This window comes from Lolium rigidum, chromosome 6, assembly GCF_022539505.1.
Source record: "Lolium rigidum isolate FL_2022 chromosome 6, APGP_CSIRO_Lrig_0.1, whole genome shotgun sequence".
Taxonomy (NCBI): domain Eukaryota; kingdom Viridiplantae; phylum Streptophyta; class Magnoliopsida; order Poales; family Poaceae; genus Lolium; species Lolium rigidum.
In genome coordinates this window covers 270830356-270902444 of record NC_061513.1, presented here as the reverse complement: position 1 = coordinate 270902444, position 72089 = coordinate 270830356, and the positions used below count along the sequence as shown (strand labels likewise).

Genomic DNA, 72089 nt, shown 5'->3' with positions numbered 1-72089 from the left:
AGCTTTATCATAAACATTTTCCAAGCAAAATTCTTTAGTACCACGCATTTCGATATCAGGCACAAACAAAACATTATCATAAGATTTATCAAAATAGCATGGATTATCATAGATAACAGTAGCATAATTATTCTCACAAGTTTTACTCATAGGGAATATTTCAAGAGAATCCACAGGAACATAACATTCATCCTCCTTTGATAAGCATGGAGGACAATCAAATAGTGTAAGAGATAAAGAGTTACTCTCATTAGAAGGTTGGCTTGGGTAGCTAATCCATTCTTCCTCCTTTTGTTCATCACTCTCCTCCTCTTTTTCATCCAATGAGCTTTCGGGTTCATCAATTTCTTCTTTCACGAGTTCCCGCAAATTGTGAGTGCATTCTTGTGTATGAATGAGTCTCTCTTTATAATCAATGATATAAGGATTATTGATGTAATGTTCTATGCAAAAATCAAGGATAGAAGAGACATAATCTTTAAGGTCTTTACAAGCAATACAAGTTTCATAATTTTTAGCCATGAAGGATTCTATCTCAGAGGCTTCCATAAATAAAACAAATTGTTCCACTTCTTCGAACCCAAGATGAATATAGTTATTCCAATGATAGTTCACAATTAAAACTTCTTCACTAAAGCCACATTGGAATTTAAGATGTTTAGTATCCTGTTTAGAGCAACAGTTTATATCATGGCGTTTAAGCAAGATTTTAGCAATTGTATTCAATTTTTCTAACACGGCACTCATGACTTTCCCCTTTCTTGATTCTCTATAATCTCTACTATAAAAAAAGGAGGAACTTCCTCCGTTTTCTGCCAAAAAGTTTCGTCAACGCTTTTTCTGAGGACCGTTTTGCCCTCCCACCAAATCGCATAATACTCAGCATGCCACCGTACCGGTTCACTCTTTTTCTCCTTCTCGTTTGCCCAGCGAGAGGAACAGGATCCGCCCGCCCCGATCCCCCATCCCCCAGATCCGGACCGTCCGGCGGCTGAGCCCTCATCCCCGACGAATCTCGATTTGGCTCTATCCCGATCTGCTCGCCGGAGGCACCGTTTCAGCGTTTTCCGTTCTTCTTGATACACCCGTCGCTACCGACGGGGAAGGTGACGAGGGGGTGCCGTTCCTCCCCGATTCGATCCCCATCCAGCAGATTCGCATCCACGCCGAGGACAGAGAGGGGGAGGGAATAGCTGCGTTCTGGGAGGTGGAGCGGGGAGTAGGAGATGTGGGCGTGAGGCGCCGGGGAGAAATGGGGAAGGAAGGTCGAGATAGAGGAGAGGGGATGCATCGGGAAGTGATTGAGGTGCCCGACTGCTTCTTTAGAATTCCGTGATCGAGCTCCGCCCGTGGACGCCGCCATGGTTGAGCGCCGCGGAGTACAGCTGAACGACGTGGTCCAGCGTCGCCCCTCCTCTGCGATGGTGACCCGCCCTGACCTTGTCGCCTCCTCTGAGATGCTTGAGCGCTTGCGCCGCCGGCTCCCCTGCTTCTTCCCTGGGAGCTCGTGCATGTGCTTGTCCGCGCCGGCCAGTGCCCCCGCGCCGCCCCTCAAGTCCCATCCATGCGACCTCCAATTAACTCATGGGAGGCTGTACAGGCCCGCTGGTGTTCTTGCCTGGGCATCCTCGATACAGCCATCGATTTGGACGACGCCATATCCACCGTGTCTGAACTTCAAGACTGGGACCTGACTGCTGTGAGCTTCACGCAAGGCAACGAATAAAAGCATGCAGTACTGCTTGCTTTGTGCAACCTAGATATTTATGTCCAGCTTTGATAGGGCGGGATGATTCGGTGATCAAGTGTGAAAGGAGCTGTTATTTCGATCCATCCCAGCACATGGCCGCATGTCAAACCGAGGAAAGAATTTTTTATACTGGACCAAATTGCAGTACTAGAGTACACTCTGTACAGCCAAGCCAGGAGAAATATATGTCCCATATGCCAGTATCTCAAGCATGCCTGTTAAATTTTCTTCCAGTAAAACAATGTGCAGTTGGAGCTCGAACTGATGCTGCCAAATACGCTGCAAAGATTGTTACTCTGAAAAGAAATCGACAGTGGCTCAATGTGGTATTGTAAGCTTAGCTGATTGAGAGGCAATCTCAAGTTTTTCAGTGAACAAAAGGGAGAAACATCATGTGGTTGTAAATATAGATGAATGATGTTTCATTTCATTATAGTCCGAAAAGATTGAGGGGCAGATCATTTTTCTTTTCTTTTGAAATCAGTTCAATTGCACTTGAAAATAAAAGTGCAGTGCAGATGTGAGCTATTGTTTACAATTTTATTTATATATATATTTTTTATTTTATTTATTCTAAGCTAAAAAGTTTAGACGCCGTAGCAACGTACGGACATATTTCCTATCTATACATAATAATAATGGAGTTAAGATTTCTGCTAAAAAGTTTCTTCACCAACATTTATCGGACCGTTCTACCCTCCCACCGAATCACATAATACAACAGATGACACAGTACCGATTCAGTTTTGCGCCTCTCGCTACGGTCCCGTTCTTGCTCGCCATGCGCGCGAGAGAAGACACGCCGATGAAGAGCGGAAGCAGGCGCCCTACCAACCTAGCGTGACGGCGTCGATGAACGGCCAGAAGGAGGAAAGGCGCTTCCTGCTCACCACGCGTGCGAGAAAAGAGGCGTCCCCGCCTCTCACGCCCGCGCCCAACGACAACGCCGGAGAGCACACTATTCCCTCCTGTGTCGAGCACCGCGCATCCATTCGCGGAGTAACGGAATCTGCCGCCGTTCATGCTCGCCACGCGCGGGCCGCATCCATGTGCGGAGCAGCGGAATCTGCCTCCCGTTCCTGCTCGCCACGCGCGCAAGAAGAGGCGTTGGAGGACCTTCGACCTCCGGGAACGATGAACCAAAAGGGTAGCAGGCGACTGCATTGACACGACATCGATGGGCGACCAACACGAAGTAGGAGAGGCGCGGCAAGGGGATCGAGCAGAGAGGAGATGTCCCACGACCCTTCCCTGCCGAGCGTGGCTTCCTAAGGCGCAGCGGCGAAGTGAGAATCCCTCCGGCGTGGCATCATCCAGTGCAAGGAATGTTCTCCCGCTAAGCCACATTCTCCGGTGCAAGGGGACGGTCCTCAGATTTTGCTCAAGCCTCACGGCAAGGGTGCCTGCGGCGGATTGAGATCCAGTGACTTTACTAAGAAAAAGTCACCATGGGACTTACCTACATGAGCCCTCCGATCAAGATCCAATGCATACAGTTGATGCAAATTCTAAACTTAAAATTTAACGAAATTTCAATTGGAGTGAAACTTTCCCACAATACTCCATGGAAGATATATGTTTTATTGTAATTTTTTCAATTTTTCCTGAGCTACTTATAATTTTGACTTTAAATTTTAGACCTACCACGTGCGTTGAATCTTGATCCAATAACTCATGTAGTAAAGTTGCATGGTGATTTCTCTCAGTTAAGTCACTAGATCTTAGTGGCACTATGGTAAACGAATCAATTCATTCATGGGGATCTTTGTACCACACACAGGATAATGATGGAGAACCATATCTCTCTGGAAACATTTTATTTTAGTACTTTCATCTACGGTTAATTTTTTTTGTGAGGTTTCGTTTCGTGTGGGCTGGTCCAGATGTTCTTTTAGCATCGGTGTTGCACAGCCCGTAAGGCCAGGTCTCCACGGAACTTTCATAGAGGGCACGTATTATACTAACGGGAAATAAACAGCTGAACATTGAGTATCGGTTATCCTGCTGGGCCTTTATAAAAGTAAGAAGATGGATGTTTTTTGGTTGAATAGTCCCACCTCGGAACCTTAGACTGACTCTCACCAATTTATATACGCACACACTTTAGGATTATCAGCAAGCTGCCTTGGATTGAAAATCAAGCAGCAACAACAATTGATCGGTGGGAGGAAAATCAAAAAACCAAACAGGGAATAAAATTCCTCATGCGTGCAGATGGTGGGCAAGAATTAAACATGAGTAAGTGTTGTGATGGGCTCTCATGCCTAATGGTTGAGTTAATTTCCAGCAGCGGTCATATTTTGAGTTTTTCTCAAATTCAGGAGACCAAAGTATTATCTGAGTATGTAGATCAAAGTTTGTTCGTGAGAGGCAGAGCTAGGGGCGGCTGGAACGGGACCAGTAAGAGTACATTAAATAAAAACTATAGTGAAATTGAGTCTACCAGTATATGTGTATAAAAAAAATAGACTCACACTCAATACATTATATGATTTTCTAAATTTTGTTGATGTTGTATTATATCAATTTTGTAGTTACAAAATAATAAATATATATATGAGTGATATATAGCAACATTTAGAGAGTTCAAAATAATAATACAAACTGAATAGGATTTTTTTAGAGAATTATATAAGTGAACATACATAATACAATTTCCGCCGCCCATGATATGTTGGAGGAGAAAATGGGAAAATGCCAAAGTATAGCTAGGGTTACGGTGCTCGGGTCCCTAGATTGTCGCAAACATTGATTGCCACGAATGTTTTCAAGATTAAATTTCAGACGGTTAGCAAATATTATGGGTTAGCAAATATTATGTGATTATTGACTGTTAATTTTTTAAAATTTATATCTTAATAAAATATCAGGATGGCGCCCATCATCATTACCAGTATGCGGACTGCGGTATCACGTGAGCGGCTTGCAATCTAATCTTATTGGGTATAGATGATGTGTGTCAACGATATTGACAAAGAGAAGAAGTGTCAACACGAATAATTTGTTGCAGCGTTTGAATATTTGATTTCTCCCGGTGCAACGCACGGGCACTTTTGCTAGTTCATATATAATTCTATAAGCTCCATACAGGTTGTGGGTTCTTCCATAACAACAATTTTTATTTTTTCGGTTTTTCAATTTTTATGGATTTTTGGGTATATAAGAAAAATAAAACATGACAAAAACAAACTAGACAAAAGTAAACTAAGCAAAATAATACTAGACAGAAATAAACTAAGCACAAATAAACTAGACAAAAGTAAACTAAGCAAAACAAAATCAAAATAAAAACAGAGAGAGAGGTAGAGTGTACTCCCCAGGTGAACTTATGAGTAGAGCTATGCTCCCGGCAACGGCACCAGAAAATAGTCTTGATAACTGATACTTCTCCAACGTATCTATAATTTCTTATGTTCCATGCTTGTTTTATGACAATACCTACATGTTTTGTTTACATTTTATATCGTTTTTATGCATTTTCCGGAACTAACCTATTGACGAGATGCCGAAGTGCCAGTTCCTGTTTTCTGCTGTTTTTGGTTTCAGAAATCCTAGTAAGGAAATATTCTCGGAATTGGACGAAATCAATGCCCAGCATCTTATAATTCCACGAAGCTTCCAGAACACCGGAGAGGCACCAGAGGGGAGCCCTGTGGGCCCCACACGTGTGGGCGGCGCGGCCCAGGGGGGACGCGCCCCCCTGTTGTTTGGCCGCCTCTTCAGCCCTCCGACTCCGCCTCTCCGCCTATTTAAGCCTCCTGACCTAAAAACTTCGGGGGAATAAGCCACGGTACGAGAAACCTTCCAGAGCCGCCGCCATCGCGAAGCCAAGATCTGGGGGACAGGAGTCTCTGTTCCGGCATGCCGCCGGGACGGGGAAGTGCCCCCGGAAGGCATCTCCATCGACATCACCGCCATCTTTATCACCGCTGCTGTCTCCCATGAGGAGGGAGTAGTTCTCCCTCGAGGCTAAGGGCTGTACCGGAAGCTATGTGGTTAATCTCTCTCCTATGTACTTTAATACAATGATCTCATGAGCTGCCTTACATGATTGAGATTCATATGATGAGCTTTATATCACTATTAATCTATGTGCTACTCTAGTGATGTTATTAAAGTACTCTATTCCTCCTTCATGATGTAATGGTGACAGTGTGTGCATCATGTAGTACTTGGCGTAGTTTATGATTGTGATCTCTTGTAGATTATGAAGTTAACTATTACTATGATGGTATTGATGTGATCTATTCCTCCTTTCATAGTATGATGGTGACAGTGTGCATGCTATGTTAGTACTTGGTATAATTGCGTTGGTCTATCATGCACTCTAAGGTTATTTAAATATGAACATCGAATGTTGTGGAGCTTGTTAACTCCGGCATTGAGGTGCTCTTGTAGCCCTACACAATTAGTGGTGTTCATCATCCAACAAGAGAGTGTAGAGTGGTTTTATTATGTGATCAATGTTGAGAGTGTCCACTAGTGAAAGTATGATCCCTAGGCCTTGTTTCCGAATAGAAAAGCTACACCACAAAGATTCCTATCTCCCACATCAACTGCACGCCAGCAAGTATTTTCTGGTGCCATTGCAGGGGAGGTCACTGTTTGTTTACAGTTCCACTGCATGTTTACTTGCTGCCATATTTATTTCAGATTGCTATTACCACTCATATACATCCATATTACTTGTATTTCACAATCTCTTCGCCAAACTAGTGCACCTATACATCTGACAAGTGTATTAGGTGTGTTGGGGACACAAGAGACTTCTTGTATCGTGATTGCAGGGTTTGTTGAGAGGGATATCTTTGTCCTCTTCCTCCCTGAGTTCGATAAACCTTGGGTGATCCACTTAAGGGAAAACTTGTTGCTGTTCTACAAACCTCTGCTCTTGGAGGCCCAACACTGTCTACAGGAATAGAAGCGTGCGTAGACATCAAGCTATTTTCTGGCGCCGTTGCCGGGGAGGAAAGGTAAAAGGCACTCACACTCTGGTCCCAGGTAACTAAGTTATTTTCTGGCGGCGTTGTAAGTGCTCGAAGCTATTTCCTTTAGATCCTGCAATTGCATCTTTTTGTTTCTTGTTTTTATTTTTCACTAGTTAGGCATAATGGAAAGTAACAGTGAGCTTTTTAAGCTATTTCCTGAGCTAAGACATGGATTGTTTGATGCAAAAATTAAAAAACATATGGAACCTTATTTGCATGCTAGTAGCAATAATATTAGTATGAACGCTTTGAACACCATTGTTGCTAATGATATGGAAAATTCTAAGCTTGGGGAAGCTGGTTTTGATGAGCATGATATTTTTAGTCCCCCAAGCATTGAGGAAAAAAAATTCTTTGATGATACTTTGCCTCCTATTTATGATGATTATAATGATAGTGGTCTTTTGATGCTGCCTACTATGGATGATAAGTTTAATTATGATTGCAATATGCCTCCTATATTTGATGATGAGAATAATAATGATAGCTACTTTGTTGAATTTGCTCCCACTATTACTAATAAAATTGATTATGCTTATGTGGAGAGTAATGATACTTTTATGCATGTAGCTCATGATAAGAATGTTTCATGTGATAGTTATATTATTGAGTTTGTTCATGATGCTACTGAAAATCTTTATGAGAGAGGAAATTATGGTTGTAGAAATTTTCATGTTACTAAAACACCTCTCTATATGCTGAAATTTTTGAAGTTACACTTGTTTTATCTTCCTATGCTTGTCACTTTGCTCTTCATGAACTTGTTTATTTACAAGATTCCTTTTCATAGGAAGTGGGTTAGACTTAAATTTATTTTGAATTTGCTTTTGATGCTCTCTTTTGCTTCAACTCTTATTTCTTGGGAGTGCATCATTAAAATCACTGAGCCCATCTTAATGGCTATAAAGAAAGCACTTCTTGGGAGATAACCCATGTGTTTATTTTACTACAGCAACTTTGTTTTATATTTGAGTCTTGGAAGTTGTTACTACTGTAGCAACCTCTCCTTATCTTTATTTTATTGCATTGTTGTGCCAAGTAAAGTCTTTGATAGCAAGGTTGATACTAGATTTGGATTACTGCGCAGAAACAGATTTCTATCTGTCACGAATTTGGGCAGGGTTCTCTATAGGTAACTCAGAAAAATCTGCCAATTTACGTGTGTGATCCTCAGATATGTACGCAACTTTCATTCAATTTGAGCATTTTCATCTGAGCAAGTCTGGTGCACCTAAAAAATTCGTCTTTACGGACTGTTCTGTTTTGACAGATTCTGCCTTTTATTTCGCATTGCATCTTTTGCTATGTTGGATGGATTTCTTTGTTCCATTAACTTTCAGAAGCTTTGGGCAATGTCCAGAAGTGTTAAGAATGATTGTGTCACCTCTGAACATGTGAATTTTTGATTATGCACTAACCCTCTAATGAGTTTGTTTTGAGTTTGGTGTGGAGGAAGTTTTCAAGGGTCAAGAGAGGAGGATGATATATGATCAAGAAGAGTGAAAAGTCTAAGCTTGGGGATGCCCCCGTGGTTCATCCCTGCATATTTCAAGAAGACTCAAGCATCTAAGCTTGGGGATGCCCAAGGCATCCCCTTCTTCATCAACAATTTATCAGGTTTCTTCTATTGAAACTATATTTTTATTCCGTCACATCTTATGTGCTTTACTTGGAGCGTCTGTGTGCTTTTATTTTCGTTTTTGTTATTTTCATTCTCTGAATAAATTCATGCTTGTGTGGGAGAGAGACACGCTCCGCTGGTTCATATGAACACATGTGTTCTTAGCTTTACTTTTAATGTTCATGGCGAAGGTTGAAAACTGCTTCGTTCATTGTTATTTAGTTGGAAACAGAAAATGCTGCATGTAGTAATAGGTATATGGTCTTGAATAATTTGATACTTGGCAATTGTTGTGCTCATGTTTAAGCTCTTGCATCATATACTTTGCACTTATTAGTTAAGAAATACATAGAGCTTGCTAAATTTGGTTTGCATGATTGGTCTCTCTAAAGTCTAGATATTTTCTGGTAAGGGTTTGAGCAACAAGGAGGACAGTGTAGAGTCTTATAATGCTTGCAATATGTTCTTATGTGAGTTTTGCTGTACCGGTTCATACTTGTGTTTGTTTCAAACAACCTTGCTAGCCTAAGCCTTGTATTGAGACGGATTACTTCTCGTGCATCCAAAATCCTTGAGCCAAAAACTATGCCATTTGTGTCCACCATACCTACCTACTACATGGTATTTTCCGCCATTCCAAAGTAAATTGCTTGAGTGCTACCTTTAAAATTCCACTCTTTGTCTTTGCAATATATAGCTCATGGGAAAAATAGCTTAAAAACTATTGTGGTATTGAATATGTACTTATGTATCTTATTTCTTATAAGTTGCTTGTTGTGCGATAACCATGTTCCTGGGGACGCCATCAACACCTTGTTGAATATCATGTGAGTTGCTATGCATGTTCGTCTTGTCTAAAGTAAGGGTGATTTATCATGAGTTGAATGGTTTGAGCATGCATATTGTTAGAGAAGAACATTGGGCCGCTAACTAAAGCCATGATCCATGGTGGAAGTTTCAGTTTTGGACAACAATCATCAATCTCTTATGAGAATATTATTTGTTGTTGAATGCTTATGCATTAAAGAGGAGTCCATTATCTGTTGTCTATGTTGTCCCGGTATAGATGTCTAAGTTGAGAATAATCAAAAGCGAGAAATCCAATGCGAGCTTTCTCCTTAGACCTTTGTACAGAGCGGCATAGAGGTACCCCTTTGTGACACTTGGTTAAAACATATGTTATGCAATGATAATCCATGTAAATCCAAGCTAATTAGGACAAGGTGCGGGCACTATTGGTAATCTATGCATGAGGCTTGCAACTTGTAGGATATCTTATACATAACACATATGCTTTATTACTACCGTTGACAAAATTGTTTCTTGTTTTCAAAATAAAAGCTCTAGCACAAATATAGCAATCCATGCTTCCCTCTGCGAAGGGCCATTCTTCTACTTTTATGTTGAGTCAATTTACCTATTTCTTTCTATCTTGGAAGCAAACACTTGTGTCAACTGTGTGCATTGATTCTTACATGTTTACCTATTGCACTCGTTATATTGCTTTATGTTGACAATTATCCATGAGATATGCATGTTGAAAGTTGAAAGCAACCGCTGAAACTTAATCTTCCTTTGTGTTGCTCCAATGCCTTTACTTTGAATTTATTGCTTTATGAGTTAACTCTTATGCAAGACTTATTGATGCTTGTCTTGAAAGTACTATTCATGAAAAGTCTTTGCTATATGGTTCAGTTGTTTACTCATTATCTTTATCATTGCTTTGAATCACTTCATTCATCTCATATGCTTTGCAATAGTATGATCAAGATTATGTTGGTAGCATGTCACTTCAGAAATTATTCTTTTATCGTTTACCTACTCGAGGACGAGTAGGAACTAAGCTTGGGGATGCTGATACGTCTCCAACGTATCTATAATTTCTTATGTTCCATGCTTGTTTTATGACAATACCTACATGTTTTGTTTACACTTTATATCGTATTTATGCATTTTCCGGAACTAACCTATTGACGAGATGCCGAAGTGCCAGTTCCTGTTTTCTGCTGTTTTTGGTTTCAGAAATCCTAGTAAGGAAATATTCTCGGAATTGGACGAAATCAACGCCCAGCATCTTATAATTCCACGAAGCTTCCAGAACACCGGAGAGGCACCAGAGGGGAGCCCTGTGGGCCCCACATGTGTGGGCGGCGTGGCCTAGGGGGGCGCGCCCCCTGTTGTCTGGCCGCCTCGTCAGCCCTCCGACTCCGCCTCTCCGCCTATTTAAGCCTCCTGACCTAAAAACTTCGGGGGAATAAGCCACGGTACGAGAAACCTTCCAGAGCCATCGCCATCGTGAAGCCAAGATCTGGGGGACATGAGTCTATGTTCCGGCACGCCGTCGGGACGGGGAAGTGCCCCCGAAAGGCATCTCCATCGACATCACCGCCATCTTCATCACCGCTGCTGTCTCCCATGAGGAGGGAGTAGTTCTCCCTCGAGGCTAAGGGCTGTACCGGTAGCTATGTGGTTAATCTCTCTCCTATGTACTTCAATACAATAATCTCATGAGCTGCCTTACATGATTGAGATTCATATGATGAGCTTTGTATCACTATTAATCTATGTGCTACTCTAGTGATGTTATTAAAGTACTCTATTCCTCCTTCATGATGTAATGGTGAAAGCGTGTGCATCAAGTAGTACTTGGCGTAGTTTATGATTGTGATCTCTTGTAGATTATGAAGTTAACTATTACTATGATGGTATTGATGTGATCTATTCCTCCTTTCATAGTATGATGGTGACAGTGTGCATGCTATGTTAGTACTTGGTATAATTGCGTTGCTCTATCATGCACTCTAAGGTTATTTAAATATGAACATCGAATGTTGTGGAGCTTGTTAACTCCGGCATTGAGGTGTTCTTGTAGCCCTACACAATTAGTGGTGTTCATCATCCAACAAGAGAGTGTAGATTGGTTTTATTATGTGATCAATGTTGAGAGTGTCCACTAGTGAAAGTATGATCCCTAGGCCTTGTTTCCGAATAGAAAAGCTACACCACAAAGATTCCTATCTCCCACATCAACTGCACGCCAGCAAGTATTTTCTGGTGCCATTGCAGGGGAGGTCACTGTTTGTTTACTGTTCCACTGCATGTTTACTTGCTGCCATATTTATTTCAGATTGCTATTACCACTCATATACATCCATATTACTTGTATTTCACTATCTCTTCACCGAACTAGTGCACCTATACATCTGACAAGTGTATTAGGTGTGTTGGGGACACAAGAGACTTCTTGTATCGTGATTGCAGGGTTGCTTGAGAGGGATATCTTTGTCCTCTTCCTCCCTGAGTTCGATAAACCTTGGGTGATCCACTTAAGGGAAAACTTGCTACTGTTCTACAAACCTCTGCTCTTGGAGGCCCAACACTATCTACAGGAATAGAAGCGTGCGTAGACATCAATAACCCACAAGTATAGGGGATCGCAACAGTCTTCGAGGGAAGTAAAACCCAAATCTATTGATTCGACACAAGGGGAGACAAAGAACACTTATAAGCCTTAACAACTGAGTTGTCAATTCAGCTGCACCTGGAAAAGCACTAGTAACAAGGGGTGATGTGAAAGCAGCAGTAATATGAGAGCAATAGTAACAGTAACACAGCAGCAATAGCAGTAACACAGAGGCAATGGCACCAGGAAATAGTTGATACTACTTCTAATGTCATATAGGACCGAGTGAGTATTTGATGATGAAAGATGGACCGGGGTTCCCAGCTATCTACACTAGTGGTAACTCTCCAATAACAAGTGTTGGGTGAATAAATTACAGTTGGGCAATTGATAGGATTGAAATAGCATTAAGACGGAACATCCAGTTTATTAATCATGTAGGCATGTTTTCCATATATAGTCATACGTGCTCGCAATGAGAAACTTGCATAACATCTTTTGTCCTACCAGCCGGTGGCAGCCGGGCCTCTAGGGAAACTACTGGTAATTAAGGTTCCCCTTTTAATAGAGCACCGGAGCAAAGCATTAACACTTGGTGAAAACATGTGATCCTCATATCTAAGCCATCCCCTCCAGTTATCCCAGTTGCTGTCACTCTGGGGCCTCGGGTTCCGGACATAGACATGTGCAAACAACTTGTAGATACAATCTAAGCACTAATTATAGAGCTTAAATCTAAGATCATGCCACTCGTGCACTAGTGACAAGCATTAAACACAACAAGATTGCAACAACAATAACTTCACAAACTTATATAGATAGATTGTTCATAATGTAACAATTCATCGGATCTCAACAAACACAACACCGATTACATCAGATGGATCTCAATCATGTAAGGCAACTCATGAGATCATTGTATTGAAGTACATTGGAGAGAGAGTACCAACTAGCTACTGCTAGAACCCATAGTCCATGGGGGAACTACTCACGGAGCATGATGGAGGCGATGGCGTCGATGGAGAAGACTCCCGGGGGCACTTCCCCGTCCCGGCGGCGTGCCGGAACAGAGATTCTATCCCATAGGCGAAAGAGCGGAGTCGGAGGAGCCGGGGCTACGGAACTCTTCGTGGAATATCGTCGATTGTGTTAGGGTTTTCGCGACGGACAGAATATATAGGCGAAAGAGCGGAGTCGGAGGAGCCGGGGGTGGCCTCCCCACCTGGTGGCGCGGCCAGGGAGGGGCCCGCGCCCAGGTATGGTGTGGGGCCCCCTTGGCCCCCCCTCCGGCACTTCTCAGGCTCTCTGGGTCCGTCTCGGTAAAATAGGAGGTTTATATTTTGTTTCGTCCAATTCCGAGAATATTTCATGTGTAGGATTTCTGAAACCAAAAACAGCAGAAAACAGGAACTGGCACCTCGGCATCTTGTTAATAGGTTAGTCCCGGAAAATGCATAAAAACATTATAAAGTGTGAACAAAACATGTAGGTATTGTCATAAAGCTAGCATGGAACATCATAAATTATAGATACGTTGGAGACGTATCAAGGTGCAGCTTTGCTTCCATTTGGGTTTGAACTGGGTTACAATTCTTCAGCCCGGATGAAGCCTGGTGACCGGGTGTATACGTGAGCACGCGCCCAACAATCGACATGTGTCTAACGGTGTTTGTTCCCCCGTTAGGTGATGTGCTACTGAAAAGTTGTTCGTCCGCTACTGTGGAGCAACTAGACGAGTTCTGAGTTCTGACCCATGGTCCTGGTTAGCGCTAATTAACTAAGCGCTCTGCTTAGCGCATGTATTTTCAGCGCCGCATCCGTGTCCAGGCCATGGACGCCGCCCTTCCCAAGCTCGACTGCCGCACTTCTGTCCGCTTACGGCCGTGCACGTCGCGCGGCCCCTACCGCACACGCGCCTGCGAGCGCAGACCATGTGCCGCCTCGAGGCTCCCAATTTCCTCTGCTGCCGGCAGCCGCACGACGCCGCCCTTCCCAAGCTCGGCCGCCGCACCTATGTCCGGCCACGGCCGTGCACGTCGCGCGATGGCGGAGGCCGAAGCCAGCCTCAAATTGGAACCAGACCTCCGATTTTCGGAGGACTCTCCTCTGGTACCCGACGGTGGTAGTGCGGTGCGCTTCCCCAATAGCGAAGAACCATGCTGGGGGAGCAGTTCTTCATGCCGCTCTTATCTAGTACCTTTGATGCATATCCTGACTGACACAACAAATAGGTGCACTTCAATACCTAGATAGTAATTTAGTAACCCAAGGTCACTCATACTGAACATGGTCTTCATTTTTGAAGGAGATATGCCCTAGAGGCAATAATAAAGTGATTATTATTTATATCTTTATGTTTATGATAAATGTTTATATATCATGCTATAATTGTATTAACCGAAACATTAATACATGTGTGATATGTAGACAACAAAGAAGTCCCTAGTATGCCTCTTAAACTAGCTTGTTGATTAATGGATGATTAGTTTCATAATCATGAACATTGGATGTTATTAATAACAAGGTTATATCATTATATGAATGATGTAATGGACACACCCAATTAAGCGTAGCATAAGATCTCGTCATTAAGTTATTTGCTATAAGCTTTCGATACATAGTTACTTAGTCCTTATGACCATGAGATCATGTAAATCACTTATACCGGAAAGGTACTTTGATTACATCAAACGCCACTCGCGTAAATGGGTGGTTATAAAGGTGGGATTAAGTATCCGGAAAGTATGAGTTGAGGCATATGGATCAACAGTGGGATTTGTCCATCCCGATGACGGATAGATATACTCTGGGCCCTCTCGGTGGAATGTCGTCTAATGTCTTGCAAGCATATGAATAAGTTCATAAGAGACCACATACCACGGTACGAGTAAAGAGTACTTGTCAGGAGACGAGGTTGAACAAGGTATAAGAGTGATACCGAAGATCAAACCTCGGACAAGTAAAATATCGTGTGACAAAGGGAATTGGTATCGTATGTGAATTGTTCATTCGATCACTAAAGTCATCGTTGAATATATGGGAGCCATTATGGATCTCCAGATCCCGCTATTGGTTATTGGTCGGAGTGAGTACTCAACCATGTCCGCATAGTTCACGAACCGTAGGGTGACACACTTAAAGTTGGATGTTGAAATGGTAGAACTTGAATATGGAATGGAGTTCGAATATTTGTTCGGAGTCCCGGATGAGATCCCGGACATCACGAGGAGTGCCGGAATGGTCCGGAGAATAAGATTCATATATAGGAAGTCATATTCCAAGTGTGGAAATGATCCGGTGCATTTATGGCAGGTTCTAGAAGGTTCTAGAAAAGTTCGGAAGAATGGCACTTTGGAAAGTAGAGTCCCGAAGAGACTCCACTAGCATGGCCGGCCAGCCCTAAAGGGAAGAGTCCCAGGTGGACTCCACCTAAAGGTGGCCGGCCACCCCACCTCAAGGAAAGGTGGGAGTCCCACCTTGGTAGGACTCCCTCCTTGAGTAGGTTTCCCACATATGGGAGGTTTTAGTGTTGGGGTCTTATTCGAAGACTTGGACTAGAACTCTTGGTGCTTCCACCTATATAATGAGGAGGAGAGGGAGGGGCAGCCACTCTTTGGCTCAGCCTTGGCCGCACCCCTTAGAGGGCCGGCGCCCAACCCCCTTTCTCTCCCCAAACCCTAGCGGTCTCTCTCCTCCACCACATCCCGCACGCTTAAGCGAAGCTCCGCCGGATTTCTCCACCACCACCGACACCACGCCGTCGTGCTGTCGGATTCAAGAGGAGTTACTACTTCCGCAGCCCGCTGGAACGGGGAGGTGGACGTCGTCTTCATCAACAACCGAACGTGTGACCGAGTACGGAGGTGCTGCCCGTTCGTGGCGCCGGAAGCGATCGTGATCAAGATCTTCTACGCGCTTTTGCAAGCGGCAAGTGAACGTCTACCGCAGCAACAAGAGCCTCATCTTGTAGGCTTTGGAATCTCTTCAAGGGTGAGACTCGATAACCCCTCGTTGCTACCGTCTTCTAGATTGCATCTTGGCTTGGATTGCGTGTTCGCGGTAGGAAATTTTTTGTTTTCTATGCAACGTTATCTTACAGTGGTATCAGAGCCGTGTCTATGCATAGATGGTTGCACGAATAGAACACAATGGTTTGTGGGCGTTGATGCTCTTGTTATCTTTAGTTTGAGTACTTTGCATCTTTGTGGTATAGTGGGATGAAGCGGCTCGGACTAACTTTACATGACCGCGTTCATGAGACTTGTTCCTCGTTTGACATGCAACTTGTATTGCATAAGAGGCTTTGCGGGTGTCTGTCTCTCCTACTATAGTGAGGATTCAATTTACTCTTCTATTGACAACACTAGTATCACCGTTGTGGTTCATGTTCGTAGGTAGATTAGATCTTACTCGAAAACCCTAAACCACGTAAAATATGCAAACCAAATTAGAGACGTCTAACTTGTTTTTGCAGGGTTTGGTGATGTGATATGGCCATAATGTGATGATGAATATGTATGAGATGATCATTATTGTATTGTGGCAACCGGCGGGAGCCTTATGGTTGTCTTTAATTTTCATGTTGAGTAGTATTTCAAAGTAGTTGTAATAGTTGCTACATGAGGTGAACAACCATGAAGACGGCGTCATGAACCTTGACGCTACGCCGACGATGATGGAGATCATGCCCGCTGATGATGGAGATCATGTCCGTGCTTTAGAGATGAAGATCGAAGGCGCAAAGACAAAAGGGCCATATCATATCACATATGAACTGCATGTGATGTTAATCCTTTATGCATCTTATTTTGCTTAGATCGCGACGGTAGCATTATAAGATGATCCCTCACATTAATATCAAGATTATAAAGTGTTCTCCCCTCGTATGCACCGTTGTAACAGTTCGTCGTTTCGAAGCATCTCGTGATGATCGGATGTGATAGATTCAACGATTCACATACAACGGGTGTAAGCCATGTTACACACGCGGAATACTTGGGTTTGCTTGACGAGCCTAGCATGTACAGACATGGCCTCGGGACAACGGAAACCGAAAGGTTGAACACGAGTCATATGGATGATATGATCAACATGTTGATGTTCACCATTGAAGCTACATCATCTCACGTGATGATCGGTTTTTGATGTAGTGAATTTGGATCGTGTACCACTTAACAACTATGAGGGATGTTGTATTAAGTGGGAGTTCATTAGTAATTAGATTAAAACATGAACTAATTATCATAAACATAGTTTGAGTAGTATTTTGAATTAATTTTGTAGTATTGGCATCCGTTTACTACTATGCGCTAGTCTTGTAATTGAGATAGAAATCTTGTTAAAATCTGACAAGAAACTTTACGGTTTGGTACCGTATTGTTAAAGAATCAAGAATTAATTAAGTCCTATTGCAAACTTTTAGTAAATCTCACATTGTTGATTCAAAGAGTTATGGTTTCAATTAGTACCTAAAATTATCTTGTCTCCGTAAAACTTGAAGTTCAAAATTTGTTTGAAAAGTAAGGAGCTGAAAATTTAGTTTTCAGAAATAATCAAGGTATGAGATATATGTGATATCTAAGACCTTATTGCAAGATGATAAAATATAATTTGGTGAGACTACATAAACTCATAAGTTTTATGGGAATGTATGAAGGTTGAAGACGCCAGACGTCACAATCCTCCAACTATTGGGGCACTAATAATATTCGCATATCCATGAAGTTATCATCCTTAGTATGCACCGTTGCTAAGACTCGTCGTTTCGAAGCATCACGTGATGATCGGGTGTTATAGATTCTACGTGTGCTTACAACGGGTGCAAGCCAGATTTGCACATGCGAATACTAAGGTTAAACTTTATGAGCCTAGCATGTACAGACATGGTCTCAGAAAGTTGTCATGAATTGATGGATAAAATTATGAGTGAAATTGTTCATCATATTACAAAGTTACTAATAGTGGAATCTAGAACACTTGTCATATGATGATCAACTTCAAAATAAGAACCTCAAGGTTATTGGTATTAGACCAACAAACCTAGAAGTTATTGATGTTGAAGTGTTTTTCTGAATAATGAGGAAAGCTAAAAGAGAAACTGCAAAAGATATTTTGGCAAAAAGAAAAGAAAAGACTAGAAGGTCTAGCTCAGGTGTATATAAATGATATACATGTTATGGTTATATTCCTAGTTAGGTCACACAATGAAATTCTTGGGTATTAGTACCATATTAGTTGGTATGAAGTGTCATACAAAACAACGCAATACAAGAATACAATGGCCTAAGTGACTGACAAGGAATATGATAGGAATGCACGTCAGAAACAAAAATAAAGTGTCATTATGTTCATCGTTGGCATTCTATCTAGCCCTTAGAATTTATAATAAAGAGCTTAATAAATTGTTATTTTGCTCTGGTCAATTAAAAACAATGAGTTGTTCAAATTATGACATTACTCCATGTACGATGGATAAGTTATTATAAATCTTAATGGTGAAACACACATACATAACACTGACGCTAAAATGCCATAAGGCAAATGATTTGAATTCCACTTATTTGTGGAACCGCCATTTAGGTCATGTTTGAAAGGAACGCATGAAGGAACTCCATGCAAATGGATTTTTGGAGTCATTTGATTTTTGAATCATTTGGCGCTTGCAAATCTTTTCTAAAGAGAATGATTAAAATACCGTTCATAGGCCAAGAGTTGAACGGGCAACAAACTTAGTGAAAAATACATGATGATGTATGTGGTTCACTAGGCATAGTTGTGTGCGGGAGATTCTTCTACTTCATGAAAACTTCAAACAATGAATTGAGTATATATATGTGGATATATTCGATAAGGAAGAAGTTTGAAACATTTGAATAGATTCAAATAAATTCAGCATGAAGTGGAAATCATCGTAATAGAAAAGTCAAATATCTATGATTGGATCATGGTGGAAATATTTGAATTACGAGTTTTAGCGAACATCTAAGAGAGTTATGAAGTTGTTCTACAACTCACGTTTCTTGGAGTATCATAGTGATGATGAAGTATCCAAAAGACGTATCCAAACCTTGTTGGATCAATGATGAGATAAAATATTGATGCCATTATATTTTGTGGATTATGCTTTAGTGACTACCGCTTTTACACTTAATAGAGCATCATCATGATCCGTTGAAATGACACCATACGAGTTATGGTATGGGTATGAATCCTAATAGTCTTTTCTTAAAATTTTGGTATGCATAGCATAAGTAAATAAGTTTACAACCAAAATCGGATGAATGTCTTTGTTGGTTATCCCAGAGAATTGATTGGGAATTCTTCCCACTATGTAGACAAAGACAAAAGTGTTTGTCAATGTTTCTTATTTCCAAGAAATTGTTTCTAGCGAAGTATTTGAGTGGGAGGACAATAGAACTTGATAAGGTTTATGAACCCGAGCATAATGATCAGAGTAGCACAGCATCGGAATTGGTTTCGGAAGTGGCCACGATGATCATGGCTCCCATGACTACAAAGTGTTTTAGCCATGGAGATCGAAGTACATATTGGACCTTGTAGGTATGGTTTACTTTGTGATCAAATAAATGATTTGTGGACAAAGGATTGATTTTGAACAATGATAAACCAACTACAAACAAAGAAGTTATGATGGGCCCTGACTCCGTTAAAATGGCCATACGCCATGAAATCCATAATAGATGAATACTTTTTGAAAGTAAATGGATCTATAGACTTGGATGAAATATCCTTAAAGAAGCTCGACTTGTCGAAAAATTGTTTACGACAAAGTTCAAAGAGTTGATTACGATAAGATTAGATCTTCCGTAGCAATGCTTATAGTCTATGTGGATTATTCTAGTAATCACTACATATTTCTTTTATGAGATATGCTAGTAGGATGGCAAAATACACTACTTAACAGAAGTATGTATACAAGATACAACCAATTGTTTTGCTAGTCCGTAGAATACTAGATAGGTATACGAACTTCAATTGGATGAAGTGAGTATTACGGAGATGGAATCTTCACCAGATGAAATAGTCAAAGAGTTTTTGATTTCATCGAAATGATGAAGAGGCTTGCATTTGCAAGAAATTAAGTGGGAGCACTCGAGACATATTTATAATACTTTATGTAGATGACATATAGTTGGTTATAAATAATGTAATTATATACTTGATTAAAATGTTTCATTGAAAATTAACTTCAATGAAAGGATATGGACTAAAACATATTTAGTGTCAAGATCTATGAAGATAGATTGAAACACATAATAAGTTTAAGTCAAAGTACATAGAATGGATATTGAAATAGTTCAATATAGAAATATTAAGAAAATGTTCTTGTCATGTGAAGGTTTAACAAGACTTGAGTGTATCTGACACTCGATGAGTAAAAACACATGAGTGATTTTAGATCACGAATAATATGTACAAAATCAGATATCTTGTGCTCTAAAATGTTATGAGCATATACCGGAATGATTCATAAGATGATCATGGGACGACAGTAAGAATATCCTTGAGTACTTTAGAAGAACTAAGGATATATATATATTTTTGTATGAAGAAATGACAAATAAATCGCTGTAAGGTGTTACACCGATATGTGTTTTGTCACATATAAAATATAATTTCAATCTCAAATTAGACTAAGTGTTGTTTAAAAGGTAGCACAATGAGCTAGAAGTTGTCTATGCTAGATTTAGAAGAGTTCTAAATATTGTGACGGAATCTACAAAAGAAGGCAGAGTATGTCATTGTTTTGACAATGACAAAGGATGATAAGTCAAGAGGTTCTTTGAGAACTTGGTGTATTTCCGACAGAGTAAGAACTTTGAAGCTATATTGTGTGTGACAATATTAGTGACATATTTCAGACCGCGGAATTAAGGTTCCACCAGAAGACCAAACATATTTAATGCCGACTCATTTGGAAATGAGTGATGCGTTGAGACGCAAATGAATTACAAAATACATACGGTTCTGAGCATGTCAGATCCGTTGACTAAAACCTCTCCTGTGAGCAAAACATGATAAAGCACCAGAAGGCCAAGGTGTTATATCTTTACAAATATAAACTAGATAATTGACTCTAGTGCAAGTGGGAGACTGAAGGAGATATGCCCTAGAGGCAATAATAAAGTGATTATTATTTATATCTTTATGTTTATGATAAATGTTTATATATCATGCTATAATTGTATTAACCGAAACATTAATACATGTGTGATATGTAGACAACAAAGAAGTCCCTAGTATGCCTCTTAAACTAGCTTGTTGATTAATGGATGATTAGTTTCATAATCATGAACATTGGATGTTATTAATAACAAGGTTATATCATTATATGAATGATGTAATGGACACACCCAATTAAGCGTAGCATAAGATCTCGTCATTAAGTTATTTGCTATAAGCTTTCGATACATAGTTACTTAGTCCTTATGACCATGAGATCATGTAAATCACTTATACCGGAAAGGTACTTTGATTACATCAAACGCCATCTGCGTAAATGGGTGGTTATAAAGGTGGGATTAAGTATCCGGAAAGTATGAGTTGAGGCATATGGATCAACGAGTGGGATTTGTCCATCCCGATGACGGATAGATATACTCTGGGCCCTCTCGGTGGAATGTCGTCTAATGTCTTGCAAGCATATGAATAAGTTCATAAGAGACCACATACCACGGTACGAGTAAAGAGTACTTGTCGAGAGACGAGGTTGAACAAGGTATAAGAGTGATACCGAAGATCAAACCTCGGACAAGTAAAATATCGTGTGACAAAGGGAATTGGTATCGTATGTGAATGGTTCATTCGATCACTAAAGTCATCGTTGAATATGTGGGAGCCATTATGGATCTCCGGATCCCGCTATTGGTTATTGGTCGGAGTGAGTACTCAACCATGTCCGCATAGTTCACGAACCGTAGGGTGACACACTTAAAGTTGGATGTTGAAATGGTAGAACTTGAATATGGAATGGAGTTCGAATATTTGTTCGGAGTCCCGGATGAGATCCCGGACATCACGAGGAGTTCCGGAATGGTCCGGAGAATAAGATTCATATATAGGAAGTCATATTCCAAGTTTGGAAATGATCCGGTGCATTTATGGCAGGTTCTAGAAGGTTCTAGAAAAGTTCGGAAGAATGGCACTTTGGAAAGTAGAGTCCCGAAGAGACTCCACTAGCATGGCCGGCCAGCCCTAAAGGGAAGAGTCCTAGATGGACTCCACCTAAAGGTGGCCGGCCACCCCACCTCAAGGAAAGGTGGGAGTCCCACCTTGGGTAGGACTCCCTCCTTGAGTAGGTTTCCCACATATGGGAGGTTTTAGTGTTGGGGTCTTATTCGAAGACTTGGACTAGAACTCTTGGTGCTTCCACCTATATAATGAGGAGGAGAGGAAGGGGGCAGCCACTCTTTGGCTCAGCCTTGGCCGCACCCCTTAGAGGGCCGGCGCCCAACCCCCTTTCTCTCCCCAAACCCTAGCGGTCTCTCTCCTCCACCACATCCCGCACGCTTAAGCGAAGCTCCGCCGGATTTCTCCACCACCACCGACACCACGCCGTCGTGCTGTCGGATTCAAGAGGAGCTACTACTTCCGCTGCCCGCTGGAACGGGGAGGTAGACGTCGTCTTCATCAACAACCGAACGTGTGACCGAGTACGGAGGTGCTGCCCGTTCGTGGCGCCGGAAGCGATCGTGATCAAGATCTTCTACGCGCTTTTGCAAGCGGCAAGTGAACGTCTACCGCAGCAACAAGAGCCTCATCTTGTAGGCTTTGGAATCTCTTCAAGGGTGAGACTCGATAACCCCTCGTTGCTACCGTCTTCTAGATTGCATCTTGGCTTGGATTGCGTGTTCGCGGTAGGAAAATTTTTGTTTTCTATGCAACGTTATCTTACAGTGGTATCAGAGCCGTGTCTATGCATAGATGGTTGCACAAATAGAACACAATGGTTTGTGGGCGTTGATGCTCTTGTTATCTTTAGTTTGAGTACTTTGCATCTTTGTGGTATAGTGGGATGAAGCGGCTCGGACTAACTTTACATGACCGCGTTCATGAGACTTGTTCCTCGTTTGACATGCAACTTGTATTGCATAAGAGGCTTTGCGGGTGTCTGTCTCTCCTACTATAGTGAAGATTCAATTTACTCTTCTATTGACAACACTAGTATCACCGTTGTGGTTCATGTTCGTAGGTAGATTAGATCTTACTCGAAAACCCTAAACCACGTAAAATATGTAAACCAAATTAGAGACGTCTAACTTGTTTTTGCAGGGTTTGGTGATGTGATATGGCCATAATGTGATGATGAATATGTATGAGATGATCATTATTGTATTGTGGCAACCGGCAGGAGCCTTATGGTTGTCTTTAATTTTCATGTTGAGTAGTATTTCAAAGTAGTTGTAATAGTTGCTACATGAGGTGAACAACCATGAAGACGGCGTCATGAACCTTGACGCTACGCCAACGATGATGGAGATCATGCCCGCTGATGATGGAGATCATGTCCGTGCTTTAGAGATGAAGATCGAAGGCGCAAAGACAAAAGGGCCATATCATATCACATATGAACTGCATGTGATGTTAATCCTTTATGCATCTTATTTTGCTTAGATCGCGACGGTAGCATTATAAGATGATCCCTCACATTAATATCAAGATTATAAAGTGTTCTCCCCTCGTATGCACCGTTGCAACAGTTCGTCGTTTCGAAGCATCTCGTGATGATTGGATGTGATAGATTCGACGATTCACATACAACGGGTGTAAGCCATGTTACACACGCGGAATACTTGGGTTTGCTTGACGAGCCTAGCATGTACAGACATGGCCTCGGGACAACGGAAACCGAAAGGTTGAACACGAGTCATATGGATGATATGATCAACATGTTGATGTTCACCATTGAAGCTACATCATCTCACGTGATGATCGGTTTTTGATGTAGTGAATTTGGATCGTGTACCACTTAACAACTATGAGGGATGTTGTATTAAGTGGGAGTTCATTAGTAATTAGATTAAAACATGAACTAATTATCATAAACATAGTTTGAGTAGTATTTTGAATTAATTTTGTAGTATTGGCATCCGTTTACTACTATGCGCTAGTCTTGTAATTGAGATAGAAATACTGTTAAAATCTGACAAGAAACTTTACGGTTTGGTACCGTATTGTTAAAGAATCAAGAATTAATTAAGTCCTATTGCAAACTTTTAGTAAACCTCACATTGTTGATTCAAAGAGTTATGGTTTCAATTAGTACCTAAAATTATCTTGTCTCCGTAAAACTTGAAGTTCAAAATTTGTTTGAAAAGTAAGGAGCTGAAAATTTAGTTTTCAGAAATAATCAAGGTATGAGATATATGTGATATCTAAGACCTTATTGCAAGATGATAAAATATAATTTGGTGAGACTACATAAACTCATAAGTTTTATGGGAATGTATGAAGGTTGAAGACGCCAGACGTCACAATTCTCCAACTATTGGGGCACTAATGATATTCGCATATCCATGAAGTTATCATCCTTAGTATGCACCGTTGCTAAGACTCGTCGTTTCGAAGCATCACGTGATGATCGGGTGTTATAGATTCTACGTGTGCTTACAACGGGTGCAAGCCAGATTTGCACATGCGAATACTAAGGTTAAACTTTATGAGCCTAGCATGTACAGACATGGTCTCAGAAAGTTGTCATGAATTGATGGATAAAATTATGAGTGAAAATGTTCATCATATTACAAAGTTACTAATAGTGGAATCTAGAACACTTGTCATATGATGATCAACTTCAAAATAAGAACCTCAAGGTTATTGGTATTAGACCAACAAACCTAGAAGTTATTGATGTTGAAGTGTTTTTCTGAATAATGAGGAAAGCTAAAAGAGAAACTGCAAAAGATATTTTGGCAAAAAAACAAGAAAAGACTAGAAGGTCTAGCTCAGGTGTATATAAATGATATACATGTTATGGTTATATTCCTAGTTAGGTCACACAATGAAATTCTTGGGTATTAGTACCATATTAGTTGGTATGAAGTGTCATACAAAACAACGCAATACAAGAATACAATGGCCTAAGTGACTGACAAGGAATATGATAGGAATGCACGTCAGAAACAAAAATAAAGTGTCATTATGTTCGTCGTTGGCATTCTATCTAGCCCTTAGAATTTATAATAAAGAGCTTAATAAATTGTTATTTTGCTCTGGTCAATTAAAAACAATGAGTTATTCAAATTATGACATTACTCCATGTACGATGGATAAGTTATTATAAATCTTAATGGTGAAACACACATACATAACACTGACGCTAAAATGCCATAAGGCAAATGATTTGAATTCCACTTATTTGTGGAACCGCCATTTAGGTCATGTTTGAAAGGAACGCATGAAGGAACTCCATGCAAATGGATTTTTGGAGTCATTTGATTTTTGAATCATTTGGCGCTTGCAAATCTTTTCTAAAGAGAATGATTAAAATACCGTTCATAGGCCAAGAGTTGAACGGGCAACAAACTTAGTGAAAAATACATGATGATGTATGTGGTTCACTAGGCATAGTTGTGTGCGGGAGATTCTTCTACTTCATGAAAACTTCAAACAATGAATTGAGTATATATATGTGGATATATTCGATAAGGAAGAAGTTTGAAACATTTGAATAGATTCAAATAAATTCAGCATGAAGTGGAAATCATCGTAATAGAAAAGTCAAATATCTATGATTGGATCATGGTGGAAATATTTGAATTACGAGTTTTAGCGAACATCTAAGAGAGTTATGAAGTTGTTCTACAACTCACGTTTCTTGGAGTATCATAGTGATGATGAAGTATCCAAAAGACGTATCCAAACCTTGTTGGATCAATGATGAGATAAAATATTGATGCCATTATATTTTGTGGATTATGCTTTAGTGACTACCGCTTTTACACTTAATAGAGCATCATCATGATCCGTTGAAATGACACCATACGAGTTATGGTATGGGTATGAATCCTAATAGTCTTTTCTTAAAATTTTGGTATGCATAGCATAAGTTAATAAGTTTACAACCAAAATCGGATGAATGTCTTTGTTGGTTATCCCAGAGAATTGATTGGGAATTCTTCCCACTATGTAGACAAAGACAAAAGTGTTTGTCAATGTTTCTTATTTCCAAGAAATTGTTTCTAGCGAAGTATTTGAGTGGGAGGACAATAGAACTTGATAAGGTTTATGAACCTGAGCATAATGATCAGAGTAGCACAGCATCGGAATTGGTTTCGGAAGTGGCCACGACGATCATGGCTCCCATGACTACAAAGTGTTTTAGCCATGGAGATCGAAGTACATATTGGACCTTGTAGGTATGGTTTACTTTGTGATCAAATAAATGATTTGTGGACAAAGGATTGATTTTGAACAATGATAAACCAACTACAAACAAAGAAGTTATGATGGGCCCTGACTCAGTTAAAATGGCCATACGCCATGAAATCCATAATAGATGAATACTTTTTGAAAGTAAATGGATCTATAGACTTGGATGAAATATCCTTAAAGAAGCTCGACTTGTCGAAAAATTGTTTACGACAAAGTTCAAAGAGTTGATTACGATAAGATTAGATCTTCCGTAGCAATGCTTATAGTCTATGTGGATTATTCTAGTAATCACTACATATTTCTTTTATGAGATATGCTAGTAGGATGGCAAAATACACTACTTAACGAAGTATGTATACAAGATACAACCAATTGTTTTGCTAGTCCGTAGAATACTAGATAGGTATACGAACTTCAATTGGATGAAGTGAGTATTACGGAGATGGAATCTTCACCAGATGAAATAGTCAAAGAGTTTTTGATTTCATCAGAAATGATGAAGAGGCTTGCATTTGCAAGAAATTAAGTGGGAGCACTGAGACATATTTATAATACTTTATGTAGATGACATATAGTTGGTTATAAATAATGTAATTATATACTTGATTAAAATGTTTCATAGAAAATTAACTTCAATGAAAGGATATGGACTAAAACATATTTAGTGTCAAGATCTATGAAGATAGATTGAAACACATAATAAGTTTAAGTCAAAGTACATAGAATGGATATTGAAATAGTTCAATATAGAAATATTAAGAAAATGTTCTTGTCATGTGAAGGTTTAACAAGACTTGAGTGTATATGACACTCGATGAGTAAAAACACATGAGTGATTTTAGATCACGAATAATATGTACAAAATCAGATATCTTGTGCTCTAAAATGTTATGAGCATATACCGGAATGATTCATAAGATGATCATGGGACGACAGTAAGAATATCCTTGAGTACTTTAGAAGAACTAAGGATATATATATATTTTTGTATGAAGAAATGACAAACAAATCGCTGTAAGGTGTTACACCGATATGTGTTTTGTCACATATAAAATATAATTTCAATCTCAAATTAGACTAAGTGTTGTTTAAAAGGTAGCACAATGAGCTAGAAGTTGTCTATGCTAGATTTAGAAGAGTTCTAAATATTGTGACGGAATCTACAAAAGAAGGCGAGTATGTCATTGTTTTGACAATGACAAAGGATGATAAGTCAAGAGGTTCTTTGAGAACTTGGTGTATTTCCGACGAGTCGGAACTTTGAAGCTATATTGTGTGTGACAATATTAGTGACATATTTCAGACCGCGGAATTAAGGTTCCACCGGAAGACCAAACATATTTAATGCCGACTCATTTGGAAATGAGTGATGCGTTGAGACGCAAATGAATTACAAAATACATACGGTTCTGAGCATGTCAGATCCGTTGACTAAAACCTCTCCTGTGAGCAAAACATGATAAAGCACCAGCAGGCCAAGGTGTTATATCTTTACAAATATAAACTAGATTATTGACTCTAGTGCAAGTGGGAGACTGAAGGAGATATGCCCTAGAGGCAATAATAAAGTGATTATTATTTATATCTTTATGTTTATGATAAATGTTTATATATCATGCTATAATTGTATTAACCGAAACATTAATACATGTGTGATATGTAGACAACAAAGAAGTCCCTAGTATGCCTCTTAAACTAGCTTGTTGATTAATGGATGATTAGTTTCATAATCATGAACATTGGATGTTATTAATAACAAGGTTATATCATTATATGAATGATGTAATGGACACACCCAATTAAGCGTAGCATAAGATCTCGTCATTAAGTTATTTGCTATAAGCTTTCGATACATAGTTACTTAGTCCTTATGACCATGAGATCATGTAAATCACTTATACCGGAAAGGTACTTTGATTACATCAAACGCCACTGCGTAAATGGGTGGTTATAAAGGTGGGATTAAGTATCCGGAAAGTATGAGTTGAGGCATATGGATCAACAATGGGATTTGTCCATCCCGATGACGGATAGATATACTCGGGCCCTCTCGGTGGAATGTCGTCTAATGTCTTGCAAGCATATGAATAAGTTCATAAGAGACCACATACCACGGTACGAGTAAAGAGTACTTGTCGGGAGACGAGGTTGAACAAGGTATAAGAGTGATACCGAAGATCAAACCTCGGACAAGTAAAATATCGTGTGACAAAGGGAATTGGTATCGTATGTGAATGGTTCATTCGATCACTAAAGTCATCGTTGAATATGTGGGAGCCATTATGGATCTCCGGATCCCGCTATTGGTTATTGGTCGGAGTGAGTACTCAACCATGTCCGCATAGTTCACGAACCGTAGGGTGACACACTTAAAGTTGGATGTTGAAATGGTAGAACTTGAATATGGAATGGAGTTCGAATATTTGTTCGGAGTCCCGGATGAGATCCCGGACATCACGAGGAGTTCCGGAATGGTCCGGAGAATAAGATTCATATATAGGAAGTCATATTCCAAGTTTGGAAATGATCCGGTGCATTTATGGCAGGTTCTAGAAGGTTCTAGAAAAGTTCGGAAGAATGGCACTTTGGAAAGTAGAGTCCCGAAGAGACTCCACTAGCATGGCCGGCCAGCCCTAAAGGGAAGAGTCCCAGGTGGACTCCACCTAAAGGTGGCCGGCCACCCCACCTCAAGGAAAGGTGGGAGTCCCACCTTTGGTAGGACTCCCTCCTTGAGTAGGTTTCCCACATATGGGAGGTTTTAGTGTTGGGGTCTTATTCGAAGACTTGGACTAGAACTCTTGGTGCTTCCACCTATATAATGAGGAGGAGAGGGAGGGGGGCAGCCACTCTTTGGCTCAGCCTTGGCCGCACCCCTTAGAGGGCCGGCGCCCAACCCCCTTTCTCTCCCCAAACCCTAGCGGTCTCTCTCCTCCACCACATCCGCACGCTTAAGCGAAGCTCCGCCGGATTTCTCCACCACCACCGACACCACGCCGTCGTGCTGTCGGATTCAAGAGGAGCTACTACTTCCGCTGCCCGCTGGAACGGGGAGGTGGACGTCGTCTTCATCAACAACCGAACGTGTGACCGAGTACGGAGGTGCTGCCCGTTCGTGGCGCCGGAAGCGATCGTGATCAAGATCTTCTACGCGCTTTTGCAAGCGGCAAGTGAACGTCTACCGCAGCAACAAGAGCCTCATCTTGTAGGCTTTGGAATCTCTTCAAGGGTGAGACTCGATAACCCCTCGTTGCTACCATCTTCTAGATTGCATCTTGGCTTGGATTGCGTGTTCGCGGTAGGAAATTTTTTGTTTTCTATGCAACGTTATCTTACAATTTTCTCCTTGACATGAGTGATGTTGCTGACACTAGTACCAGTCACAATCATGTCATCTACATACACACCAACTAGCAAGGTTCCCTTGTCTTTGTCCCTCTTGTACAGTGCATGCTCTAGGGGACATCTCACAAAACCAAGGTCAATCAAGGTTTTGTCCAGCTTGACATTCCAAGCCCTAGGCGCCTGTTTCAGTCCATACAAGGCCTTATGTAACTTGAACACTTTACTATCTTGTCCTTCTGCGATAAAACCTGGAAGCTGACTAACATACACTTCCTCTTCTAGATCCCCATTGAGAAATGCAGATTTAACATCTAAGTGGTGCACTTACCACCCCATCTATGCTGCTATTCCGCTATTCGCAGAAACATTCTCATTGTCTCCATCCTAGCAACAAGTGCATACACCTCCTCAAAGTCAATTCCTTGCGTCTGAACATGCCCTTTTGCAACCAATCTGGCTTTGTGCTTCACTATAATTCCAGCACGGTCCTTTTTGAGCTTAAAACCCCATTTCAGTCCTATTGGTTTTTTGCCAGATGGGAGAGATGTCAACTCCCAAGTGCCATTCTCCTCAATGCACTTCAACTCCTCCTGCATTGCCTTTCTCCAAGCAGCGACTGTGTTTGCTTCCTGGAAAGTGCTAGGTTCCTCTATCCAGAGCAAACACAAGGCAGAGGAGGCTTCTACTTCTTCTATTTCTACTTCCTCTCTCTCATCCAGAAGTTGCTGCACCAGACGATAACGGTGTGGCGCCTCATCTGAGGGTTGTGATGCTTTTCTCGGTGGTGTCACGAACTGACGGTACGGTAGCATCTCACGGCCATCCACTGAAGTCAGAATCACGAAAGAGTTTTCTGCCACGGCAGGGGTCACGGTAGAGTTCTCTGCCGCGGGTTTTGGCTGGGACACATCCTAAAGGTGATCCAAGTACTTTACCATGAAAACCTCTCTCTTTGCATTATCGATCCAGCATCCTCCTAGACCCACTGCTTCTCCTCCTCGAACACCACATCCATATCCAATAAAAATTATGACTGAGCTTCTGTCGGCTAGCTTAGGCAAATGAACTCCTACTTTCTTTACATACCCCAGGCAGCCAAAAACTTTCAGATAATGGAGATCAGGTAAACATAGCTTCATATGGTGTTTTCCCTTTCACAGCTTTTGTTGGCGCTTGGTTCAGAAGAAATACCGAAGCCACTGCTTCTGCCCAAAACTAACCATGCAAATTTTTGATCTTTAGCAGACTCCTTGCCATTCCAACTACAGTTTGGTTTATTCTCTCTACTACCCCGTTTTGCTGTGGAGTGTATGGTGATGTTAGAAAGTGCCTGACTCGAACCGACTGAACTCGTGTGAGGTGAACTCTCCACCTATGTCTGTCCTGATGGCCTTGACCTTCAAGTTAAGTTGATTTTTTGTTGAGTTCTTGATTTTCTTCAAGTCTGAAAGTGCTTCATCCTTTCTCTTGATCATGACAATCCACATGTACCGTGTGCAATCATCCACCACCAGAAGAAAGTACTTCTTTCCACTGAATTTCTGAGGTGAGATAGGGCTGCACATATTAGTATGGAGCAGTTCAAGAGTATCACTTGCACGGAATTCAGATGACATGGGTAAAGGGGCTCTACGGTGCTTGGCTATCATGCATCCATCACATACTTGATTTACATGATCAAAATGAGGTAGGCCTCTTACCATGTCTTTTCCTGCCAGTGACTTGAGTGCATGGAAACTAATGTGGCCATAGAGGGCATGCCATAGCCATGGCGCCTCTGCAGTCCTGGCAAACAGGCACTCTGGGCTTGCTTGTTCAATCTTTATCATGTAAAGCCTATTTCTGCTTCTTCTCAGTTTTGCCGGTACCTTGCGCTCACGGTCTCACACCGTCATCAGTCCATCATTAGCTGCATACTTGCAACCATTTTCATCCAGCTGCCCCAAACTGATTATATTGCTCTTGAGCCTTGGAATGTGATAGACCTCTGTCAGCACACGGTGTTCACCACTCCCTGCAGCAAACATGACTGAACTTCGGCCCTCAATTCTGACCACAGATCCATATCACAATTTAACTGAGCCCTTCACTGACTTGTCCAGATCAGCAAACTTTTCTTCACAACCTGTCATATGGTTGCTGGCTCTGGAGTCCAAGTACCACAGCTTGTTTTGCTCACCTTGCAGCTTGGGCACCACCTTCTCCTCGTGCACAAAAATGGTGTCAGTCTGAACCTCGGTTGTGTGCACCACCTCAGAGGCTTGCATCATGAGCAAAGAGGGGTCATCATCGGTTTCTTTCTGCACCAAGTTTGCTTGCTTCTTCTTCGGTGGCTCGGGACAATCAGAGGCAAAGTGATCGAGCCCATTACAGTTGAAACACCGAACCTTTGAAATATCAAACTTACGGTGCCTTTTCTTCCTGCCTTTGTCCTTGCCGCTCGTGTTCCCGGCAGAGTTGTGGTCTGCACGACCATCACCACCGCCACCTCCTTTCTTTCCACTACCGGAGCTACCTGCGCCATCACTGGGCTTCTTGCCCTTCATGAGCTGCTCAAGGGCTCGAGTCACGAGCATCAACTGCTCGTTGTTTCCACCACGATCACACCGGCGTTGTTCTCCTCGAACGTCACGAGACAGGGACAGAGACAAGGGGGCGGGGGGGGGGGGGGGGTTGCGCCCCCCTATGCTCATGATTATCCTTTGAACACAAGCCTTGGCAACTCCCCTTATTTCTGTGATTTTAGCTAGTTCTACCCCCCTCATACTAAGATTCCCCCCTTATACTTCATTCCTGGCTCCGTCCCTGCCACGAGACGACCAACAACCTCAAAAACTGGCATGGTGGTGAGATCCCCCCACTGCTCGATGGTGTTGACTATGTCGGCGAAACGGTTGGGCACCGCGCCGAAGAGGATCTCAATGACGGCCTCGTCCTTGATCGTTTCCCTGAGCGATCGGATCCCTGCGACAAGGGTGGTAAGTTTTTGTGTGAACACAGTTACGGACACACCATCATCTATCTTCATACGATCCAGTTGCCGCTTCAGTTGTTTCACCCGCGCCTTCTTGATGCGATCTTCACCGACGCGCATGCGTCGAATGGCCTCCTAGGCCTCACGCGAGGTGTCGTACTCCGTGATCGCCATCATCACGGAGTCCGACACCAATTGAGAGATCGCGGCAAACACTCACTCGTCCTTATGCTCGTCGTACTCGGCGTCGCCCTCGACAACCGACCAGACGCCGAGCGGCCGCATGATGATCTTCATCTTGGCAACCCATAGACTGTAATTCATCTCTATCAGCATCGAGTACTGCACGGGGACGTTCGTCGCCCTCAGTGGCACTCGGACTGCGACGATTCCATCGGTGTTTCCGCCGTCGTTGCCCGCCCTCCTGGCAGACGTCTGGTACCGCGCACCTCCGTTCCCTCCGCTGCCAGTCGCCGGTGTCCTGTCACCCATGGATTATCACCGCCGTCAACACGCCTCTGAGATCAAGAACCCTATGGCTCTGATACCAAATGATGGTTTTTAGGCCTGAATCACACACGCACGAGATCACATGGAAACCTACTGCTCGATCCCCCGAACATATTCACGAGCGAACTCACGACAGGGACAGAGTTTTGGCGACACGCTAAACTGCATCTTTTCTCGCTTTCTTTCTTTTATTCCGTTGTCCGTGGAAAGATGTGCAACGCCCCTAGAAACCCGCCATGATCCACATCGAGCGTGCCATCCCACGTTCAGATCATGGCGCCTTCCTCCTTAACTTGTGCCTAGCTAAAAGCTGACTCGATCATAGTGTGGACTAAGCACACTTCTGATCGTAACAACGACACCTCCGTCAGTTAAGCCGACACTGCGTGAATCGCTACAGTAACCGACGAGAATACAAGAAGTAAACAGAGCAGCCTAACTGCTTTATTCTACTGCAACAAGAGCTACTAACAAGTCAGTTCCTAAAATACACCAGTGTATATAAACTACCGTGCAGGACACACTCGTCATCACTTCTGCAATATGCTAATTTTAGCAAAGCTGTCAAAATCGAATTTTATTCCAAATTATGTTGTCTAACTGAATTAATTATTGAATTCATTTATGGGCTGATGCTTATTTATTATAATCTATATAAGGCATATCTCCTCGTGCTCAATTTTTTTAGCTGTTCCTGCTCCGTTGGCCAACCACTCCGACCCACTTCAAGCTAGAGTTGGCCTCCGAGAAAGCCGAGAAGCTAAGGGCGCGTTTGGTTCACGTTTCCACGCAGCCAGGCCCCGAAACAACGCAAGTTCTTGGCCATGTGGAGGCTGGCCCGTTGGAAACGGTGCAAAAAACGTAGTTCCCATTTCGTTTGGTATCCTAGGCTAAAATTTCTGGGCTGGGAAGAAATTTTGGGCTGGGCGTTTGGTTGTGGCTACGTCCTGCATGCATGTGAGGCTGCCATGTGAGGGCCTAACAACCTGGCACTGGAAACCAAGAGAATCTTCACGCATTTTTGTTTCCAACGGGTCTGACCCCGGAGAAACTACCGATTCGGACGTAGCTGTGGAGCCTGGCCCGAGGCCCTTTTTGACTGCTTTAAGATCCGTGTTGTGCATGCAGTTTTGGGACATGTGGTTTGGTTGCCCATGAAAAAAGAAATCTTTCTCAGCCCATACAGTCTACCAACTTTCATGCAGGCTACCAAATGCGTCCTAAAGGTGTCCAAGTAGCTTGAAAAAAATACTTAACATCATTTTGTCACCGTAAGCACCACAGCCTTAACTATTGCTTGTAGCTAAGAAATATCACTTGCCCAAGATTTATTTTTCGTTAAACCTCTTTATATTTATCATTTTTACTAAAATCTCCTATGTTTCCTTCTGATCAAAATTTACTTTTGTTGTCCAAGTGAACTGAAGTTAGCCTCCACCGGCCAACTACTCCAACCATCTTCAAGTGAATCTAACCAAGTGCGATAGTGAGCTGAAGTTAGCCTCCGAGAAAGCTGAGAAGCTAAAGGTGTCCGCGTGGCTTGAAAGAATATTCAACATCATCTTCGACACCCTAAGTGCCATACCATTAACAATGGCAAGCATCTACGGGGTTGTAAAATGGTGTACAAAGAAGACAGACACGATGATCCGTGAAAGGACCGTTGGTGGTATTCAGTTGTTCTGGTAATCATAACTTTCTTTGTTTCCTTTTATTTGGTGCAACCTTATTTTATTTTACATATCTCTACTTTTTTTCATTCTTTTTTTTTTTTGAGAACACAGTACAACGCAGACGCTCACAAACACGCACGTACAAACACCCCTATGAACGCACGCACGCACACCCTACCCCTATGAGCACCTTCGAGGGACTGAGCCGGCATATCTTGAGGTTGACGAAGTCCCCACCGGCGCCTCGCTGTTGACGGGCACGTCACCTACCACTGAAAGCATAGCGCCGGTTAAATCCTGGAATAATCCAGGTAAATGCAAACACCCATGCCAAGTCTAGGACTTGAACCTGGGTGGGCTGGTTCCACCACAGGGGACCTAACCACCAGAGCCAAGCTTTGTTTGCTACTTTTTTTCATTCTGAGTGATCACTGCATCCCAACAAAGCAAATAGCTATTGGGCATCATGTGAGGTCACAATAATTCATCCCACACACGCCACTATTTTCTTACAGTGCACATTTGACAATTGCATGTGGCTGTAGATATAAATTAATTATAGATAAATAACATATTCAACTTCAAAAATAAAAAAAATGATTAGCATTTATCCATCAGAAAAAAGCGTTCCTATTTCTAGCATCAGACGGAGGGTAGGGAAGAAGGGCAGACCAGGAAATGGAATAAAAAAGGGGCCTTAGGGCATCTCCAAAGGGGCGACCCATCTCGAGGCCGCGCGTCCGGATGGGTCGAACCGGACAAAAACGCGGCCCAACGCGCGTACCAATCCCTAAAACGGATGGCCGCGGCGTCCGGGACGACCCAAACCCGGCCCAAATCTGGGACGAGTTTGCGTGGCCGCGGACGCCGAAGGCTGGTCGCTCGCGTCCTCCCCTTGTCCGCCCCTGGCCCGCCTGTCTGTCTCCCAAAACAGAAACACTCCACTCCACTCCCAAAAGCTAGAGATGTCCGGCTAAGCGACTGCCGCCGCCACCGCCACCACCGCCACCATCGGAGACGAGGCACAGCTCGCAGCCGTAGCCGCTCCTCCCGTGGAGGCGGCTCCTCAACTGGACGCTCCGGTGGTCATCGAGCCCGGGCCACCGGCGAAGAAGGCGAAGCCCGAGCTCACCGCGGAGCAGAGGGCGATGGAGAGCAAGAAGCGGGGGGGACGGCGCAGGGCGCTCGAGCAACGGAAGAGGGAGGCCGCCGCCGTGGAGGAGCGGCAGCGGGCGGTGGAGCAGCTCCTCGAACTCCAAACGCAAGCGAAGGCTCGTGTCATTCAAGAGCAGGCGCAGGCCATGCTCTTTTACGGCCACGCAGCGCTCGGCCAGCACATGATCATCCCGGGCACCGGCACGGCCTCGGGGGGAGCTCGGCCTCGTCCGTGACCCTGCCCCTTCCTCCAAGGTCAACTGGCCCGCCGACTGCCTCGTTTGCGTACATGCCCGGCGCGCACGAAATGGGGGCGCAGTCAGGGCGGTACGCGTACCCGTCACGGGTGGGTCACCGGAGGTGGGCGAGTCCATGACGGGGCCGTCACCTTCGTCCATTGACCTCAACCGTGCGCCGGCGAACTCCAAAGGGCCCAAGAGCTGGGAGCAGCAGCGATGGCCGGTGCACGCAACCTGCTCGACGATTTGTCGGCCGAGCGCGCGCAGCCACCGTTGCAGGCACCGTCCACCGTGCAAGCCCCTCCGTCTGTTCCGCAGACAATGCCGATGATTGTGCCATATCCTTCGACACAGCAGGCTCCCCAGCCACCTCCCATTGACACACAGGAGGACACCACTGCCTGTCCCGGCAACATTAACATCGAGGAGGAGCCTTTGTTCACTCAGGAGCTCACACAAGCCGCAACTGCACAAGCTCGAGCTCGCTGGGTAAGAAAAAGAACCAGCAACTACAAGGAGAAGGAGGACAAGGTGCTCGTCGAAGGATGGTTGACCATCGGGCAAGATGCATTGACGGGTGCCGAGTAGAAGGGGACCGCATTCTGGCGCCGGATCTATGATTATTTCCATGAACATCGCAAATACGGACTGGAGCCATTTGAGAGCGACCGCAGCGAGACATCGCTCCAAAAGAGGTGGGGAGCAATTCAAACGGAATGCAACAATTTTCAGGCGGCGTATGATCACGTGAGGCGGATCCCTGTTAGTGGGATGGGTGTGAAGGACTTGGTATGATTCTTAACCTCAACATATTCATCCAATGTTTGCACATATATTTACCGTTGCTTTCTTGCTTTTCTCTAGGCGTGGCAAGCTTTGGAATGGTACAAAAACAACAATGGAGAAAAGACTTTTGCCTTCCCTCATTGCTGGAAGGAACTCCAAGGCACCCCCAAGTTCCAGGAGGGGTACGACGGGTACATGGCGACCTTGACTGGCAACAAGACCGCCAAAGATCCCACGGTCATTGACCTTGATGGTGGGCAGCCTTGCGGTAGCTCCGCTTCTCGTGCAAGTCGTCCACGCGGCCACAAGGCAACCAAAGCCGACATGAAGCGTGATGCTTCATCCATGCTATTGTTCGGCACTTTCAAGGAGATGCATGCGGACAGAGAGGTGTCCACGAACAAGAGGGATAAGAGGAGGCGTCGGGAGAAAGATGAGGACAGGAAGAACTACTTCGATGTCCAAAAGAAGAAGCTTGAGATTGAAGAGGTCAAGGCCAAGACCAAAGCTAGAGAAATTGAGCTCAAAGAGAGAGAAATTGAGCTCATAGCAATGGCAAGGGCCAAAGAGGTGGATTTGAAGGCGAAGGAAGTTGAGCTCAAACGGCAAGCCGAGGACAACCGGATCATGAACGCCGACCTGACCACCATGAGCAAGGCGAAGAGAGCTTGGTTCGAGAAGAGGCGGAAGGAGATCCTAGAGCGTCCAAATTGAGTTGACAATCTCAATTTGTAATTTTTATATTTGTTCGAACTATGGCACATTTCATCTCTTCATCATGCAACATTTTATTTGATATTATTTTATGCTATTTGATATTATTCTATAATTGTTAGATATTATTCTATATTTTTTTGATATTATTTATAACTATGTGTGGCCAGATGGCCTATTTTCCAAAGAAAAATGTCAAATGCCCAAATAGGTGGCCGCTGCGTTGGGCGCACCGTACGAGCCAAACGGACACGCGGACGCAGGGCGCTGTCCGCATGTCCACTTAGCCACCCAAACGGCCCAAAACGGATGGCCTAACGCGTCAGTTTAGGTCGCTCGGTTGGAGATGCCCTTAGGACAACCAAACGCCCCGGTTAATTTACCTGGGCCAATTCGGGCCGGGGTTTCTCGGGCCAGGGAAAGGCCGTGGAACTCCTAGGAAATAGCGGCAACCAAACGAGCCCTTAGCGTTCATATCTACCGTCGTTATGTTTGTGTGTATAGATGCATTGACCATGAAAGAGACACTGGTCGATCGAGTTTGCTTGCAGCGAGGATATATCACTTGAATATATTTAGCATTTTTTTACTAAAATATCGTATATCTCCTTGTGCTCAATTTAATTTTAGCTGTTCCAGCTCCGCTGGCAACCACTCCAACCCTCTTCAAGTGAATCTAACCAGGTGCGAGCGTGAGCTCAAGTTAACCTCCGAGAAAACTTAGAAGCTAAAGGTTTCCGAGCAGCTTGAAAGAATAATCAACATAATCTTCGGCACCGTAAGCACCGTAGCATTAACTATTACAACCATCTACGGGGTAGTAAAATGGTGTAGAAAGAAGAATACGAAGAAGATAGACGATCACGTGGTGAAAGGACCAGGACCACTCGTGGTCGTCAACTATTTTGGTAATCGTAATTTTTTTGTTTCCTTTTATTTGGCGCAAACCAATTTTATTTGACATATATCTATGTTTTTTTTTTCATTCTAGGTGATCACTGTTTAGGCCATCGCTGCACCCCAACAAAGCAAAGTGTTATTGTCCATCTAAATCCAGGGAACTACACCCTTCCTCCTCCTCATGGCTTCGGTCGTAGATTCCCTCTTCCCAGCGTGACATTGTGGAAATTTGTATCCAGATTGTTGAATTATTGTGTGAAGTGAGTGAGTGATGCCACATTGTTCCAAGGTCGACTGCATTTATTAAACTACTCAATTGATCGAAGGTAGTTCTTCTGATTCATATTAATTGATTTAACTTTGTCAAGTTATGGATGTATCTAATCAACAAACTCGTCTAGATACATTCATATCTACACAAAGTTGAGTCAATCAATCTGGATCAGAGGGAGTACAACAATGTTGGTGGGTCCCTAAATATAAGATGATATCATCTCATGCATAGAAGAACTAAATTATGTTAAATTCTATGGTCAACAATGTTGATCTTCATCTACAAGGGAAGCATGGCACGAAACACTGTACCCATGCGTGCACCATCTACAGTAGGAAGCTAAACATGATTTGTTGACGAGCTCCCTGCTTGCTTTGCCACGGAGGTGTTGGTGGTTGATCGTTACATGTTGCTGTCGCATACTCGAATGGAAAGGGAGGATGCGATCAGTAATGGGGGAGACGGGGACACATCATCAACTTGGTCAGCAGAGAAGTAATCTGATTAATTTCATGGAGTGATCACACCATACGTACAGTACATTGGATCATTGGTTGGCACACAGAGGGGCAATGAAGGTAGAGCGCAACAAGTCAGAGCTAGGTTGAAAGTTAGCCAGAAGCACCTGGACGCACACACGCGTACGTACATTCTTCGGATTTTCGTGCCATCTGTCCTAAAATCCAAATGACTCAACTTCTCCGCAAGTCCTGTTCTTTACCACGATATTTTAGAAAGAAAAAAAATAGCCGAAGACATACATCGTTTTCCAAGTAACCCCATGCTAACTGAGACCGGCTTTTGTGAACCTGGGTGTATGTGATTCCACTTTTTCAAAAGTGGGTTTGTGATGTCAAAACGAGGCTTGCTCCAGTACAACCCCCTCCCCAAACTCAACAAAATCCAACCGGTATTATTTAGACCCATATTCAAGCCTAAATCTAAAACTCCGTATTCTCACGTATAGGCATACAGTCGCCGCAAGACAGTCCGGCGGGCACCGCAAGACAGTCCGGCGCCGCAAGACTGTCCGGCGTGAACACCACAAGACAGTCCGGCGCCACAAGACAGTCCAACGCAAGCACCGCAAGACAGTCCGGTTAATCTCGTTCCCAACGCGATGGACAGTCCGGCCGAATTGCACCGGACTATCCGGGGCGGACTATCCGACCGTTCGTCGCGCCGTCACACCGCCGTCTAGCCTGCACGCCGCCCCAACCATACCGGTACGAACCTACGAGACATTGCCGAGACTCGTGTCGTCTAGCTTCGCCTCACAGTGCCTCGTGGCTGCCCATCACCACCTTGTTGCTCCTCTCGCCCGACGGCCACGACCGCCACGGCGCTGACGAATCGCCACCAATAATCCATGTACATACATAATTATATACATACGTATGCGGTATACAATTTGGTTGGATCATACGGGTTTTATACAGGGCTACGTATACCCGTTTAATATTAAATGAAGGGGTATCAAACGATCTCAGCCGTCCTTGTATTTAAGTTTGCTTTGAGTTTAGGGGAGGGGGTTGTACCGGAGCAAACGCCTGTCAAAACATGTTTCAAAAATCGAAACACAAAATGATTGCAAAGATGATCGCAAACATGTGCCCTGGACATGAGTTTCGGTCTGAAAAAACATTTTATTTTGCCTCGGCAAAAAAGTGAAATTTTACAAGGCTATATAGGAGTATATATGTGACGTATTTTGTGTTTTTTAGATTCTGAAATAAAAAAGTGGTTTCTCTGCGAAAACTTTCTACGCACACATGGAACATGCATACGTACCCCGATATTTTTATTTCAGAATTTTTTCACATTTCGAAAATGTATTTCCAACCTGGGTTCACGTGCACCCAGGTTCGCTTTGCCATCTCAGAAAGAAGAGTGAACCCACGCTTACTGGATCATTCAACTTTCATCTGTAGAAAGGAACAGACGGGCTGCTTTAACCAAGGACGCCGGCAAGTCTTGGTTTGTGCAAGACCGACGGCACGCTATCTTAGACAATCTGCTGATTATAGTTGCAGTCTGGGACTTGCATTTCAAGGCATTGAACGGGTGGATTCAATTCCAACTTCGCTAGCAAACCTGAAAGCTGAAACATGGAGTTCACCATCTTTTGCTTGGTCGCGTCGCCCTCCTTTGGCGGCTCGGGGGAAACCCTAGCGCCCCCCGCCGTCGGCCTCTCCGCCCCTCCTCCCTGCCGCCGCTGCCGCCGGCCCTTGCCGCGGTGGCGGCGGGCCCCGTTCCCAAAGGGCGGCGGGGGTCCTCCGGTCGCAGCGTGCGGCGGAGCTCGGACGCCGGGGCAGCGGCCCCGGGCAGTTGGTGGCGGGGCGTTCGTCGCGGCGGCCGTTTGGACGGCACTGCGCAGCGCAGGTGGCGGCCTCAGCGGCTGGGCGCGGCGGGCTGCAGCGGCGCGGCCGTGGCGCATCTGGTGGAGCCGGCGGGCGGAGCGGGCCCGATCTGGGCCGCGAGGGGCCGCGCGGCGGGTCAAGGTGGGGGCGGCGGCTGCTCGCCGGCTTCTCCGGCGTGGTGGCGCGGGCGGAGGTCGGGCTCAGGGCGGGGCTGCGAGGAGTTCTGTGCTGGGCGTTTCCCGCCCAGAGGAGCTCGCCGACGTTCGTGGGCCAGGGCGGTGGCCTGGCCAGTGGCGGCCCTCCCAGGGGCGTGTTGGTGTGGCGCGGAGGAGCTCGTGGTGGTGGTCTTCTGCTGGCGCCCGGAGGTCGGCCGGCGGTGCAGTCCAGGGCTTGGGCGGGTGTGGCGACCGTGGTGGTGATGGTGGTTGACGAAAGGGAGGTGGTCTGGCCAGAAGCATGAAGCAGGATGGCGTGATATGCTCCGGGCTAATGCCTTGTCCTCGGTGGCTGGCCGGCCGGCAGCTGGCCGAGGCCGGCGATGGCGACGGCTTCGGGCGCCGCTTCCTTCTTGAAGGCTTCGCCGAGGTGATATTTTGTCATCCTGTCTGGAAAAGCTCCGGGGTAATCCCTAGATCCGCCGTGATCGGTCGATGGCGGCACTCTTGTGTCGTCTTCCCTCTTGAGGGCATCGATTTGGAGCTGCTTTGGTCGGAGGGACCCGTGGACGATGGTTGGTGTCGGCGTCGTGGGCTGCGTGGCAACGATGACATTGGTGAGCGGATCGGAGCTGCGGCATGTCCTTCGTCACCCCTGCCGTGATGGTGAAGTCGGAGCTGCGAGGCGACTTGTGGCAACGATGCCACTTGATTGGTGCTTGCGTCGGTGCAAGGCGTGCAACTCTCTCCTATGAAGGTCACGGTTGAAGTCGGAGCTGCCTCCTCCTCGACGTGTTTGGGGGTCGACTGTTTGGCATAGGCTCACATTGGCTCCATTGTCGTTCGCGGCGAGGGTCTCGGTGACGGTCGTCTAAGGTGAAGTCGGAATCGCTGGCTCGTGGAGGAGTGACGACGATGACGCTCGATGACATCCTCTTCGATGGCTTTTCTTCTCGATGGCGTGTGTGCTCCGTGTGGGTAGCCAGGTTGGCCGGGGTGTCCAGTGTGTGTTGTTGGTTTTCGCCCAATTTTCTCCTAAAAATTGGGCACTTTCTTCTTAATTAATGGATGAGGCAAAGCTTTTGCCTCCGTTTCAAAAAAAAATCTTTTGCTTGGTCCAGGTTCCTATGGGTGATTAACTAAAGGCCCTGGAATGAAAGGTTCTCGCCGAATACACACCTTTGGAGTCTTCAGAAGATTCAGTAAGATGTGCTGATCTGGGTGGTTCCATTGGAAATGCAGAGTCTTCCTTGCAGGGATTAAACATCTCGCTCCTGCCCTTCGTGTTGGCTTGGGCTTGCCTTTTCTGAAACGAAACTAAAACAATTTTAGACATTTGACAACTGAAATTTCAGGGGATAGCAAAAATGCACAGGAAAAAATACACTGTCCATGCTTATTGGTATATTTAAGACTTAATAATGTGCCTATTAGAGAGAGCAACTTATATATACATGGAAGGATCATGATATAGCATTATTGATGATTATGACTGGACATACAATTTCAAAGAATAGTGCGATTAAATACACCTTTTTCTCTTGAGCACACATCTAAATGTGTGTCATTGTCTATTAGTAATAAAAGAAAATGAAAAAGAACACACAGGGGCACACATCAACAAAGGTGGCCTCTGTTTGCAAAACCAAAAACCAGATAAAAATAAGAAAAAGGAAAATAGACATGTACAGGCAAGGCTAGAAGCGAACAGCAATAACAGCAGAAAAATTCCTAGGCTAACACTGGATCTGATTGGTCAGGACGACGAGCATGTAAGTGCACACCTCAACAAGCTAAAGATGAACAAGACATACTCAGCAAGATGTCAAGTGGTCGCTTATACCTGCAACGATGATACTAAGCTCTGCATTCGGATCAGGTGCAGGGACTGCTCTTGACTCTCAATTTCGTCTTTCAGGATTGTGCTTCCCACCAGCAGTACCTTGCCTAGACAAACACAAATGATGCCATTCTTGCACAAAAGCCAGTTAGACAAGTGAAAGATCCCAATACATACAGCGTGACAAACTACCCAGTGCCCATGAGTCAATGCTCCCAAAAAGGAATTGGGAGCTCCACAAGCAGAATACTATAGATTGTAGTAAGGCTACTTCCTCCATCCAGGTTTGGAATACTAATCTTGCATTAATAGGCCTTGGATACACTAATGGAGTACCAAGCTAAAGCTTGATGTTCTTCTCTGCAACTCGGTAGGATTGAAATGCAGTGGTAACAGAGGCAACAGCTACTAACAAGACAAGACATTGCAGCAGGTGCCTGACCAAAAGTGCGATCCTGAGGAAACCACAGAAAATCGCTGTCAGAGGTCAACTACTGAGATAGATCACAACATATGAAATAGAGCGTCACTGTTCAAACAATCCTACTAACTTGCTTCTGCCATTTGTATCGCCCTGCCAGTTTACAACTGCAGCACCTCCGGGGTTAACCCTTTTAAGCAAAACAAGAACAAAAACTGGTCCAAACTGTATAGCCGTCTTATATAAGTTTTTTTTTCCGAAATGGGAGCATAGCCCCAGCCGTCTTATATAAGTACAAGGCATTTGAATGGAGAAATGGAGTTATGCCACTTCGAATGGAGAATACATGGAATTATTTGTGGGTTTTATCACAATAGTACAGGAAGTTAATTTACACTTTCAAAACAGTCTAATCTATAGTCAAATCTTGCCACTGACTAAGGTTGGACATAAACTTGCGCAATGTGGCTTCAGAATATGCAATGTGGCTTCAGAATATTTTAAGGAGACTATTTGTCAAGAAACCTACAGCTAGGTTGGTATGAATGAGCAATCCAATTTATGATGTAGCACAGCCCTATCTGAAGAAGTATCCGACAATCCATCTTATTGAGAATTACCTGTCAGGATGAAGCCGTTCATTTCCATACGAACCATGCCCGGTGGACCTCATACTCATAGTATGAGTCACTGTGCAAATTCATCCAGTGAGAAGCACCACAAAGAATACAAGAGAATTTGTATGTTGAAACCTCTGCCTAGCAGAAGAACTAGCCATCAAACCACACCTAGACTTTTAGTTTGGTGTAAGAAACGGTATGAAGGAAGTGAGGAACTTCAGGGCACAGTGTTACAAACAAAAAGTGAGCCAGTCAATTTACCTGATTTAGAAGAGTGCAAGCACTAGACTCCCACAGAGAACTGATGCCCGCATCAGTTGTCCTAGAAGAAGAGGAATCCCCTGGTGCTGCGACTTGAGATTCAGATGAAGTGCTGGACTCTGCAGAACTGCTCGAAAACACAACCTTTGTGTTTTTTCCGGCTTTTGTGTGTTTTCTATCCCTTGTAGTGAAGTTAGGTGCTTGCTCAAGAGTAACAATATTTTCTGAATCATCAATGCCAAACTGGTCATGTGATCCACACCACCCAAAAAGGAACGCTCTCCCGACCCTCACCCCAACCCTAACCGCCACCGCCGCCGGCAGCGCCGCCGGGGCAAAGACCCACGGGGCATGGCGGCGGTGGGGGCCTTTCCACGCCATCGTGCGGGACGGCGGACGGGCTCTCCCCTCCTCGACGCATACGGCGGCGGCCGGCACGGATGGTGATGGGCGGCGGCGGCTCTCGCGCTGCGGTCCCCCCCCCCCCCCCCTCCCGTAGGCTTCCACCCGCAGCACACCGGCAGGGGCTGGTGGTGGGCGGCGACCAGACCCTCGGTCTGCGCCATGCCCCCCCCCCCCCCCCCCCCGCCTCTCGTCGGTGTGTGGAGGCGATCTCGGGCTTCTTCCGCGACACGAGGGCGCCCAGGGCAGCAGCCTTGGGTTCGACGGAGGAGGTGGCCCTCTTCTTCGCCGGAGAGGGTCGGCCAGCGGTTGGTGGTGGTGGATCTTTTGATCTATCACCACGATCCGGCGGCGAGATGAAGGTGCTTGGAGGTCGGCGATGGTGTGCTGGTGGAGGGTTGGTTTGGCCAGCCCGGGATGGTCGCCGACGTGGGGGTCCAACCTGAATAAAGGTGGCGGTCCTAGGGCCTCTCTTGCGTGAAGAAGAGGACCAAGCCTGGACTCGTGATCTGGCCGGTGGGTTCAGTTCCGGAAGGCTCCGCCGGTGAATGTAACAGTGCTTTGCCTGGAGTTTGCTGGATCGGAGGTATTCGTTCGTGCGCACCCATACATTTATTCCGACCGATTGGTTCTGGAGGAAGCGGCGCGAAGCTCTTTTTCTGTGTTGACATCAACTGACTATGGATCCATGATGAAAGCCGGAAGAAGAGAATTTCATGAAGGCCGGAGGGGAGGACTAGCTAAGGGAGGTTCAAGTCTCCGCGTTGTTGAGGGACTTGCTTGGTGTTCCGGGCTTCACTGCAGTGGTATGAAAGTGGGGGCGACAACACAGGTGAAGGGCAGAGTCCTACCTTTCAGGGTGAAAACTCAAGGTCTGGCCTTAACTGGTTGTGCCTGGCAATGACCTTCGTGGAGGCATTGTTTTGAGAGTGCAGACTATCTTCACGGTGAAAACCTAAGATCTTTGATCGGGCGACGAAGGTGTTTGAGCACTGTTCCCTTCTTGGAGGCGTCGTTTTTGGAGAGTCTGTAATTCAGGTGGTGTCTTGGCGGTGGATGTATTGCTGTTGTTAGACCCGAGATACTGTAGCGGGACTTTTGTTTCTTTGTTTTCTTTTCCTTTTTTTTGGCTGTGTGCATCCGTAGTGCCATTACGGTGGTGCGTTGTTGTAGAGGCTGTATGTAATTGTTATCTCTTGATATTAATATATTCCCTTTATCGAAAAAATGTGATCCACACCACAAGTCATCTTGCATTCTCCTTTCAGCAGCCATGGCAGCAGCTTGTGCTGGACTCAACGCACTCATAACATAATTATTTCCACCCAGCTTTCTTGGCACAGATGGCTGTAGAGCTCCATTCTTTGCCCATTTCCGTGTTGCACTTACTGTAGCTTTCGGAAGAGATGGTGGTGGTGGATTGTTTTTCGATAAAGGATGTTTTATTACTTTTGATAAGTAATTACATCCAGTCTCTGCATAATCAGGATGCACACAGCCGTTCAAGTATCTGGAATCAAAGTATAAAAAAAGGCGAAATACATATCGGAACGATGAATCATATAACGCCTAGGGTGAAGGTGGTGCTGCTATCCGTAGACTATGCTACCACCCATGTAGGAAAAAAATATCCCTCGTCGTAGCCTCCAACCGTGTACAAACCTCCGTAAAGAGGTCTCGGTTCTCCACCCGCTGAAGAGGTAACCATGAACGGAGAATACATGTACATCCGTAGATGACCTGCAACAAGGAACAATTTTTATCATTAAAAATCTTGTCATTTCTACTTAGCCAAAGCGCCCAGATAACTGCTAGCGCCCCCACCCTAAGAAGCAACTTAAACCTTGAATCGATACCGTGAAGCCAATTGCCAAAGACATTAGACACACTAGTCGGGTGATAGCTACTTGGATGACTGACCATATAGATCTAGCAAAATAGCACTGGAAAAAAGGTGTTTAATGGATTCATCATGATGACAGAAAACACACCTCGAACTTCCGTGCCAATTCCGCTTAACAAGATTATCTTTGGTAAGAATAACTCCTCGACGAAGGTACCATCCAAATATTTTAATTTTTAATGGTATCTTCATCTTCCAGATTTTGTTATTATTATTAACTGGTATATCAGAATGTAGGATCGCATTGTATAAAGATTTGACTGAGAAAGTACCATCTACATGAAGATTCCATCTAAATTCATCCAGTTCAGGCAATAGGTGAATATCACCCAGATGGTGAATTAGAGTGTTCCATGCTTGTAGCCTTTTGCCCAAGTAAAACCCGTCTGAACATCACATTCGGGGGTGAGGTAGCCATTACGGTGGCAATGGTATCACCTTTGCGACGAACAATACTATATAAAGCAGGATAATGTTCACTTAAGGAAGCATTGTCTAACCAAACATCTTCCCAGAAACGTATCTGTGCTCCATTCTTAATCGAGAAAGTACCATGGCGAAAGAAAACATTCTTTGTCGCCATGAGACCAGCCCAGAAGTGAGAATCTCCAGGTTTCTAAACCACTTGGGATAACGTCTTCGAGCCAATATACTTTCTCCGAAGAATAGTTTGCCAAATCCCATCCTCGGCAAGAAGCTTAAAAAGCCATTTACCCAGCAGAGCTGAATTCTTAACCTCCAGGTCATGAACTCCAAGTCCCCCTTGATATTTGGGACTACAAACCATTTCATGGTGGTGGTGGATGGATTGAAAATCCACCTAATCGCCTGCCTGTGCCATCAAAGCATTGTCCTGGCCCAGTGATACCCTTTGAAACAAGTTCTTCACATTCCTGAATTATTATCCATAAGCAACATAAGCTTCTGATGGTCAAGAAAAAACTAGGTACATTTCAACTGTGCAAGTAGACAATAACCGCACTTCACACCTCACAAAGAACGAAAAGCTAGAATAACTCAACTTCAACAATTTACTCAAGAAATTATCGAAACTATTTGTGTATCTGTATTAGCAGCATTTCCACGCAAGAACTTTATTGTAGCCCCAGCGTTTGATAGTGACAGATCAGCAAAAAATGTGATATTCGGAATAAATAAACAGTGAGGCTACTAACTTGCATGCGGTTGAGGAGTGTGCGGACAGAGTCTTGAGGGCGCGGATCTCCCACACCTTGTGCAGGTCGCCCACCTCCATCGCCGCTGCCAACGTCTCTCGACTAAAATTGGATTGGGAGCGACGGCGAGCCGGGCGGTGAGACGAACAACGCGTTTGGTTCTTGGAGGTAATTTTTTCGATAAAGAGAATATATTAATATCAAGAATATACTAATTACACCCAGCCTCTGCAACAACGCACCATCCTAATGACACTACAGATGCACACAGCCAAAAACAAAAAAAGAAAACTAAGAAATAAAAGTCTCGCTACAGTATCTCGGGCCTAACAACAGCAATATATCCACCGCCAAGACAACACCTGAATTACAGACTAGTCCCCGCTCTCAAAACAAATGCCTCCACCAAGGACATTGCCAGGCACAACCAATTAAGGCCGGACCTTGGGTTTTCACCCTGAAAGGTAGGACTCCGCACTTCACCCGTGTTGTCGCCCCCACTTTCATACCGCTGCTGTGAAGCCCGGAACACCAAGCAAGTCCCTCAACATCGCAAAGACTTGAACCTCCCTTAGCTAGTCCTCCCCTCCGGCTTTCATGAAATTCTCTTCTTCCGACTTTCATCATGGATCCATAGTCACTTGATGTCAATCAAAGAAAAAGAGCTTCGCGCCGCTTCCTCCAGAACCAATCGGTCGGAATAAAAACATGGGTGCGCACGACCGAATACCTCCGATCCAACAAACTCCAGGCAAAAGCACTGTTACATTCATCGGTGGAGCCTTCCGGAACTCAACACTCCGGCCAGATCACGAGTCCAGGCCTCCGGTAGGTCCTCCTCTTCACGCAAGAGAGGCCCTAGGACCGCCGCCTTTATTCAGGTTGAACCCCCACGTCGGCGACCATCCTGGGCTGGCCACTCCAACCCTCCACCGGCGACACCATCGCCGGCTTCCAAGCTCCTCCATCTCGCCGCCGGAACGAGTAGGTTAGCGATAGTTGCTTGACGATGCCTTCAACAAGATAACGGCGCAGACGCCGCCATCGCCCGCCATGACCGGAGTCGGCTCGGTTTTCACCGGCTACTATGCCTCCCCGTCTCGCTGCCGGTGCTGAAAGTGGGATGAAAAATCCAACACAGCCAGCCTGGCCGACTGCCTTCGGTGGATGAAGTCAGCCACCACCACCATGCCCGGGCCGAAGACCCGGACGTCCTCAAGCCGCAAAGAAGACCCAGCGAAGCATCCTCGTGCCATTGACGAGACGCAGCCGCGATGGATCGCGATCCGAACCTCCGGCCCAGATCCGACCACACCGCAGCCAACATCCGCCGCCGGCCGCCGGAGATCCGCCGGCCAGCACCATCCCGCTGCGTTCAGTCGACGGAGGAGGAGGGTGTAGGCCACCGCCCCCACACGCTCCCGCAGGCCGCGCTGCGCTCTGCCGACGGAGGACCGAGCCGCCACCGCCGCCTCACCACAGGGGCTTTGCCCCGCGGCGTCCTCGGCGACGGCGGCGGAGGAGGGGGCCCGTAGGGGAGGAGGAGGGGCGGAGTGGAGGGGAACTCCCCGGGGACGGCGGGCGGCGCCGCCGCCTCGGGGGAGAGGTTAGGTCGGGGAGGAGTGATCCACACTTTATGGTCGGGGGCCTGAATTAAATGCTCCTCGGCGACGGCGGCGGAGGAGGGGGCCTGTAGGGGAGGGGAGGAGGGCGGAGTGGAGGGGAACTCCCCGGGGACGGCGGGCGGCGCCGCCGCCTCGGGGGAGAGGTTAGGTCAGGGAGGAGTGATCCACACTTTATGGTCTTGGAGGTAATTAGGAGCAGGGAATGGGATTTAATGAGGTAAATCCGCCGTTCGGTTCGTGGTTGGATCTTGCGGCGTGGCGTGGCGTGGCGTGGCGGCGGGGATGGGCTGCTCGTCGACGGCCGCGGTGGTGACTGCTGTGGTGGAGCTGCGGACCAGCTTGAATGACAGTACGAGGATCGTGCGGACCAGCTTGAATGATGTCAGCGAACGGTTCCCAATATTTCTTTATTCTTTTTTCTGCCTTTTGTTTACTACGATCTTACTTTTCGTTTCTTGCATATTTGCACATGTACATGTACTATATATTGTGGCCTTTGGCCCCCTGGTAATACAACAAGCATATTGCCCTAACATGGTATCAGAGTAAAAATTGGTCCTCCTCCTCTTCTAGTTCGTACGGATGTTTCTTTGAAGCTTGTTCCCGGCCGTTGTCCGCCGCCGCCGGTCCTCCTCCCCCGCCCGCCGCCCCCGTCTTCCCTTCATGCACTAGCCACTTGAACCAAAAGTCTGAACTGATGAAAAGGGAAAGGCAATCTACTTGTACACGTCAACACCCTCTCTCACGTGTGAAGGGAAAACGAGAAGACAAGTCAACACGTGTAGAGAGGCAAAGAGGCAGTGGGAGGCCGTATACACATGGCAGGAGGCTACGGGGATTTTTTTAGAATAAACTAGGAAAAATACCCGTGCGTTGCAACGGGTCAGCGTGATACAAATTATATTTCTTGTCGTGTAGGAAGTCCAGAAAATGCTCCCATCAAATATATCTTCTCAACAAAAATGAATCGCTTCCCACGGATGAAGCGCTTGAACATTGCATCTTTATGTGGCTTATTGTTTCCCAGCTGCTAGCATGTGAAGTGTCACTCTCATTGTGAGGTTTGTTGTTCGAGTACACTTTAACCTTTACAGAATTGTTTTAGCAACATAGCATAGCATCTCGGGTTTCTAATTCACATTCAGTGGAGCGGTTGTTGTTGTAGCAACGCTCAATCTAGTAATATCTAGACACTAAATGAATGGAGCTATATGCCGAGGGCCGGGACCCTCGGTGTAGCCCTGTCTACGTCTAGGGTCAAAGATATGCCGAGGGCTGCCCTCGGCGTAGACCTCACTATGCCGACGGCCGCGCTACGTCGAGGGTCGAAAGGGCAGGCTGGCCTGGCCGAGCCATACGCCGACGGCCCCGACTTTTGGCCTGGCCCTCGGCGCAGCCTCCCATTCCTGTAGTGAGAGTGAGTTTTGCATCGACAAGCTTCATTTAGACCCGTTTTGCACTCCGCACCTCATACATTGGTAGCATCTTCCCTACCACATCCACCTCTTCTCATTGCTTGAGGAAGTCAGGTTTCAAGATCTCATGTGCGTTGCAATGGGTTGATTTCTACGCCTACCACAGAAATAAAAACTGAAACATTGACATATCATACGTGCTAGTAATTAATGTAAAAGAAATCACTGAAAGAGTGTATATTGATAATCACCATTAGGCTCTGTAGTATATTTCTCCTAGGCACTGGATAGTGGATACCACAGTTTTGTTAAGGAATTTTGATATTTTTTTAATATTTTGTGTTGTTTGGCTGAAGCAGTAATTATCAAGATGTTCCGCCTCGTCTAGGACCTTGAAAGCAAGCGCTGGAGTCTAGCTTCTCTGCTTGTCGGCCTGCGAACAGCCGGCGGAATCTGATGGCTCCACCTCATCTGTGCTCACACGGTCGCGCCTCGTCCGCGACCTTGAAAGCAAACAACGGAGTCTGGCTGCTCCGCTCGTCGGCCTGCGAACCGCTGCCGGAGTCTGATGGCTCCACCTTATCTGTGCTCGCGAACACCGCTGACATCAAGTTGACCGAAATCCGAGACAGCCACGCAAGGAGACCAGGTTTGCCCTCGTCGACCTTGTCGTTGTTAGATGTATATATTTGTCTATTGTAGTTTCCCCATATGTTAGGGGGCTTTCTGCATATGTGCACATGTACATGTACTATATATTGTGGCCTTTGGCCCCCTGATAATACAACAAGCATATTAGCCTAACATGGTATCAGAGCAAATTTTGGTCCTATTTTTCTACTAGTCCGTGCGTCGTGCGTCTCCGTCTCCGCTTGTTCCGCCGTCGCCGTCGCCGTCCTTGTCCGTCCTCGATCTCCTCTTCGTCTTGCTCGCAGACGCGAGATCGCCCGACGCCGATCTCCTCCGGCGCCAAGATCTCCTCCTGGCCGGCCGCCTCCAAATCGATCTGAGCCCCGTCCGCCTCGATTCCTCCTGGCCGGCCGCCTTGATTCCCCGGCCCGCTCCTCTCCCGTGGTCATCCTCTGTCCGCCTGCGCCAGGAGGCTCGTCCGTGGACAGGAGCTCCGCCCGTCGCCAGGATCTCCGTCGCTCCGTCGCGTGAGTCCGCCCGTCGCCAGGATCTCCGTCGCTCCGTCGCCAGGATCTCGCCCGTGGACAGGAGGTCCGCTCGTCGCCAGGACTTCCGCGCGTGAGTCCGGCCTTCTGTTCGCCAATCTCGTCGCCAATCTCCCTGGCCCGCCTGGCCTGCTTGGCCCGCTTGGCTCTGCTTGCTCGTTGACTTGGATCTGAAAAAAAAAAAAAAAAAAAAAAAAAAAAAAAAAAAAAAAGAGAAAAACGAAAAAAAAAAAAAAAAAAAACTATGTCTTCCTCGGGCTATGTTGCGATCCCTCGCTGCCCGGTGATCTTCGATGGCGCGAATTACCCTGATTTCGCTGCCTTTATGCGCGTCCACATGCGCGGTCTTCGTCTTTGGGGTGTGCTTTCTGGCGAGGTCTCCTGTCCGCCGCGCCCTGTTGCTCCTACGGTGCCTGTTGCACCGCCACCTGTTGCCCTTGCCCCTGATGCTACTCAGGCGGATAAGGATGCAGCTAAGAGTGCTGATGACACTGCTCTGGCTGATTATGACCGGAAGGTCCAGGACCACTCTACTGCCGTTGCGACTTACCGGCAGGATCTCACGGAGTACACTCAGTGGAATACAACAAGCATATTAGCCTAACAGTCGTGTGCAGGATGCATGTCCGGTCGCGGCCGAATTTGAAGCCAAACTCCCGGCAATTGGCGTCACACCAGCAGCTACTCTCCATGTATATTCGTGGGCACCAGTTTCTTCATAAACATACAAGCTTTGGTGATTGCTCTCTGAAACATTGCGTTTTTTCACAATCCAACATCACTATTCCTCAAGGCGTGGCCATCAGACAACAACAAAACGTGAAGCTGGAGATGAGTGGTAAAACTATTGTCCCGAGCTAGCCACGGAGGTTCACGACCATTAGACAACAACAAAACATGAAGCTAGGACTTGTCCAGAAACATCGCTGAAGGTTGGAGTTGGAGAGAGGAAAGCGTGCCTGACCGACGACGACACCCGGCAGGGTGCTCCCATGGTCTCCTTTCACTTCTGGCACATAGAATTTGACTTCGCTTCAACTCTGTGCCTCTGCCGACGCCAGCGGGGCCGGGCATCCCTCCCACTCGTAGAGCCTTGGCTCTGACGCGCGATTACACCTGATTGCTTTTACTTCGATCTTGATCGCTACTTCTATGATTAGATTATAGTGTAGTATAATACAAGGGAATCCTCCGGCGACCATCAGCGGAATCAGATTTGATATATTGGAGAGAAGAAACAAAACCTACACCTATTTTGGATTCCACGGAGAAAATTCAGAGGTAGAAGCGAGATGTCGTACTTTTATCGGTGGAAGGAGGAATCGAGTTAGGAACGAACACTTTGTTTTTGGTTTGGTTTTGGTATGGTTCGGGTGCCAGAGAGGACAGTCAAGAGCGACGGTAGAAATTGGCCGGGCAGAGCGATGGACGGAGGAATAAAAAAAATTGAACCGTTTTTTCAATTGGTGCTAATATGTGATTTGGTGGGAGGGTAAATCCGTCTAAAAAAATGTTGGACCGCAAGAAACCTTATTTTCTTTATTATTAGGTATAGATATAGATTGTGAAAGACATGATTTGAACTCGAAACCTGGGCTCTGATACCATGTTAAACTTCATGCACTAGCCACTTGAACCAAAAGTCCAAACTGATGGAAAGGGAAAGACAATCTACTTGTACACGTCAACAATCTCATGTTTTATAAAATGATGCAAACCATAGCGGCCGGCTACGGTAGGGGCCATCTCTAATTACAACTCGATTTCTCTACTTTCTCATCCCTTGCTCTGCCATTTCTCATCTCATATTCTGAATTATCTATTATTTGTGATCCAAACCTTGTGATCGTGACAAGAATGGTATCGGAGCAGTCAACTAGATCGGCTTCCTTGCTTAGGGTTGAAGGGCTAGTTCCTGTGTAAAATTCCGGTCACAAGGAGAACATGATCTGGACTAGGGGTGGTGTGGCGGTGTTGGGTGAGAATCTAAGGCAAGGTTGAAGCAACATACTGCTTCTTTGGTTAAAAAAAATCCCTTTCTTTCCGAGTTCTTACCTATTCGGGGGCGATGGGAAAATGTTAGAATGGAGGCGAAAAGGAGAAGGGAGGAGTTTTTGTAACCATGGAAGAGTATGATCAAATCAGACTCGATATTTAGAAAAAAGCTTGATGATTTTGCACAAGGGTAGATCGGGTTGTCCAGGCAGCAGAGCAGACTGATCATTTCGCTGGCCTCCTTACCAGATTGAACCTGCAGCAGGGCATGCCAAAGACAGATCCAGAATCCAGGTACATCAACTCACGAATCCAGTGTGCAAGGAAAGGCAGCTACAGCTAGGAACACTCGTCTCATCAGACCTATGCAAACTGAGCAAGATACTTGGACTTGGAAGAAATCTCTTGGACAAAATTTTGCACGAAACTCAAGAAGAGGTTTGCAGAAAAATAAACATGATGTTGTTAAAATCTTCCATGCACCCAAAAAAACTGGAAAGTGGATAATTACATTGATTCATTTGAGGACAAGGTTGGACAGTAAGGAGGAAGAAGCACATACTCTAGAAAATAAAGGGTTGCTTTAACCTAAGACACCAGCAACTCTCCGTTTGTGCAATCTCAGTGGCGATCCACAGGCTATCTTACACAATCTGAGCCCGTGTTGATCACAGTTGCAGTCTGGCACTTGCACTTTAAACATTGAATAGTGGATTCCACTCCAACGTCGCTAGCAAACCAGAAAACTAAAACATGGGAGACCCACCAGATGATAAGACTTTTCACAACACTCCAATTACCTCCCAATTAACAAACCGCTTTCTCTCCCTCTCGAAGGTAATTCCTACAGACAAATATTACACGGCCGAGTCTTTCCTGTACAGAATGTGCTGTGTATCCCCGGGGAACTAAGGGGGAGGAAGCAATACTACTCCCCCGAAGAGATTTTGCTCCTAAGCTATGGAAAATCTCTGCCTACACGTCGGACTTACTGGGGCGCCGCTCGGTAGCTGGAGCGGCTGGAAGGGAAGACCGGTACAGCACCGAAGTCTCTTAGGCCAAACTGATGATGCCCTTCACCGGTATGCCCATGGGCCCTCCTCACTCGGGACTTCTCCACCCGGGTTCGCCGGAAGACTTCTTGGATTTGGCGGTCGTTCTCCTTCAGCATCTCGTCAACATTGCCTGGAGGGCATGAGGTCAGAGGCCCAGAATGGTGGATCTTGTTGCCTTTGGATCCGTAGCCCTGTTATCAAATGACAAGCAATCAGTTTTTCACGCTAGAGGTGCAGTCATATGACATTTCTCACACATGCATGAACAGAAACATGGTTTGTGAACTTGCACTGCACAGAAACTATACCCTGATGACCTTGGGTTTATCGAAACTAACGATGGACTTCAGTCATGGAAGTGCAACAGATGATACTTGAGAAACCCATGCAGCAAACATGAATGAAATGGCACGAGAAAGGTTTCCACCTCTTTTGCAGTTCAAGTTTGGAATTACTTACAATGGCTCCATCCACCCTGCTACTCTTGTCGTTTTTCTGGTGGAATGCTTGATCGTACTTTCCGCTACTACTGAAGGGTCCATTAATAGATTCAGACAGCCTCCGCCCATGAGCAAATGCTTCAGCTTGAGTAACTACTGTCCCATTGCTACCATCCGCACGTGTATTTGATCCTGCTGACAAAGCCACAGGGAAATTTGGCAGGTCTGCAACACCAGGTACATGAAGTTCCCCATTTTTGCTTGGTCCAGGTTTTGATGGGTGATTAACTAAAGGCCCAGAATGAAAGGTTCTCGCCGGGTACACACGTTTGGAGTTTTCAGAAGATTCAGTAGCATGTGTTGATCTGGGTGGTTCCATTGGAAATCCAGATGCAGAGTCTTCCTTGCAAGGATTAAACATCTCACTCCTGCTCTTGGTATTGTCTTGGGCTTGCCTTTTCTGAAATTGAAAAGAGAACAATTTTAGGCATTTGAAAACTTAAATTTCTGGGGATAGCAAAAATGTAGACGAAAATGTACTAGCCATGCTTATTGGTATATTTAGGACTTAATGTCCCTGTGAGGAAAAGAGGGTAACTTATTTTTACATGGAATGAAGATGATATAGCATTATTGATGATTATGACTGGAAATATATTTCAAAGATAAATAATAAAATTAAATATACCTTTTTCTCCTTGAGCACACATCTAAATACATGTCATTATGTATAGAAGAAAACGACAAAGAACATGCAGGAGTACACACCACCAAAGGTGGCCTCCGACCAAAAACTAGATTAAAAAATAGGCAAAGGCTAGAAGCAAACAGCAATAACAGCAGAAAAGCTCCTAACCTAACACAGGGTCTGCTTGGTCAGGAGGACGAACATGTAAGTCATCAAGCACACCTCAACAAGCTAAAGATAAACAAGACTACATATTCAGCAAGATGTCAAGTGGTAGCTATACCTGCAACGATGATACTAATTCTGCATTCGCATCAGGTGCAGGGACTGCTCTTGATTCTCTAGTTCGTCTTTCAGGATTTTGCTTCCCACCAGCAGTACCTTGCCTAGAGAAACACAAATGATGGCATTAGAGATTCATGACACGACTTTTCCTTTCAATGAAGTATTAAACTATCAAACCACAAAAAAAGCAGGCAATGAACCATAGGCAATGAAGAGAGTATGAACTGATCATTTAGATGTAAATGTATGAACTCGACCTGGACAATATATCTTTTTACATGTAGGGGAATATCCCTGTGTAAACTTAGAACAGGTGAATAACGGCAATGGTTCACTCGCTACGCTTCATGACATCTGTCCAACTAGCTTATGTATGCACATTGTTGAGACTACTCAGTACTCACTTAACTTGCATCTAATTTCCAAAGAAACTGTGTTGGGCAGACATGGGAAAATACAGTACCTACACTGGATAATCATTTTATGGGAATGAACATGTATAAAAACTGTAAGTTCCATGATATGCCCCAAATAAGAGCCTGGTTCTTCCATGCCATCTGATTTAAAATTCCTTCTATGCCATCAACATGACCATTTTGCCAGTGTATTCCATGCATCTGGAAATGAATACCATTGGGGCCAAATGGACACAGTGATGACATATAGGAAAGAAAACTTGAAACCTAATGGCATGGAAGGAGAAGGGAGTTATTTAGTTGATGATTTAGAACTCTGGACTCATTAGGTGGCATCAAATGGATTTACTTCCAACAAATTGGAAAGATAAGCTGAAAATCACTGTATGCTCATGTTCATCATAACCAGGCAAATATATGGGTTTTATGGACAACCACAAGCTAGGCATTCGATTAAGTAATGAAGCTGCTAGCGCAATTTCCACATTGTGGATAAAGAATCTTATATCTTTGCAAAAATGTGTTTCCCTTATAAGTTCTACATGAAGAATGGCAGCATATGAGCACTCGGTCAAAAGTTAATACGCAAACATAAGTTTGTTGAGAGTACCTTCGACCTTCCTCCTCTCGACGTTTTGCATCATACTCTTTGCTGGGAGGATATCTCGGCAAACTTGAAGGATTGCAAGCATATGGTTTTGTTGTGAAAAACTACAAAACCATAATAATAATAATAATAATAAATACATGCTTGAACTTCTAAAATAGTAAGTGCAAAACAAAATTGTGGATGCTATCATAATGTAGCATTTACAAATTCAGCTCAATAGTTAATTGTTGCTGTTGAAGTGTATAACTTTTGAGGTGGCTCGAACTTGCAAGCTACATCATTTTCCAACAAAGACACAGACATCAAGTAGACCACAGAAATGGTTGGCTATATGTTTATAATATCACCCTTTTTTATCCAATTGGCAACTGTCATACTATCATTTACAATACAAGCTAACTAGGAGGAACTCTTCAATTCTTCATTGCTGTCACAGAGAATAAAATCTAACTAGGGGATGGTGACTTCATAGACAATACAAGCTAACTAGGAGGAATTCATCATTGATGTCATAGACAATACAAACTAGATGTCCTTTTACAAAATGCTTAAAGTCCCAATCAGAATGAAGTTGATCTAGAGTTCAAGAAATTAAAAATTGATGAAAAGTAAGGTGGAAATGCTTCAGTTTGCTACGTTAACACTTTAACCACTATAACATGATGAGAAAAAATAAATTGGGAACTGAAATGACAAAGTGTAATTGATCAAATAAATATGCAGATGATCAAAATAACCAAACAAAATTGTCTTCTGGCGCTGGAAAAGTCGGGAGGAATTTTAATACCTCGCTTTGCAGCGCAGAAGATGCTGTTCGTCGATCTGCTGGGTCTACTGAAAGAAGAACATCTACCAATGCCCGAGCAGGTGAAGGAAAATCTTTAAATGTGTCTGTAACTCGTCTTGCATAGGGATGTTGTGGCTTAAATATTGTCGCATGGGGAAGTCTAGACTTCCTCCAATAGTCCTCTGATGGTGAACCACAGAGTTTAAATATTTTATGCAACTGCTCAACCTAAAGAAAGAATAGTATGCACAATTTAGTTTTATGATCAAATTGATAAACATTTACTAATCTGATTTGCTTCGAGTACCAAAAGGAGCTTCATTGCATACCTCTGTTCTACCAGGCATGATAGGCTTGCCAGCATATAACTCAGCAAGAATGCAGCCAGTACTCCAGAGATCTACAGCGACGCCATAATTCGTCGCACCAAGCAAAAGTTCTGGTGGTCTATACCAAAGTGTGACCACGCGACTAGTCAAAGGGTGCCTTTGTTCGGGATCAAAGAAACTTGCTAAGCCAAAATCGGCTATCTTCAATATGCCTCGGTTGTCAATCAAGAGATTAGAACCCTTAATGTCGCGGTGCAGAATGTGACGACTGTGACAATGCTCAAGGCCACGGAGTAGCTGTTGCATGTAACATTTAACCTGCAAACAACCGATGCTTAAATTACACAAATGTTTTAACTTCTAACTATATTTGAAGTAAAAAATGCTACTTGTGACTCTCTTTTGAAACCAATATAGCGTATGAATGCTATGTACTATCATGTCCGTTCCAGAATGTAAGCCTTTTAGAAAGATATTTTAGCTTTCTAAAAAGGCTTACATCATCTTTCTAAAAAGGCTTACATTTCGGAACAGGGGTAGTATTTCCTTTCATCGACACTAAGATGTTATTAATTATTGCATAACATGAAATGATATTTTCAGGAATATTGAATGAGAAATGCACTAAGCAACACTGCATCTGAATACTGTAATTATGTACCTGAGGCTCAGTCAATTTTAGTCCAGGAAAAGAAGCTAGGCCAGCTAGGTCATGCTCCATGTACTCAAAAACAAGATATAAGCTACAAGACATCCTTGAAGTTACTAGCCCCTCCAGCTTAATAATATTTGGATGATCAAGCCGTCGCAAAATGAGAATTTCCCTCGCCATAAATTTCACGCTCTCAGGCTCCAAATTATCAAATCGCACTTTCTTTAGAGCAACAATCTTCTGCCTTTCAAGATCGCGAGCTCTGTATACATTGCTGTAAGTTCCCTGACCAATCTGTATACAAAAGAGCAGTGATTTAACACAATATTGCATTAAAATCGAACTTAATCCAGTTGGTATTTACATGTTAAGACTGAAAACTAGCTTCAGCAGGATCAGTGTACACAGGTTACAGCATAAAATGCAAGTCCCGCAAAAAGAAAAGACGATGCTTTCAACCAAATAGTAGTACACGTTAGTCTGTTACTGACCTTTCCAAGCTCACAGTACTGACCAATGAATCACAAAGCATGGTGAACAGAATAGCTCCAATTTATTCTAACATCTAATAAAATTCAGTACACCTTGAAAAGACCAGTTCCATGATTAGAAGAATATTCGTTGTCTATTTTTATATTTTGCACTTCGTACAGGTATCTAGTACACTAAGGGTTTGTCTGGATGCAAGGGGTAGCTAAAGATTCTTCTGGATCGGAAGGAAAGATGAAAACAAGCGCCCTAGTAGAAGGATCTTTGCCCCATTAATGGCAGTGTTTGCCCCCAGTAGTAGTAATAATGTCCAACATTTCCAGGCTCCCAAGGTCCACTGAAATTAACAAGAAAAGTCCAGAAGAAAGAAAAGGCCACCGCATTTTCGCATCCAACATAAAAGCCCACTCGTAACAGAATTTAATGGTAGTAGTACCAGTCGTCCCCAGCTATCAATTGTATTGTACCACCACTAGAAAGGTAAATTCCCCCCATTGCAGAAGCAATTCCCTTTCATTCCCAAGCTTCCACTAGCGCGGGAGAAAGAATAAAGTAAGTGGAACGACAATTACAGCACAACTTTTTTTACTGCTCCGATGTGCCGAAGCAGCGGAGACCAGAGCTAGTACGAGCAAAAAATGTGAAGCAAGAAGGCAAGAAACGAAGAGAGCGAGCGTGACCTTGTCGAGCTTCTCGAAGGACTCGGCGCGGCGCGGCACCCAGCCGCGCACGGCCTCCGCGGCGACGGCGACGAGCCAGGGCGGCCAGCCGGCCGCCACCTGCTCCGCCTCGACCGCCCGCGGTACCGGGCTCCTGACCTGGCACGTGGCCATGGCCGTCGCGGCCGCCCGCCTCCTCTCGAGCGCCTCGTCCCGCGCCCTCGCCTGCTTCCGCGCCTCCTCGTCCCGCCTCACTACGGGCACTCCCACCGCCGGGAACTTGGCCGGCGGCGGCGGAGGCGTCTCGTCGTCTATGGCCGCGGGGCGGCCGCACACGCAGCCCATGGTGGAGGAGAGCGCGAGTCAGTCAGCTCGGCCGGCCGCGCCGCCGGGGCAGGCACGGCATGCGGGGGAGCGGATCTTGGGGTTGGAGCGGATTGCGGGGGAGTGCGGTTAGGGTTTGGAGTGGGAGAGGGAGAGGGAACTTGGTAGTGGAGGCAGGGGAGTAGTGTGCGACTAGGCTAGCAACGGCCAGGTGAAGAAGACGGCAGGGATCAGGGATTGGATGTGATTTTAGGTTTTCACAAGGGTGATATGACCATTTTGTTTCTTTATTTGGGAGTTTTCAATGGGAAGGAGTGAGATTTTGAGTATTCCCAATATGTGCCTTGGAAAATTTGGAGTATGTAGGATTGGTTTTGATTTTTGCTGAAAAAATCACTAGTAGAAAATATGGAGTATGTAAACAACATCAATTGGCTCATTTCATGTGATAGACCAAGGAAAACGCCACCCGATCTTGGTGGATGTAATCATAACCTCTTGTAACAAAATGGCGAGCAAGCATGTAAAAAAGTGTATACTTGTATGCGCTCATTTGCACCACTAGTAAACAACAAAATTTGCATCACATGTTTTTTGTTCTATTTTGAGAACTCTTGCTCTTCATGTCGTGTTTCGTCTGACGCTGGTATTAGGCGCGTTTCCTTTTGGTTGCACCTAGATGTTGGGCTTGATGCTTGTGTATTCTTTGTCTCGATGGTAATGAAAATCGATCCCGCTGGGATGCTTCAAAAAAAATATGTGGGCTTACCTTTCAATTACATCAAGGTATTGTCTTCCCGTTATCTAACCACTTCTCCACTCTTAACATGCATACAGCTCTAGAAATTGGTACAAATATCTATTCTCGCGAGATAAATACACCAAAATGGTTATGTTCATGAAAATAAATTCCCGTTTTATTATTTTAGGAATGCCATTTACGCTATCGAACTTTCCTTGAACAAAGCCAGCCATCAGAAAATCTCCTGCTCCCACCTCGCCGCCGGCGATTCGTGTGATTCCCCACCATCCGGCGGCCGCCTCGGCGGCGGGAGGATGGGGAATCGCCGGATCCCGGCGTGTACATAGTGTAGGTAGCAGTAGGTTGCTAGCCGGCGGCGCCGGGGAGTTGGTGGCGTGGCCGGGAGTGGCTTTTGAAGGCGGCGGTCCTCTCCTTCGCGGTCGGTGCTGCGGGTGGAGGCCACGGCGCGGATCTGTCGTCTTTGATTCGCTCGCGTCTCATCGGAGGCGTGGTGCGTGTCGTCCCCGTGCCGGAGTCCGTGTGGTGGAGGATCCGGCGTTTGTAGATCTGGTGGGATCTGTTCGCGTTGACCAAGCTGGTGTCGTCGGCCGGCGCGTAGGATGGAGGTGCTTCGGTGCCGAGGAGCGTCGACTTCCTTGCTGCTTGGGGACTCCGTCCAGTCCAAGCAAAGCGTGGTGGAGCATCGGTGGGTTTCGCCGGTGTGGCGTGCTGCGTGTTGAAGACGATGCTGGGGCTCAGGAGGACCTTATTGTATTTTTCTTTGTTTCCTGGGCTGTTCTGTATGAATCTTGATTAATATGATCAGTTCTTCCTTCGCAAAAAAAAAAAGCCAGCCATCAGAAAATCTTTCTATTTTTTGCGTGTCATCAGAAAAGCTTGATGAAGCAACCTTGGTTAATTACACAATATTCCTAGAGCTCGAGGGCTCATGTATTCCCACAGAAAAGCTCGTGAGAAATCGAAACAGAATAATCCAACTTTTGGGGGGCATATATGCAGATCCTTTTCCCCACCGGAATTAAATAAGGAAAGCAGCTGTTCTTCGCTGCAATGTCTCTGCACGCTCGGCAGCCTAACCGACGTCCTCGACCTCATACCCACCTTCCCAACTCTCGCTGACAAGGCTGCGCAGCAAAGTTGGGGCCCAACCGTCAGTCGGATTACTGTGTGGGTCTTCGAGAACGACGCTGGCCGTTAGACTGTGCACTGAGCTAACGTCCAATTGGCTCGCGCAGGCCTAGGCGCTACGTGACCACACGGGGCGTACACGGGCTCTGTGCATGGCAGAGTATGACGTGGTGGGTCCGCTGCCTCCGGTGAATTTTTTTGGCGGGTAATGTTGAGGACTGGACAGCACCTGAAAGACTGAAATTGAAAGTGAGTACCAAGTATCAAGTGGAAGTGACTCGTGTAGTCGTTGGTGAAAACTCGGTAGAAAACCTTTCCAAGATGGCCATTTCCAGGACCTTGAGAGCATCTCCAGTCGCGTCCCTCAAACCGTCCCCCAAACCGCGCCGGATCGACCGTTTGGGGGACGTGTTTTGTTCGTGCCGCGTTTGGGGGACGTCGCTCCCCAGCCGCGTCCCCCAAACGCCGCCCCCAATCGAAATTCAAATAGATGCATTCAAAAGAGATCGTTCCCGCCGGTTCGTCGCGATCGCAGTAGCGGCGATCGATCAAAGTATCGGGCGCGCGATCATATTACGGCACCGGTGGTGCATGCAAATTAGAAGAAGGGGTTGGTCGACGGCGTCGTGTCCCGAGTCGACGCGAGCCCGTCGAGCACGACGACCTCGTCGCGATCCGCCCGTTCTTGTGCATGGCGCGTACGCTCCGTCGCCGACGCGCGAGGCCGACGCGAGTGTAGCGAGTAGAAGACGCGTCGGCCCGCTCTCTGCCTGCGCCGCCGCCGCCGCCGATGCCGATGCGCGCCGCCGGTGGCCGCCGCGTCCGCCGCCGCCATTTTGGCTTCGATGTCGTCGAGGATCCGGCCTTTGAAGAAGTTGTGCGCCGCTCGCGTCCGGGGAGACATTCCCTCTCGTCGACGTTCTCGGCGAGGGACATGTCGTCCCTGCGTTTCTTGAGCTCCGGCCTTCTCCTCTTGCCTCTTGAGCGCGCTCGGCCCACCTTTGGTCGGCCTTCTTGTCGCGGGAGATAAAGGTCGAGGAGACGTCGGCGAGGCATTTCGTGATCGACGCTCGCGTCTTCTCGAACGACGCAGCGTCGGCCAAGGCTGCCTTGGCAGCCTTGTTGCCGTAGGACGCCCGCCGACGTTGCCGGCGGCGCGTCCGGATCAATGGCGCCCTTCCCTTGGACGGCGACAAGCGCGTCGGCTTCCATTTCTCGTTCCCTTTGAGCTTGCCATAGCAATGCGTCGGCGCGAAAGACTTGTGACCTTCCGAGTACTTGGCGTACAATTCCATGGCCCGATCAAACTAACCAAAGGAAGCGAAGTCATTTCATCGAACACAATGTGGGCGCTACGGATTATGGAAGAAACAGTCGTACCGGGTTGGCCGACGTCGGCGCCGCACGTCGCCTGCGGTCTCTAAGTCGTGATGGTACCCATGGAAGGAGTTCACCGACGCCCGGATGATGGCCCATCGCGTCGACATTGCATTCGGCTCCTCTTCATTGGCACTTTCCGGTAGTCGCCGTTGATCGGCTTGCGCTCATCGAACTCGGCCTTGATCCTCGCCCAATACTTCCCGCCTTTTTGGTTGGCGCCGATGATGGAGTCATGGCTCACCGTCGCCCACGACTCGCACGGAACAAAGATCTTCCAGAACCGTCCACTTCGGGCCTCGTGTGCCCGACGCCTTCTTCTTCTTCTTCGTCCTCACGCCGTCCGCGTCTACCTCCACGAGATCATCGTCGCCGGCACCCTCGTCGTCCTCTTCCTCGCCGCCCTCTTCGTCCTCAACGTCGTCCTCCTCGTCGTCCTCCACCCCGTCCTCTTCCTCGTCGTCCTCCTCCTCAACCCCGTCGTCTTCCTCGGCACCGGCGCCGGTCGTATTCGAGCGGACCCCTGCGGCCGGTGAAAGGGCCGCCGTCCGGACCGGGTCCCGGCTCGCGTTGCTCGTACGCCGGGGAGTAGAGGTTGTTGGGGTTGAAGCCGCCGTGCGGCGGCCGCATCCCGGTAGTGCGGCGACAAGTTAGGCGTCACGCACCGGGAGTGGCGGAGGGGCCGTCGTTGTAGAAGGCGGCTTGCGACGGAGAGAAGACTCCCGGAACGTACACCGGCACGTTCGTACTATATGGGCTCGCGTTGGTGGCGGCGATACACCCGGCGATTATGTGTCGGGTGGCGGCGCGCCGCCGAGCCTTCTTCTCCGGCTCCGCCGCCCTCCGGTCCTTTCCGCTCCGCCGTCGATAGCTTCCGGCGCGAGGCAATCTTGCTGCCATTCATCTTCGGTCATGCCTTCAGGCTTCTTCTTCGCAGCCGGCGCCTTCCGCGGCTTCGCGAACGGCGCTTTCGCCCCTATCGCCGCATTGCCCGGCGGCTTCTTGGCCGCTTTCTTCGCCATCTTTTTGGGGGTTGTCGGCGGCGCCATGGAATGGGGAGAGGGTAGCGGCGGCGGGTGCACGGCGGGAGGGAGAAAGAAATCGGCGGGATAGGAAAAATGAATCGGCGGCAGGATATGTTTTGGGAGGCCTGTGCGCGGCGGTATAGGCGCGATTTGGCGGGAGCGGCGCGATTTGGCGGGAGTGTGAGACGAATTTTCCCTGTGCCGCTGACGCGTCGGCCCCGCCACTCCCCGCCTCGCTTTTCGTTGTGTCCGGCGTCCCCGGAGCGTCCCCTGTGGGACGGGGACGGGCTCGGGGCGCCGGACACCGTATCGGGGCGCGCCGGACAAAAATGGGCTTTGGGGGACGCGGCTGGAACGCTTTTTTTGTCCGGCGCGCCCCAAATCGCTTTAGGGGACGGTTTGGGGGACGCGACTGGAGATGCTCTGAGTGCAGATGTTCTATAGGCCTGCTTTTCCAAAATGTATTTTGAACGGTAAAGTATAGTTTTTTATCAGCAACCACTCCGTTAATATCATGGTGTTAATTTATATCCCCGCAAGAAAAAAATATTCTAATAACACAAATGCTAGGACAAAAGTACTTAATTATCGCTCCAAATATTAACCTGTCAAAATACATATACAAGAATTAATAAAGGGGGTAATGGTACATTTCTTTTATGCCCCAGTTGGCTTTACCAACGTTGGTGTTACCAGTTTTTTTTTTTGGCACGGCCTCATTTTGCCAATGCATCGTCAAGAAAAAAAATGCTCCGCCGCCATGCACATTGGGTTGGGTTAGCCGATTGTCGATTTTATGGCGCCTAAGCAGATAGCAGTGGTGGTAGGCTAGCATGTCAACTTTTGGTACGGATAACTACGGCTCCAAACCAAATGAGCCCTAAGGTTTGAAGCCAAAATAATTCGATTGTGTTTGGTAACAAATAGATTAGGTAATTGTAGCAAATAATGGAAAACAAGAGAAACATAGATGTTATGCAAACCCTACTAACTATGGCTACGGATATCAATCATCTACACTCTCTAGACACTAATAGCTCTAAGCCAGCTTCATATCCTCTTGTGTGAGGCAGTTGTTATATTTTAAAAAAATACCACGAAATAAATAAAATTTTAAAAATATGTTGCTTTGGTGCGTGTTACTAGTTTTGGGACGGTTACCTCTATGTGAAGACTTAATGAGGCACCTCTGAACTCGAAGGCAACCAAAAACAAGCTAGGTTGCGATTTTGGAGTAAACGTTCTCTACTTGTAAACACTTCTAAAAGTCAATGTGATGCATTTCAGATGAAGCGTAGTTGAAGCATGCTCTTAGCTACACAACTCTCATGAACTGCACCACTTTTAATTGGACCGCTCTCAAGTGCACATCCAAAGTGGAACACACAATTTTAGTCTCGCCTCAACTAGGTATATAGGATACAATTGTGAATGAGGAAAGCAATTGAGAAAAAAATACGGACACACTTGAGATAGAAAAATACGCTATTGAGACTGATATAGGTAGTTGAAGTTGATAAGAAAATGGGTTGAGAAGAAAAATTCCAATTGGAAAAACGCAACCGAAAAAATCCACATTTGAAAGGACACATTTGAGAAGAAAAAAATATAATTGATTAAACTATTTACTAGATTTGCATGACTTAAACATATATTAGTTGGCAATCCGCAAAATAATGCAACCGTTTTTCTTTTATTGTGGATGCGCTCACCTAGTTATAAGGTGGAGGGAGTGATTATTGTTAGCCTAAGCCTACTCGGACGAGCAACTGGTAGTATATTCTATTACCCCCATTCCGAATTATAATTTTTTTTAGAATGCTAGTTTTTTATGGCTGCTTGTACTCCCTCCGTCTCATTAAAGTTGTCTAAAAATTATCTAAATTTAGATGTATCTACATACTAGATAGTGTATAGATACATCCAAATTTTAATAAATTTAAAAAGAAATCGTGAGATGGAGAGAGCATTTTGAAACAGAGATAATAATTTATAAAGTGTGGATTCTCCAAATTTTTGCCTAGTAATAAGAGCTTTAAGTGTTTTAGCAAGACCTGCTCTCTTCGTCAAAACCATTCGTGAAAGCTCAACTTGCATACTACTCCCTCCGTCCCAAAATGTAAGGCGTCTAAGAATTAGTCAAAAGTCAACGTTTTTTTAAGTTTGACCAAGTTTATACACAAAAATATAAACATTTACAGTACTGAATCAACATGAATAGATTCACCATAAAATATATTTTATTAATATGTCCATCCGATATTGTAGATGTAAATATATTTGTCTAAATATTTAGTCAAAGTTAGTAAAGTTTGACTTTTGACCAGTCTTTGGACGCCTTACATTTTGGGACAGGGGAGTAACTATTATCCTCTTTTCGTGGACTACTTCAAACATTGACTAAGTCAGCGCACCCAATGATAATCAAGCCTGAGAGAGAAGAACAAGAAGGGAAGCATGGTCAAATCATGCGTGGAGAGGACAAGTCATAGAAAACAAAACAACAGCCAACTTTGTCAAGGATGGGGGCAAATCATGTGTTGATGCATGCCCAATAACTACTATATTAAAGATGAACAGCTTCCTTTTTTGTGAGATTTTTGGCTATTTCATGGCATGGTGAAACGTGTTCTTCTATGTGATTGATTTCTTCAGTTTTTCCCTTGTGTACATTCCCGGTGGCTTGCAGGAATTAAGTATGGATGATTATTGCTGTGTTGTTTGTACACTGGTGGCTTTCCGGGTGCGGGTAGCAATTTCGCTGTATCAGTTTGTTGTCTATCGCTTATTGTTTTTGACATCACCGCTTTGACTGCTCATTTGCTTCCCTTTCCTTACGCGTGGCCCTTCCCGAAGACTCTGTCTCCATCTTTTTTCCACGTCCTTTTTTTCTCAGCCTTTTTTGTCATCTCCTCTCCCGTGGATGAGCTCAAACGACACGGCACCTCCCAGCCTACCCATGCCGTAGCCGCCGGTCGGCGCATCACTTGCCCGGTCTCCAGCAGATTTCCCAGCCATCGCACCAACCCTGCGCGGCTGCACCCCTAATCGCGACGCTATGCTGGATATCTGGAACCCTAGCGCTGGCGTCCCTCGGCTGTTGGCCTGCCTCCGTCCGCTCCCGCTCGCCGGCTCTAAGGTCCGTCAAGGCTCGGCCGCGGCCTTTCTTCGTTTTTGATGGTCAGGGGATATGCTCCTGGGCGTGGTCAGCCTGGTGGTCATCCAGGAGAAAGCAGAGGAAAGGCGGCATCTGGAAACAGGACGTCAGCGGCGGCACGGCCATCCGCCCCACGAGGCGGATATGCATATCCACCGGCCTCCCCTACCCCCGCATGGGCTCCTCTCTGCTAGACCACCCTCCGCCCGAGCTCTCCCCGGGCGAGCCCCCCCCCCCCCCTACTGCGAAATCCCCTTGCCGAGCTTCTCCATGTGCGGCGGCTATGGTGGAGACCGGTCCTGCTCCAGTGTTACGGCCATCTCCGAGGTGCTTCGGCTCCCCGGATACAACTCCTCACCTGGACGCTGGACATTGCCAACCCTCTTTGTGGCCTCCCGCACGGCTCTTCCCGGCAGCGCGCGCTGCAGCAAGCCGCCGACCCGGTTCTGGCACTCGACGACGCAGACATCATATGGGGTGCAGGAGGCGCGATGGCGTCCTCGCTGGTTGACATGTACGTGCACGCTCTGTCCACGTCCACGCCCACCTCCAGGGCTTTAAGCCGCGTGCCACTACAGCAAACGAGGCCACCGGTGACGTTGGCAGACTGGCCCAAGATCCTTCGCCTGTAGTATGGCGGGGGCAGAGCCGGTGCGGGGCGGTGGCCGGCCGCCGGAACGCGTATGGTTGATGCAATACCTACCGTGAGTCCGTGAGGCCAAGGTTCAACAAAGATAAAGAACTGCAGAGACAATCATGGTAAGGATAGCAAGAATTTGTTACCCAATAATGCTTAACCTTTCCTTCAGTTTGTAGTTTTAGCTCTCGACATTGGGTAGCTGTTGAGAAAATCTTCTGATACGTTGAATTAATAAGTATCCATTTATGTCTGAATTAATAGGCATTGCTCCATGCCCCGTAAATAGGGTGAAGGTCATAATGCATAATTCCAAAAGATGGGATTCAGTAATCTGTAGCTTAATCATCTGCTTATTCTTGGTTGTGTTTTCTTCTCAGATTTCATATACATGGCAAATTTGGTTTCACATAACCGGCTTTATCTTATATACCTTTTCTTGCTGTTGAGATATGCTAATGTGTTCCATGCCAATCATAGCTACTGAAGAATTTGCTTTGCTGAGAGAATAAATTTTCATGTGAAGGGATGTCTTGCCGCCACAAAAAGTGAACTGCTAATGATTTGTTTCTCATATTTGCATCTTACATTTTTATACATCTGTGTCATTATATCCTCCCTTTTTAATTTGCATCCTAGATTTTCATACCTAAAAGAAAATCAAAAGTTTCTCAGATTTGAGGCCGTCTTATAGATGCTCAGAGGTGTATGGTATGGTTAGTTAATGTATGGTCAGTGTACATTTCGATAGATCATTATACACCCTGATTTACATGATCGTGATTTGGTTGTTTAAGCAAAACAAGTGGTATGGCATATACTTTCTCACTGACCATACATTAACAAACCAAATCGTGATTATCCTCACAACAAGTGGTATGGCATATACTTTCTCACCTTCAGAAATATTCTACCATTTTGTGGGTTCAGTCCACCTACAGTTGAGACTCCAATGGAATTCCCATACGCGTATGGTAGATGCAATACCATTTTGTGGGTTCAGTCCACCTACATTTTTCTATAATAAAAACAGGTATGCATCAATTCCAATGGTGTTCCCAAAATTCTGATACAATATCTATTGTACTGTAGGTTTACAGTACACATATTTTTAGAAGCATTTAACTCAACGAACAATTGCTGACTTGGGTGACAGAATCGATGACTGAACTAGAGCTCTCACCTTGTTTGAGTCTATAGAGGAAACCTCAAGCTACCCTTCTATCAAGACCTGAAAATGCAGTGCTGAAAATGGTAAGCATAACTAAAAGAGCAAAATAGATCATGGGTGCAGCTAAGATAGAACTTTATGGGATACCATCAAATAAATAGCACAAGTAAGGTGAGAAAGTTTGAAATCAGCCCAAACTGAAGCAGCAAAATAATTGCATACAAAAAAGGATCACTGTTTCTTCCATGGATACCAATCCAGCTTATTTTTATTACAAGCACTAACTTTTCCACAAGTACTGCCAGCTTATTATTTTGAATATTAATAGGTCATTGTGGAGGAGGTAACTTCAAATCTACCATGCTCACCTTTCTGATTGATTCTTAATATGTTGAGCTCTGAAGTTTAGCATGCTACGCATAGTGCAATGTTCGTTAACATACTATAAGGAGAATTTCTAGGTAGTCATGCCCTAGATTGTAGTTTGCATAATTCCTCACCAAAACTAGGCAGTTTGAAATAATTGTGTAGTTGCATGGTCTTAATGAAGAGTATTTTCAAGTTACAGAGTAAGATGGCCAATTGTCGAATCTATCACAAATACTTGCTAGATGCTTCCACTTATATGCCTTGCTTACTTTCGATATATTTGATAGTTCAATAGTTGTTTTACTTTTCAAAAATCCATTGAACTGTTATTATAGAAGTGGGTTAACTCGCCAGCCTTTTCCTAATTATAGGTATAGCTTTATATTGTAATCTAAGTTTAATGCTTAGTCCAGAATCGTCTTTCCCTTTTTTTTTCCCTGTGTTAGATTGCTAGCTTCTGAAGATCAAAGTAATAGCCAGGTTTTGGTTTCTGTTTACACCGTGCATATTCATAGAGGTAGGCTATATCACCTACAAGATGGAATCATGTCTGCTTTATTTGATCTGTTATCATACAATGAATGGCTCTCCATGTATAAAATGTTACCTCCTTTCGATTCAGCTATTGATGCCTTATACATCCCTGATTTGATGCAGCAAGAGTGAAAGCCTATGTAAATCAAGCTTATTTTAGAGGATCATTTGGAATTTGTGCCTTATCCCCTTGTGTTGGTCATATGTATGTTCCGATGTCAGATATACTTTCGGGTATGGTCTTTATGCCACTGAACATTGTATTGCATCAAGTCTTAGTGTATCCCGTGTGTTCTTCATAATAATTATTTTCCTATGAATTAACAGGTGACGCCATTGTGTAACGAAACATATATGGGCTATTTTGAATAGCATGCTCTGTACAGTTTTGCTAGGATTAACATTTAACAGCTAAACATATATTGGTTATTTCGAATAGCATGATTTCTACTGTTTTGCTAGGAATTAGCATTTACTCGGTGTCCAGCTAACATTCATGCGAGCATATGATGGAGGATACAGTGTACGAACAAAAAATACGAAAATTGAATCAGTTTTAGCAACTAACCAAATTACATGACATTTACATGAGCACACACTTCACATGAGACGCCCAGTAACAACAACTATTTCTGTTGTTCTGGATTGCATCTGGCGGAAAGAACCTGATGAGATATTAGAATGATTTTTTTCTTGTGTTACCATTCTAGGTGCATCATACAGTTATTGTTATATTCACTGAAACTGGATAGATTATGTAGAAAGCAAAAAAATCAGATGGAGAATTCTGGTATGCCTGCATGCAATTATATTCTTCTCAAGTCGAAATTGCTGGTATGGTGTATGGAAACAACAAAGAATATGTTTGTTTTAATCTGCAAAGTCAATGGGCTTTCTTTCACTAGGGTAACGAAAGATGTGGTTAAGTTATTGCAGTGATCTCTCAGGCGCACGTTCTAAAATCCATTGGACACAGCCCTAATTTACTGGCTCTATGAACTACTCTTTTATGTTACAACATCATATATAAATAAGTTCTGTAAATTGCAACATTACGATTTATGTGGATGAAACAATTTTTATCATTTTGGCGAACAATCAGGCTACTTATTTGACAGGATATG

At 45.1% G+C, this 72089-nt stretch overlaps 2 protein-coding genes across 2 annotated transcripts; both read right to left on the bottom strand.

Moving 5' to 3' along the window:
• Positions 1-43383: 43383 nt before the first annotated feature.
• LOC124664134 lies at positions 43384-47940 on the bottom strand. Its single transcript, XM_047201720.1, has 5 exons — positions 47869-47940; positions 47491-47578; positions 46012-46203; positions 44381-44631; positions 43384-43533 (listed from the first exon to the last, which is right to left on the bottom strand). Exons 1-5 carry the CDS (start codon positions 47938-47940, stop codon positions 43384-43386), a joined length of 753 nt encoding a protein of 250 aa, XP_047057676.1.
• Positions 47941-54559: 6619 nt separating this feature from the next.
• Positions 54560-60975, bottom strand: LOC124659899 (probable serine/threonine-protein kinase At1g54610). Its single transcript, XM_047197712.1, has 8 exons — positions 60502-60975; positions 59342-59626; positions 58681-58998; positions 58352-58579; positions 57565-57665; positions 56537-56639; positions 55585-56025; positions 54560-55316 (listed from the first exon to the last, which is right to left on the bottom strand). The coding sequence occupies exons 1-8, from the start codon at positions 60823-60825 to the stop codon at positions 55059-55061; spliced, it is 2058 nt and encodes a 685-aa protein (XP_047053668.1). The 5' UTR covers positions 60826-60975; the 3' UTR covers positions 54560-55058.
• Between the last annotated feature and the right edge of the window lie 11114 nt (positions 60976-72089).

Bases quoted from the DNA above. Each gene is read 5' to 3' on its own strand.
- LOC124664134 (XM_047201720.1), bottom strand. From the start codon at position 47,940: ATGGAGGTGGGCGACCTGCACAAGGTGTGGGAGATCCGCGCCCTCAAG. The intron at 46,204-47,490 runs ATCCACCACCAC...TATCGAAAAACA, and splicing joins ATTAGGTGGATTTTCAATCC to ATCCACCACCACCATCTCTT. The intron at 44,632-46,011 runs ATTTTTTCGATA...GGTGTGGATCAC, and splicing joins TGACTTGTGGTGTGGATCAC to ATGACCAGTTTGGCATTGAT.
- LOC124659899 (XM_047197712.1), bottom strand. From the start codon at position 60,825: ATGGGCTGCGTGTGCGGCCGCCCCGCGGCCATAGACGACGAGACGCCT. The intron at 57,666-58,351 runs GTATTAAAATTC...ATGGTTTTGTAG, and splicing joins CTTCTGCGCTGCAAAGCGAG to TTTTTCACAACAAAACCATA. The intron at 55,317-55,584 runs GTAAGTAATTCC...ATTTGATAACAG, and splicing joins GCAGGGTGGATGGAGCCATT to GGCTACGGATCCAAAGGCAA.